The sequence below is a fragment of the Petaurus breviceps genome, unplaced genomic scaffold, assembly GCF_028583685.1.
Source record: "Petaurus breviceps papuanus isolate PSGF00001 unplaced genomic scaffold, PetGlider_PUasm1.0 91133, whole genome shotgun sequence".
Classification (NCBI taxonomy): Eukaryota; Metazoa; Chordata; class Mammalia; order Diprotodontia; family Petauridae; genus Petaurus; species Petaurus breviceps.
Window position 1 is genome coordinate 4,991,682 of NW_027187419.1, and position 72,089 is coordinate 5,063,770.

The 72,089-nt window shown below is 40.4% G+C and overlaps 1 protein-coding gene across 1 annotated transcript; it reads right to left on the reverse strand.

Annotated features, from left to right (window-relative positions):
• Positions 1-18,149: 18,149 nt before the first annotated feature.
• Positions 18,150-60,092, reverse strand: HTR3B (5-hydroxytryptamine receptor 3B). Its single transcript, XM_069079801.1, has 10 exons — positions 59,895-60,092; positions 40,305-40,478; positions 30,825-30,869; positions 30,336-30,445; positions 29,674-29,843; positions 28,268-28,425; positions 20,398-20,608; positions 20,089-20,267; positions 19,217-19,220; positions 18,150-18,373 (listed from the first exon to the last, which is right to left on the reverse strand). Exons 1-10 carry the CDS (start codon positions 60,090-60,092, stop codon positions 18,150-18,152), a joined length of 1,473 nt encoding a protein of 490 aa, XP_068935902.1.
• Positions 60,093-72,089: the final 11,997 nt, after the last annotated feature.

Consider the following 72,089-nt stretch of genomic DNA (forward strand, 5'->3'; position numbering starts at 1 on the left):
TTTTATTCTCAGCTCCAAAGTCTTTCTCTCTCCTACTTCCCCTCCCCTCCACTCATTGAGAAAGTAATAAAAATAAAACTCCGATAGTCAGGTAAAACAATTCCCTGAACTGGCCATATCCACCCAAAATGCCTCAATTTACACTCTGAGTCTATCACCGCTATATCTAGAGGTGGGTAGCATGTTTCATCATGAATCCTCTGGAATTGTTAATGCCTCTGGTCATTGTGTTGATCAGAGTTCCTAAGTCTTCCACAGTTGTTTAAATATTTTTTTGTTATTATATAAATTGTTCTTTTGGTTCTATTTACTTCACTTTGCATCAGTTCACACAAATCTTTACAGATTTCTCTGAAAACCATCTCTTTCACACCATTTCTTACAGTGCAATTGTATTCTGTCAGATAAGGGTGTATGGGGTATCCAGGGAGGACTAACACTTCATTTGTGAGGATTTGCCAAGCTCTTTTTGGGGCCACTTATCCATCTTTGGTGTCACCTTCTCCCAACTCTCACCTGTGGCTCCAAGAAGCTGTAGCACTCACAGTGACCACATTCCAGTAAAACCATCTTGGCAGACAGGCTAAACCAGGTTGAGGATAACCAAGAGGCCTCAAGCCCATCATTGAGTTGGGGGAATTTCTACCCCAACTATATGAAGACTTTCCCCAGCAGAATGGGCAGCTGAGAACAATTTGTTCCAATAGCCACAAAGGTGGGTGAAGCAGGAGCTGTGGAGTGTTTAGAGCTTGGTCAGACATCTAAGAAGCCGAGGTCATTCACTGCATCCTGGTCCATCATCAGTCATCCTGACTTCTGTCTGGCCACTGGACTTTGATGACTCAGGAGGAGAGAGTGAGGTCGGTGACTTTGTGCCTCACTTAAGCCCAAGAGTCAAGACATCAACCTGTGCTGTCATTGATCCTCTTCCCAACAAAGGACAAAACAAAAGGACATTCTATCACATGCATATGCAAAATGTGTTCTCCTATTCCCTAAGTGATGAGCACTCTATCAACATCCAATTCTTTGACACCACAAAAAGAGCTGCTATAAATATTTGTCTGCACCTGGGTACAGGACTGAGGTATAGGAGTAGTGTTGGTATCACCATCCAATCATTTAGCTTCCTCTAGCTCTCTTGTAATCTCTCCCTTAGCACCACATTCAGGCCCCATTCCCTAATAAATTCATTGACCCCAGATTTGTTCCATGTTTATATGGTTGTTTAGGAGCCTTGATCCCCCACCCAAGGTAAGAACATTTCCTTAAATTTGATGGGGTGAATTCTAAGCTAATACAGGGTATAGACCACAGCTATTCCTTTCCCCATCCTCTACCTGGGCAAAGTGCTAAAAGGTCACATTCCTCACAGACTATGAGTTAAGAGGGGAGTTTTTTCTCTGCCTCCTTTATTTTTCAGGGATATGTGAGGCATGTAATCATTCATCTAGCCTCAGCAATTAGGGGGAAAGAGTAATAGGGATTTCATTATCATCATCACCAAATTATCACTTATATGGTGCCTACTGTGTTCTAGGCAGTATTCTAAGCACTTTACAAATACTATCTCATTTGATGCTTACAACAACCCAGAGAGGTAGATGTGATTATTATTTCCATTTTACAGTTGAGAAAACTGAGGCAAACAGCAGTTAAGTGAGACACATAGTTATTGAGTATCTGAGGCCAGATTGGAACTCAAGACTTTCTGATCCCAAGCCCAGCACTCTATCCATTGTGCCACCTAACTACCTCCATAGCCCCCAACTAGTCACTCTTCCATAATCATTGCATAAATCAGAATGTTCTCTTTAGTGATCAGGTCACTGTGTCTGCCCAATCCCAAACCTGATCTCTGACATCTGTCTTCTCTTAGGTGGATAATCCTACTCCCTTCTCTCAACTGTCTCAGAGTACTACAGCTGAAAGAGGACTCAAAAATCCTCTAGTTTAACCCATAATTTTACAGATGAAGAAAATGAGACCTAGAGAAGTTAAGTGAAGTATCCAAGATTACATAGTTGTCAGTGCTAGGATTAGATTCCTCTCTCAAAACTTCTTTGTCTAAGGCTGTTCCTGCATCTCATGAGGCTCCCTCTCTCCCTGGAAAAGGGAAAGAGTATGGATATTAGAGCTAGAGGTAGGGAGACCATTGAGCTCCTTAGGGTTCCATCCCTAGTGGAAGCAGCAAGGGGATGGGAAGACTTCAGATGGAAAGGGTGATAGAAGAAAAGACATCACACACACATATACCACACACACACACACACACTCTTACATATACACAGAGTACTGGATTGGAAAGAACAATGGAAAAAGTTTGGAAGACCCAGGTTCTAGTCCTGAATCGACAGTACCACTAATTATTATGTGACTATGACCAATTCATTTCCCATTATAGGGCCTGAGTTTATTAATCTGCAAAATGCATATGTTAACCTAGATCTGGTGTTCTTAACTGGGTGTCCATAGACCCCTTGAGGGTCTGTGGATAGATTTCAGGGGGAATAATCTAGATGATAAAAATGTCATTTTTATTTTCATTAACCTCTAAATGAAATTTGGCATTTCCTTCAATTATTGAAAAACATTACTTTGAGAAGACAGGGTTCATAGGCTCCATCAGATTGCCAAATGAGTCCTTGACCTAAAAAAGATTAAAGACCCCTGATGTAGATGATGCCTAAACTCTCTTCCAGAATTTGCTTTCTACAATTCAACCCAACTTTCTCCATTCTGGTACCTGTATACACATATCTGCCTCAGAGCCAGGAGCAAAATAGCTTATAGGGATACTGACACCCTATTTCTGAAGCTCCTTTCATTCCTCAGTGACAGACATGACAAAAGAAATGTGAGTTGTACAAATTTAGAGACATCTCCACTCCAAATGTTCACATAGATTCTCTGTGCCCTACCTAATGGTAGAGCCTTCCAAGCTTGTATTGGTCTGATCAGCCACAGTCTGTCACATTGTCCCTTGACTCCAACAAAGTGATATCATTGAATGAAATACAGCAACCTACCTACACACGTGGGATATTTTTACCCTAGTCACCATCCTGATGGAGTTCAGAAAGGTCAGAGCAGGTGGTACTAGCTAAGTGAGCATTATGGTGAATAAGAAGAAAGGAGGGGTGGCTAGGTGGCACAGTGAATAGAGCACCCACCCTAGAGTCAGGAGGACCTAAATTCAAATCCTACCTCAGACACTTAACATTTACTAGCCGTGTGACCTTGGGAAAGTCACCTAACCTCAATTTTCCTGCCTTTCCCCCTCCAAAAAAAAAAAAGGAGGTAAGAGTTAATGGTCCATTGAAGAAGGTGAGATGGGCAGGATGACAGGAGGGACAGGGAGGAGATTTAAGGTCATTGATAAGTCCTAGATGGAATTTTGTGGGTTGCAGTCTCTGGAATTCTCTCTTGTTGATATGGAGATAGTTCTCCATAAAACCTAATGGGTTTTTGAACAATACAGAATGAGATCTGGAACATGGCTGGAACTTTTTCTAAAGGGGCTGACAAGCAGAAGTAAGAGGAGTGGGCCACTCTGTATTCCATGTGAGCTAGTCAGAAGGGCAGACATGTGGAGACTCTGAGACTGCTTCTCCCCAGCTTGGTGGAGTGAGGGCCCCAGCCTTAGAGTCTTGAGGGAAAGAGGAGAAGCTAGAGCTGGTGATAACTGCATGATTGGGTCTAGGATTCAGGATACCTGGATTCTATTCCCAGCTCATCCACTTACCCCTTTTCTCTGTGAAAGGGGGATGGATTTTTCCAGCTCCCCAGATGGATCATGTCTGTTGAGTGCTTTTGGCTTTAGGGAGAGGGGAGGTATTGGATGAAAAAAAAGAGATGTGATTATTGTTGGAGGGAAGTCACAAATGCTGGCAATAGCAGTGAGGAGGGAGGAATCCATCAAATCCTGATTTGAAGAGGAAAGGCAGAATACATTTCTAAACATTATGATGAAAAGCATCATGGAGAGGTCAGGGCAGGTGCCCTGGGGAATGGAGTGGCAAGGAGAACCAGTTACCCAGTCAGCAGCATCCAGAGAACAGGCTATTCTTGAACAGAGGTACTCAGGGGGGGTGGGAGACGAAGATGCCATCTTTATGCTTTCCTCCCTCCTCCCTTGCATGGGGTATTGAACCATCTCTGTCATCTGCCCATAGCCTATAATTCAGTCTCCCAGCTGCAGTGACTGTTTGACTCTTCAATTGTTGTGGATAGAGATTATGGAGGGGGAGAGAGTGATTGTCAGGTGCCTGGCAGGGCTCGGGCAACTCTGGCAACGGAGGCGGGATCCATCATAGTAGGCTGTACTCACCCTTCCCCCATCTCCTTAACCCCAAAGTCATTTAACAATCTATTTATTAAATCACCACCCTCAAATCACTGCTTATGTTCTTCCCTGAGAGCTGAGGCCCAAAGAAATCTAGATTCTTGAGCACCAGCAACAGCAACAATAAGCACATCAATGATATTAATGTTAATAATAACAGCCAGTGTTTATGTAGTGCTTTAAGGTTTACAAATTCTATCTCATTTTGTCCTCATAATGCACTGATTTTATCATCTCTTTGTATTGATCAGTTGTGGGGAAATGGAGTGATAACACCCATGTCTATGAATTTATTAATTTTCTCTTCCAACAAATATTTTAATGAACACTTACTACTTGCAATGCATTATGTAGAAATAAAAATAAAATGGATACAAAAATAAATGACAGACCCTGCCCTCAAGGAGCTTACCATACAGCAAGGAAGAGAAAGCATATGCACAAAATAGAATAGAAGTAAAAATGAAATTGTATAAGAGAGGTCAGTCAGTCAATAAACATTGATTAAATGCCTACTGTGTACTAGGCTGGAGATACAAAAAAAAAAGCAGAAAACAGTCCCGGCTCTCAAGGAGTTTACAGTGTAATAAAAATGAAAACAAAATGCTCTGAGAGTTTGGAAGAAGGAGGCTTGGCAGAGGTGGGTGCTGCTTATGCAGGACAATAATCTTTAGGGAAACTGACTGCCTCAACATCTCCCCTGACTGTATTGCAATTAGTCTATCCAATCCAAAGAATCCTATGAGGTAGGTAGTGGTAGGGACTGGACTTATCATTTCACTAGTAGAGGGATAGTAGAGGGGGAAGCTCCTTTTAGTCTGCACAACTTGGACCCTCTGTAGTTTATGGTTTTAGAAAGCTATCTGACTTCCAGGGCTGAGATAGTGGAGTGAGAAAGGAACCCACTGAAAGCCTCCCAAATTCTCCTCCAAACAACTAGAAAACCACCTCAGAATTGGTCTAGGAGCAGGGAAACAGCTTACCAGTCCAGCAGGAAGGCTCAGTTTCACTAGGGTGGAAGGGGAGAGAGGTCCAAGAGAAGTGACAGCAGCAGGCAGTCTCACAGCAGGGGGCATGAAGCAAGGCACCAAGCCTGGGGCAATCCACCAACAAGGCCCCACCCTCCTGCACACCAGCAGCCCTCTAGGAAAGTGAGCAGCACAGCAAGGCCCTGCCCCAGTGATCCCACCCTGTGCACCAATCACCAGCTAGGCGTTGACCCCACTTCTGACCAGGAGTGAAGCCCTGCCCCTTGCACCTGGCAGCAGAGAGACCCTTTTCCGACAGTAGCCCAGCAGCAGCACCCCATCTCTGGAGCAGACCAGCAACAAGATATCTCCTCCAGGGTCAGCTACCAGAAAGACTCTGTTACCATAGCAACCGGGCAGGAAGGCTCCCACCCCTGGAGCAGATCAGCAACTAAACCTCATACCCAGGGGAGGCCAAAAGGGAGACCCCACCCCCAGTACAAGCCAGAAGGGAAGTCGGCCCTCCAGAGAAGTCAAGCAGCTAAGACCTGAAACCCAGCGAAAGCCAGCAGTAAGACTCTGAGACCCAGCATAAAAAGTTTGAGACAGTGCAGGACCAGAGCCTAACTCTCACATAAAAATACCCAGTTACAAAAAAATACAGAAAAAAAGAGTAAAAAAAACAAAAAAGAATTTAACTATAGAAAGTTACTATGGTCATAGGGAGGATCAAGGCATAACTTTAAAAGAGGACAATAGTGTCAAAATGGCTACATGTGAAGTCTCAAAGAAAAATTTAATTTGGTCTTAGGTCCAAAAAGAATTCCTGGAATAGCTTAAAAAAGATTTCATAGTCACTTAACCCCAGTTACCTTGCCTTGCCCCCTCCAAAGAAAAAAAGATTTCACAAAGCAAATTAGAGAAGTAGAAGAAAAATTGGGAAAAGAAATGAGAGTAATTTAAGAAAATCATGAAAAAAAGAGTCAAAAGCATGGGAAAAGATATACAAAAACTTACTGAGGAAAATATCTGCCTAAAAAATAGAATTGGTCAAATGGAAAAGGGAGTATAAAAGTTCACTGAAGAAAATAACTCTTTAAAAATTAGAATTGAACAAGTGGAAGCTAATGACTCTATGAGATATCAAGATATGATAAAACAAAATCAGAAAAGTAAAGAAAATAGAAGAAAATGTGAAATTTCTCATTGGTAAAACAACTGATCTAGAAAATAGATGCAAGAGAGATAACATAAGAATTATTGGACTGCCTGAAAGCCATGATTAAAAAAAAAAGCCTGGACAGCATATTTCGAGAAATTATCAATGAAAATTGCCCTGAGATATTAGAACCAGGGGGCAAAATAGATATTGAAAGAATCTACTGTTCATAGCCTGCAAGAGATACCAAAATGAAAACTCCCAGGAACATCATAGCCAAATTCCAGAGCTCACAGATTAAGGAGAAAGCATTGAAAGCTGCCAAAAAGAAACCATTCAAATATCACTGAGAAACAATCAGGATTACACAGGATTTAGCAGCTTCCACATTAAAGAACTGTAGAGCTTTGAATATGATGGACCAGAAGGCAAAGGAGTTAGGATTACCATCAAGAATCACCTACCCAGAAAAATTGAATATAATCTTTCCAGGGAAAATGAACATTTAACAAAATAGAGGACTTTCAAGGATTTCTAATTAAAAGACCAGAGCAGAATAAAAAAAATTGACCTCCAAATATAAGACTCAAGGGAAACAAATTAAAAGGTAAAAAAAGAAACAAGAAAGAGAAAACATAAGAAATTCAATAAGATTAAACTGTTTATATTTCTATATGGCAAGATAATATTTGTAACTCTTAACAACTTTATTATTATAAGAGCAATTAGAAGGAGTATATGTAGACAGAGGGTGTGGATATAAGGTGACTTTGATGGAATGATACCAAGAAAAACAAAGTAAAGGATATGAACAGGTAGTTTTTAGACAAAGAAATCAAAGCTATCTATAATCACATGAAAAAGTGCTCTAAATCACTATTGATCAGAGAAATGTAAATTAAAACAACTCTAAGGTACCACCTCACACCTGTCAGAGTGGCTAATATGACAAAAAAGGATGTGTGAAAAACTGGGACACTAAAGTACTGTTTGTTTATACATATTTGTTTGCTTATCGTCTCCCCAATTAGATCGTAAGTTTCTTGAGGGTAGGAACTATCTTTTACCTTTTCTGTATTTCCAGTGCACTTTCTACTGCAGCAGAGCTAAATCGCTAGAAATACTCCTTTGGATTAAGGCACCAACTTGTTGAAATGTAAATATTCATTTAGTAAGTCAACAAATATTTATTAAGGGATTGCAACCTCCCAGAATTGTGCAAGGTGCCAAAGACGCAATTCTATTACAAAACATTCTATTGTGGGTTCTGGAGGTAGGGTAAAGGATGTGGAAAGATAATACATTAGCACCTCTTCAAGCATTTACACAAAGGTATGGATTAGTTTATCAGACTGGCCAGGGATGGCTTAGAATGGAGAGCAAGAGCCAGAGTCCTGTGTGGGAAGAGTCACAGCATGGGCTGCTGTGGTTCCAGGAAGGAGAGACTGCCGCAAGTCACACAGCATGAGGGCACTGAACACTGGGGAAGAAGGGTTGTTTCAAAGGCAGGAAATGAAGGGAGAAATATCAACTTGTGGAAGCTGTCTGGTGCAGTGGATAAAGTGCTGGGGTTGGGGTCAGGAAGACCTGAATTCAACAGTCTCAGTGTGACCCTGGGCAAGTCTGCCTCTGCCTCAATTTCCTCAACTGTAAAATGGGGATAATAATGGAACTTACTTGACCTCTTAGGGTTATTGTAAACATTAGTGAGATAGGGACAGTGCCTAGCACATATCAAGAGCTCGATAAATGCTTGTTCCCTCCCTCCTCTATGTCACAATTCTACTGAGAACAGATACCTACATGGTCTTGGAGGCTTGCGTTTGGAAGTACACTAGAAGGTAGAGATCAGGCAGGCGAGGCAAAAATGAGCATTTATTTCATATTGTATTCATTATCTTTTGTTTTTACATCATTTTCATTTCTTCATATGAAATGTCCTTCTTACCTAGGAGCTATTCTTTATTGAAAAGATTTAAAAAGAAAGAAGGGAGGGGCAGGTTAGCAAAATCAATCAATACTTTAATTGCATCTGACAGGTGTTCAATATTCCATACCCATAGTCCTCCACCTGGGCAAAGAAAGGACGGAAGGGCATATTCTTGTCTTTTTTGAGTATAAAGGGGTGTGTGACAAATTTGGGCATTATTATTACACAACAACAAATCTGCTTTACTATTTTTACCATCAACAAGGTGGCCTAGTGGATGGAGTGCTGGATTCGGAGTCAGTCCTAAGTTCAAATCTTGCCTCAAACCTTAGCTGAATAACCCTGGGCAAATCATTTAACCTCTCAGCCTCAGTTTCCATATCTTTAAAATGAGGATAAAGTGCTTTGCAAACCTCAAGATTCTATATACAGTTTTGAGGTTATTATTATTTTCCCAGAGCTCTGAACCTGAACTCAAACTCAGCTCTGTAGGGGAGTCCAAGAGCTGATCAACCTCTTTTTACCTGCTCCACTGTCATCAAGTCAAGTTAACAAGTATTTATTAAGTATCTACCATGTGCCTAGCACTGTGCTAAGTACTGGGGATACAAAGAAAGATAAGACCATTCTTGCCCCCTTGGGGTTTACAATCTAATGGGGAGACAAACAAGATACTTGTTCTTGTTCAATCCTGTCAATCATAGTAACTCTTCATGACCCTATTTGAGGGTTTCTTGGCAGAGATCCTGGAATGGTTTGCTATTTCCTTCTCTAGATCTTTTGCCCCATTCAGGGTTTTCTTGGCAAAGACACTAGAATGGTTTCCCATTTCCTTCTCCAATTCACTTTACAAATGAGGAAACTGAGGCACACACACTTGCCCAGGGTCACATAGCTAGTGTTTGAGACCAGATTTGAACTCAGGAAGATGAGTCTTCCTGCCTTCAGGTCCGGTACTCTATCTACTGCACACCCTAGTTGCTCTTCAGACAAGCTATATATGGGATTAACTAGATATAATCTAAGAGAGAAGGTGGTAAGTGGGGGAGGAGACCGAAAAATGCTTCTTATAGAAGGTGTGATTTTAGCTGAGACTTGGAGCCCAGTGCTGGTTTGGGTGGGAATGGGCAGGGGGCTCACTTTTATTCAGATGAGGAATCTTGCAAAAAGCCCAACCTCCCACCTACCTGCCTGGCAGTCTCTTCTAGCCCTAGGGAAAGCTTCACTGCAATTCCTTCTTTATGATTTCTGCCAAATGAAGCATAACCTTAACTACAACACCCTCTTGATAGGTTGCAGGGAGGGCAGGGTGAGGGCCTGCATGGAGGGCTGCTTCAGTCCCATAATGTAATCACTGGCGTGGGTCATTTCAATTATGGACACCTGAGTGCAGAGTGAGAGCTGCTGCTCATAAACGCCCCCATGCTGTGTTGCTTGGCTAATTATGAACCCATAAGTGTCTTGGTAGGTAAATAACTCAGTGTTGAGAGATGCTGGCAGAGAGATGGAGAGGAGAGGAATAAGCAGTGGAGCAGATCTAGCAACGTATCATGTGAGGTAGGATACCCAGGCTGCTGGTTGGGTTACTGGTAGATCCACCATCACTCAGCTGAGGGTCCTGGAACCTTGGACAGAGGACAAACCATCCACAGAACATCATTGTGCCAGCAGAGTACTGAGCCCCAACAACTTAGGTAGGGACGCAGGTGGGACAGTTTGCTATGGATCCCAGAGCTGTAGTGTAAGGCTCTGATCTGTAGCATCCTCAGGGGAATAAATTTCAACCCACAGCTAAAAGAAACTGGAACTAAAGAGGCTGAGTTTTGAGCATGGAAGAATGTGAATAAATGTAAACTCTAGTCCCAAACATTGGTTCCATCCTTTCTTTTCAACCAGGTGTGCATCTGGGAAGTGAGTGAGAAAGGCAACAGATACTTGAGGTTTTAGTAGGTTTAAAAAAGTCACTGGGGTCATTTCTGGGGCCTTTCTACCTTGGCTCCTTTCAAAATAGTCCCTTTGGTTTGCTATAGCTTCCTGACTGAGGGAATTTAGGAATTTAGGATTTAGGACCTGACTGAGGGAACCTAGGGATTCTGCTCCAAAGATTTATGTACACCCAGGGTTCTTAACCTTTTTGGTGCCACAGTTCCCTTTAGCAGTGTGGTGAAACCTACAGAACATGAGTCAGAATGATTTCTTAGAAAAAAATTCTCAGTATTACAAAGAAAACCAATTATATTGAATTACAATTGTCAAAATATTTTTTTAAAAACCAGGTTCATGGATGCTGGGTTTAAAATGCCTTAACACAGATTAGCTCAACTTTTCCTTGTCATGCCTGAATCTTCCTAATATATGTCAACCATCAAATCAACAGTCATTTGTGATGCTCCTACTATGTGCAAGGCATAGTGCTAGTAGCTGGGGATACCAATAAAATACCTGAAAAAACTTCTACTGGTGTTTATGTGTGTATGGAGAGGGGAAAGGAGGCTACTCCATGTCTATAGATAAATAAATACAGGATATATACAAAATAAATACGCAGTGATATGGGAGGTGGAAGATTCACAACCAGTCAAAGTAGAAAGTTCTTTCAAGGAAATGATATTTGAATTGAGCCCTGAAGGAATAAAGAGTGAAGAGCCAAGAGTGCAAACACTGTGAAACTCAGTGGATATAAATGCTGGTACTTTGACAGAAACTGGGGAGTTAGGAGGAGAGATGGGTTTAGGAGGATGTATAATGAGTTTTCTTTGGGGCAGGTTGAGTTTGAGATACATAAGGTCCATTTAGGTGGACATGTCCAGCCAGCAGTTGGGGATGGGGAACTGACACTCACGGGGGAGATGAGCATGGGACATCTAGATTTGGGGATCATCTCTATGCATAAAGTATTGTTGGCATGCTTATCAGATTTTCAGATGGCATAAAGTTGGCAGCAAAGGTTCATATTCTGGATTATTACGGGGTCGGGATCCAAAAGGATCTTGATAGGTAAGAATGTTAGGCTAAATCGAATAAGATTAAATTTAATATTTGAAAGTGGAAAGGCTTATACTTGGATTCAAAATACTAACATCACAAATGTAATATCGGGGTGACAAGGCTAGATCAGAAAGAAGTCTGGGAAAAAAGGGTCTAGGGGAAAATGCCCTAGTAGAATACAAGCTCAAAATGAGATAACAGTGGACATATCAACCAAAAAAGTTCACATGGTCTCTGGTTGCACTGAGAAGCCTCGAGTCACTAGGGAGGTTACAGTACTACTGTACTAGGCTCTTATCAGATGACATTTATAATATTGTGTTGTACTCTGAGTACCACATTTTAGGAAAGACATTAATAAGCTGGACAGCATCCAGAGGATGGTGAAGGGTCTCAAGATCATGCCATATGACAACAAATTGACCAAACTTGGGGTATTTAACCTGGGGGAGAGAAGACTTAGGGGGACATGAAAGTCATCTTCGAGTATCTGAAAGACTGTCATGGGGAAGAGGGATCAGACTTATACTTAGCCTCAGAGGATAGAACTAAGAGCAATGGGTAAAAGCTACAAAGAAGAAAATTTAAGCTTGATGTCAGCAAAATCCTTTCAACATAAAATTTCTATTGACTGTCTTCACAGGTAGTGGCTTCCCTGTGCCTTTGGAGGTATTTTAGCAAAAGCTTAATGACCACTTGCCAAAGATGCTGAGGAGGGACTTTTTTATAGGTATGGGTTAGGCTAGGTGGATGTTGAAGTCCTTCCTATCTCTGAAAATCTGGGGGATAACATATTTTCTAGTTCAGACATTGCTGAGGAAGTCATATTGCTGTTCTGATATATTAGTTTTCTCCATCTGTGAAATAGGGATATTGTTTTAGTTCACCCTGATACTTCTTAGGAGTTGGAATTGAGTCAAGGATGTTACCATTATTCACCAAGGTGGGTACATGGGCTATATCAGCCAAGTGGTCACACCCAGGTCTCAAGGTTCACAAACTCTGAGATATATAGCAGCACAGATGTCACTGAAACATTAATCATCTAGGATACAGTCAGACTCCATTTGGGCTGGACAGTCTTGGCTGAGATGACCTAAGGGGTGATTGTGTTTCAGGTTGCATGAGTCAGCTCACATTCTACTCACAGTACTGAAGAGTGGCCCAATGGAGGTCCACCACTGTAACATGACCAGCTGTGGTCAGTCACTAAGGATTGGTCAGTCAAGGCAGGGAAATTGGATAATATCTAATTGGAGCTGAATAGGACAACAACTGAGTCATACAGACACAGGAAGAAATAATTCCAGGGCACAAGGCATGTGGAACACGTAGAGCAGTGAAACAAAAACAAATCAAATTCTAAAGATTACCATGGCCTAGCCGGGTCCTTCTAGATCATTAAAGACACTGGAGTCTTTTTTTTTTAAGTCCATAGATTATGGGGAGCAAGCTGTTCAATAATCAGGGGATAGATTTCTTTCTCATTTTTCTAAGAGTACATGACTACTCATTTAGATTGAGATTCATGTATCATTAGAGCTGGAAGCAATTTTGGAGATTATGTATCAGGTTTCCCATCACTGATTCTAGTCCAATGTCTTCTTTTCATAGATGGGGAAACTGAGTCCTAGAAAGATTGAGTGGCATGCCCAAGGTTATACCTGATCTAGCAACAGAGCTGAAATGGACACCTGTCCCAATCCCTCTTAATGTTAGCAATGCCTTCTCCCTATTGCTTGTCTCCCATTTATCCTGTATCTATCTTGTTTGCACGTTGTCTCCCCAGTTAAAATGTGGTCTCTTTAAAACAGATCCTGTTTCCTTTGCTTTGTTTCCTCAGAGTTTAGTGCAGTATCTGGCATATTGTAGTCACTTAATAAATTCTTGACTTGGTTTGAACCCTGGTCTCCCTATCCCTAGTTCACTGCCCTTTCTCCTGCTGTACATTGCTTTTGCTATTATACCATGTTGCATTTATGTCAGAGACTAGGATTCAAAACTGTCCTGGGGCTTCCCAGAGCACACACAGATAACCTGACATGGAAGCTCCCTTCATCCCCTACCACATGGGTTAGCCTCCTTTGGAGGAATTTTCAACCATAAGAAAAAGTCACCAAAACTCATTTGAAGATAGCAGGAATAGGGGCGGCTAGGTGGCACAGTGAGTAAAGGTCCGGCCCCAGAGCTGGGAGGACCCAAGTTCGGTTCCAGCCTCAGACACTTAACACCCACACACCCACACACAAAACTAACTGTGTAACCTTGGGCAAGTTACTTGGCCCCAATTGCCCTCCAAAAGGCAAAAAAAAAAAAAAAGACAGCAGGAATATACAGGCCCAAAAAGGTAGTATGAAACTGCATACATGAGCAATCCAGTGAGCATTTATGAAGTACCTACTATGTGCAAGGCGCCCTGCTAAGCTCTGAGAATACAAAGTCAAAGTGGTCCTTGCCCTTAAGGAGCTTATGGGCTACTGGGGATCATGGAATGCAATATATGCACAGATAAATAAGAAGTTTCAAGAAGGTGAGTGTTAATCTCTGGTTGAATTAGCAAAGGCTTCATATAGAGGGTGGCACCTGAGCTTTGCTTTGAAGGGAGCTAGGGATCCTAAGAGGCAGGGATGAAGAGGGAGTACTATCTATTTTTTAAATAATTAATTTATTTATTTTTAGTTTTCAACATTGATTTCCATAAGATTTTGAGTTTTAAATTTTCTCCCCCTTCCTCCCCTTCCCCCTCCCTTATATGGCATGCAATCCGATATAAGTTCTACTTATATATTCATATTAAACACATTTTCACATTAGTCATGATGTAAAGAAGAATTAGAACTAATGGGAGGAACCACAAGAAAGAAGAAACAAAACAAAACAACAAAAGAAAAGGAGATTCCAAAGTTCTTTCTCTGGATGTGGATAGCATTTTCCATCATGAGTCTTTTGGAGTTATCTTAGATCATTGCATTTCTGAGAAGAGTCAAGTCTATGAAAGTTATCGCACAATGTTGCTGTTACTGGGTACAATGTTCTCCTGGTTCTGCTTATTTCACTCAGCATCAGTTCATGTAAGTCTTTCTAGATTTTTCTGAAATCTGCTGGCTCATCATTTCTTATAGTACAATAGTGTCCCATTACATTCATATACCACAACTTGTTCAGTCATTGACAGACATCCCTTCAATTCCCAATTCTTGGTCACCACAGAAAGAGCTGCTATAAATATTTTTGTACATATGGGTCCGTTTCTTTTTTTAGGACCTCTTTGGGATACAGACCTAGATGTGGTTGGTATTGCTTGGTCAAAGAGTATGCACAGTTTTATTGCCCTTTGGGTATAGCTCCAAATTGCTCTCCAGAATGGTTGGATCAATTCACAACTCTACCAACAATGGGGTGTTCCAATTTTCCCACATAGGTGTGATGTAGTACCTCAGAGTTATTTTGATTTATATTTCTCTAATCAGTAGTGATTTAGAGCACTTTTTCATATGACTATAGATAGTTTTAATTTCTTCTTCTGAAAACTGCCTGTTCATATCCTTTGGCCATTTATCAATTGGAGAATGACTTATATTCTTATAAATTTGACTTAGTTCTCTTTATATTTTAGAAATGAGGACTTTATCAGAGACATTGGCTGTAAAAATTGTTTCCTAGCTTTCTACTTGAGAGAGTGCTTTCTAGATAAGGGGGAGCTATATTTACAAAGTCATGGAGCTGGGAAATGAAGCACTTTGTAGAGAGGTGTGAGAGGATGATAACCAATAGAAATGGGGAAAATGGGAGAAGAGATAGTTTCTAGAGGGAAAGAGAATGAGTTGTACATAAAGGGTAACATAACACATGGAAGCTGATGAGATCACCAAAGCAGAGAATTTAGATAGAGAAGAGGTAAGAATCCAGGACAGAGCCTTGAGTAACACCCACATTTATTGGCAAGAAGGGAGGAGGGTCCAGCAAAGAAGACTGAGGAGCAGCAGTCAAACATCTATGAAGTCCAAGAAAGAGTAACAGGGTAGATGCCATGAGAGGAGAGGATCTGGGCCACTAATGCCCAAAACTGCTGAGGGGTCAAGGAGAATGACCCTGAGAAAGGCCCATTGAATTTAGCAGTTAAAAATAGCAACGAAGGAATAGGAAGAGTAGTCAGAGTAATAATGGTTGAAAGACTTCTGAGAAAAAGTGTATGTTTTGCACAGTGGTGGCAATGCTCTTTCCTGTGCTTCTTCTGGGGAAAAGAAATTGGAGAGCAGTAGATTCCCAGAGGAACAAGCCTCTAGACTCCATTTCTGCGCAGTATGGGCACACCTTCTATTCAAAATTGCATAGCATTTAGTGTTTTTTAAAGTACTTTAATCCATATTACCTCATTTTGATTTTTCCAGCAATATCATGGGGGTATAGATATCAGGTATTGGTATCCACATTTGACAGATAAGGAAACTGAAGCTTGGAGAATTTCAGATACTTGTCCAAGGTCACCTAGTTAGAGGAACAGCCAGACTGGAATACTAGTCTCCTGCCTCCTAATCCAATGTAATTTCTGCACCAATGGTGTGTGTGTGTGTGTGTGTGTGTGTGTGTGTGTGTGTGTGGTGTGTAGTGTGGAGGAGTAGGGGAACAAATAAGATTCTTTATGGCCCTTAAAGTGGTGAAAATAATATGAGTCTTCCTCACCTCCCCCAGTTGGAGAAAAGGAAGAAAGCTGGGATAAGTTCAGGCATGCTTGAGCATGTAAAGGCAGAGAAAGATAACCAATGAGAGAAAGCAGGAAGTGGGAAGGTTAACAGGTGGAGAGGGAAGGGCTCCGTGGACACTTTCTCTTCTGAAACTTCTTATGTTCCTCATTTCATTAACAGCGGCAGCAGAATTTCATGGACAATTGGCGTTGAGCACTAACAGGGAGGTAATGAGAGAAAGAGGCTTCAGGTAAAGGCTGTTTGTATTTAAATTTTTTTTCTGGGGGAAGGAGGGTGGTGTTTTTAAAAAGCAATTTCAGAGCTGGACAAAATTACCACCTATTTTAGCTATTCCATGACCTCCACAAGGACAAAGAAAGATGTCAGAGTTGGTGGGGTAAGGAAGATTTTTCTGTCCTCAAAAACCCTACTAGCCAGCACACGCCCAAAGGCTGGTGGGGAGGGCTGGAGTAAGGCTGCAGATTTCACAGTCTCTCAGACTTGGGATTGTCTGGGAGGAGCAGAGGGAGAATTGCTGGGAAATGTGTCCTTGGCAAGCCCAGAGAGAATCAGTCACTCCATAATATGTATTGTCTATCTGCGGCTGCACGAAAAACCCTGTGAAGTCTGAGGCAAGAAAGAGGGATACCTAGAAACAGAAGGCAGAGTTTATGCCCTCAGGGAGTTCACAGTCTCCTTGAGGAGGTAGAGTAAGACCATGTAGAAAAACCACTCAAACTCTTCAAAAAGAGGGAAAACACAAATATCAATAAAGGCAATGTAAAACTACATACATAAGCAATGAAGGGAAGGAGAGAACTGAGTAATGAGTGAGGTGGAGAAATTAGAGATTTTTGAGAGAAATTGTATTCTGAGCAGTGAAGGGTGTGCAGGTCCTTGGATAAAGTAAAAAAAGAAGCTGGAGGATGCCTTTGAATTTGGATTTGGATCTGATACAATAGGCAACAAGATTTCCCTGCATGGGAACAGCCCAATTAACATGGTATTTAGAGAAAAATAACTTTAGCAGTTGTGTGTATTGGAGGGATGAGAGACTAGAGGAAGGGAGGAAAAACTTGCAGTTCATATGCTGAGTAACCAGGCCTTCTTTCCTACTCTAAAGGACAAGTGGGAATGGATAAGAGGCAGGGTTAAAGGAAAGAAGACTGGATACTTGGGGGACAGGGACCCTTTCTTAGCCACTCTTGTGTCCTACACAGTGCCTAGCACAGTAGGCTCAATAACTGGGCTTTTGGTTAATTGATCAATCTATGCAACCTGGGTTCCCAGATCTCCAGCAATTAATGTTCAGCAAAAGCCAGCCCTAGATCAAAGGCACTGGATAGTGGAACCAGGTCTGGGAGTAGTGGGGTTGGGTGATCCAGAAAGGTAAGGGACTCAGAGGAATTTAAAACAGTCAGTTGTCTAGAAAGAATAATTAATATGGATATTAATCATTGCAAGTTCAGACCTAAAAGGCACTTGATCAGCTATGAGGACCAGGATTGGTAAGAAGGCTAGTATGCCACAGAAGGGTGCTGGAACCTAAATTATACAGATATGAAAGCATAACTGTAGATTGAACTGGGCCTGGAGTCAGGAATATCTGAGTTCAGACTAAGACTCAGACACTTACTAGCTGTATGACCCTGGGCAAGTCACTTAACCTCTGTTTGCCTTAATCCACCGGAGAAAGAAATGGCAAACTACTCCAGTGTCTTTGCCAAGAAAACCCCACGGACAGTATGGGCCACAGGGCGATGAAGAACTGGGCACGACTGAACAACAAATGGATCTGGAAAGGGTAGAGAAACGATCTAGTCTAACCCCTTCTTTGTATATAGCTAGAGGATAAGTGACTTGTTTAAGGTTCTATAGGTAGTTAGTGACAGAGGCAGGATATGAACCCAGGTCCTTTGACTCCACAGCCAATGTGCTTTCTGCAAGTCTATATTATTTCCCTTACTCTTACCAAGATTATTTGTGGTAAATGGAAATATACAATAGAGCAGCCTAGAGCCCTGTGACACATTCCTTCCCCCCTTAGGCTGTGTATACTATGAACATGGCCTAACTAGTTTGGCAGAGAACTCCACACTGCCCACAGGGAGCAGAGGGTGATGGCGTACACTCCAAGAACTAGGAGGTAACCCTGGAACAAAAGCTTGTCAAATCGGTAAAGGATTGTAAGCCATGAAGCCTCCTGTTGGGCAGCCTGGTCCAGAGCCTGAATGCAGGAGCTGATGGACTGGAGCTGGGCCAGGGCCTCCTCCAGAAACCCCAGCTGGGTCTGGTGCTCTTGAGAGGGAGGAACATCTGAAACGAAGGCAGAAAACAATCTAGTAAGTTAGGATTGTTAGGATTCAGTGTTCTCTTCGAGGTTAAGACCTAGAAGTTAGGTGGTAAGAGAAAAGCTGTAGGTAGGGGAAGGACGTTTACCCACTGATGGAAGGGGGTGAAGCGGGGAAGAAGAAAGATAAAATTGCAATGTGTACTGTTAATTAGCATTCAGCTTGAACAGTACCCTCGGAATAATCTTTGATTCTTCCCTTTCCTTCACTTCCCATATCCAAATAATCTACATTTTTCCCATTGATTCTTCCTCCACTGTTATCTCTTCTCTTCTCTCCACTTACATTGCCATTATTATAATTCTGATCTTTGTGACCTTTTGTCATACTATTATTATAGCCTCTTGCCTGGTCTCCTTGCCTCTAATTTCTCCCCATTCCAATCTCATCTCCAATCTTGCCAAAGTAATTGTCTTAATGTGTAGTTCTTACCACATCACTCTTTTCAACCAAAATCCCTCCTGTCTCCTAATTGCCTAAATGCTGAAATGCAATTCTTTCACTTGGGATTGAAAAGTTTAACTTCAACCTAGCTTTCTGGGCTCATTTTACTCCACTCTCCTTCAAACATCAGTCCAGTCATAGTGGACTCCTAACTGTGCCCTGATCTTGTTCTGCCGTCTGTCTCTTTTCATCCACCCACTCTATATCCATTTTTGTAAAATACTCTTTATACATGTCCAGCTGTTGAAATCCTCCTCCTTCAAGGACTAGGTTGAAGTGATACCTTCTCTACCAACCCTTTCCTGATCACATCCTCCTCAAATTTCTTACAGTGCTTTGTCTGGACCTCCCTTGCCCTTATCACTTATAGGTGAAGGTGGATGAACCATCCTCCTCTACAATTAGTTTATAAATTCCTTGAAGGCAAGGACACTTCTTATCTTTGTATTCCTAATACCTAGCAAAGTGCCCTCCGCATAGGAGGTGCTTGATAGGTCTTTGTTGAATTGACTTAAATGGGGAAAATGCCAAAGCTACAATGGCACATCTGAGGGCATCTAGCAAATTGATAGGTTTCATGGGCTTGGGGGCCGACACAACTTGTCCCATTTAGAGCCCTGAGGACATTGGGAGGACAACTGGGACAGAAAGAATATTCTGCTTTCTCACATTAAGTGAATAGAAAATCTCAGACTATGGAATAAAAAAGTAGGTACTCTAGATTGTAAGGATATACCTTTTACTCACTGAAGTAGGGATTCTTATAACTTTTGGGGTGCTATGAACCCCTTTGGTAGTCTAGCAAAACCTTGTAGATACCTCCCCAGAATCATATTTTATATATAAATTAAAATTCATAGAATAACAAATCAAATCACTTGTATTGGAATACAGTTATTACAATACTTAAAAACAAGTTCACAGACCCCATATTCAGAACCGCAGATCTAACAGAAAAGGCACAAGCCATGGAAGTCTTTTTTCTAGTCCAAATGAGGCTGATTAGAAAGAAGATCAGGTGGATAGAGCAGATAGACCTTTAGGTTCTGGGATGGGTTGCTTGAACTAGAGCCATGAGAGTGTTTTATAGATCTAAAATCCTTTCTTTGCACAGAGCCATGATGCCCTTAGGTGTTCCATCAGTGTGAATTGATGGTAGTAAAAATGAAGCATAGAGAAACTCCAGGCTTCTTACTTACCTGTTGGGGAATCAGCCACAATCAAAGAGGTTCTGGTCAGATGGGCACTGTCCACTGGTCTAGCCTTGGAGGTCCTTTGGAAACAAAAGAGGGGGTGGTCCTGCTTACTGCTTCTTTCTGTGTGGAGGAACTTAACTAGAAGGATAGACTTAGATAAGCTGAGAACCAGGAAGACCATACAGACTGTGAAGAAGATACCTGGAAAAGGGGGTCAGGAAGAGGTAGGTGAACAGAAAGATAAAGTCCTTCTTCCTTTTCCAAATTAAAAATAACATTAAATTTTTGTTGAGGCAGAAAAGTTAGCTCTTGTAGCTCCAAAACTACTCACCAATCAAAGGCGTACTCACTGCACTCCTGGGTACCTCATTAGACATGTTGACCTTGAAGACTGTGTAACCCACCAGGATGCTGGTCTTGAAAGTGATCCTGGTACGGCAGCTTGGGGGTAGATAGAAACTGCCTAAATCCACAACCATGAGGAAGATGCTGGGAATTAATAGATTTATTACATGGGCCAATGGTCGTCTCCGGATCACCACCTGGGAAGGGCAAAGGAATCAGATAGCATGACTCCCTCCTGGGCTCCCCTTGCTTTATTCTGCTTTTCCATGTCCAGGGTTATGGAACCAATAGCATGGAGGGGGATAGTCCTTTTAACTAAAGGATGTTTGTTCATCAAAGGCTTCTCCTCTAACACCATCTCAAACTCCTAAGTTTTTTCGGAGTTTGAAAGTTTCTTTATTTCTCTTTTAGGAACGTGTGTGACATTACTCCAAGGTTAGGAAAAATAGAAAGTTCCAAAGGATTAGGGTTGGGGGAAGGGGTTTGAACTAGATCTATAAGTTCTTCCATATAGGGAACTCCTAATAAGGAAACCACGTCTTATTCCTTGACAACTGTACTATCAAGGCACCTAGGCAGCATAGTGAATCGGACAGTGTATTTGGGGTCAGGAAGACCTGATTTCAAATTCAGTCTCAGATATTTGCTAGCTGTGTGACCCTAGGCAAATTGCTTAACTTCTGTTTGCCTCAGTTTCCTTATTTGCAGAATAGGGATAATAATAGCACTTATCTCCCAGGAATTATTGTGAGGACAAAAAGAGATAGTGTTTGTAAAATGCTTAGCACAATGCCTGGTACATAGCAAGCATTATATAAATGTTAGCTGTCATTGTTATTATTATTAAGCCATTTAACTCCTGTTTGCCTTAGTTTCCTTTTTTCTAAAATGGAGATGATAGCACTACCCTCCAGAATTATTATGAGGATCAAATGAGATAATATTTGTGAAGTGCTTTACAAACCTTAGAGTACTATGTAAATGCTAGTTGTTCATATGCTGTAAAGTAATTATTCCATGAACGTTAGACCTGAAAATTGTCAATGAATATTTCATGAATTACCTAGTCTCCCTAGCTAAAATATAGTGTTCTTAAGGACTGATTTGGGAGGCAACAGGGTGCGGTATATAGAACCCTGGGTTGGGACCAATTTAAAACTTGGGTTTAAATCCTATCTCTTAGACTTAATGGTTGTATGACCCCAGATTAGTCACTTAACAGTCTCTGACTTTAATCTCCTCATCTATAAAATGAGGGAGGTGATAATATCTGTAGGACCCACCCATAGTAGGATTATTGTGAATCTCAAATGAAGTTTGTTTTGAAAACTTCAAAATACCCACTATTATTATATGAATCTCTTTATAGTCCCACTGGCACAATGGTAGGCATAAAGTAGATATTCAATTAAAAAAATAAGGAATTGGAATTGAATGACAAAGAACTTCCCGGCAAACAAGATTATGATGGTTGTTGTTATTATTGTTAACTATTATTGAATCTCATTTCCTGGTGTAGGGATTGAAAGCATTTTTCAAAACAGGATGGATTTTCATCTGTCTGGGATGACCTAAGGTAGACTTTTTAAAAAATCAGAGGAATGGATCAGATGACCTCTCCAGGTTCCTCTCAGTCAGAAGAATCTTAAAATTCTGGGCCAGCTGCCCATGGAGACAATAGAAGGAAATGTTAGAAAGTGTCATGATTTTTGGCCAACTTGTTTCTCTCATTAGTGTTGAGCGCCTCTGAAATCATAATGTCTTTTTTGAGAAGTGAGCTCAGAGGGAGAAAAAATCCTAAATTTGGTGGGGTGGAAGTTAGAACTGAACTGGGAGAATACTAACGACAGGGAAAGACTGACTAGATCAGTCCAAAGAGGGGAAAGAGCTCAGTGGGTTAGGCAGAGGCACCAGCTCATTGATCAGCCTCATCAGCCTTTGGTTCTGGGAGTGCATCTCAGTTCTGTAGAGCTAGACAGACCAAAATCATTGGGCTGATTGTAGCCTAGTGGTTATTGGACTTTGTTTTTGTTTTTTTAACATTAAAAATGATTGGCTATGAATATCTAAAACAGAGAGAGACATTTTCCACTTTGCAATGATTTGGTTAAAACCCATTTCCACAAAGAGCAGCCAAGAAAAACAGTAACAAAATTAACTGTTTTCAACCTGTACCTCTCCTGATTTTGTCAATAAGCAGCAGTTTATGTTGATGACAGCAGATGGGAATAGGGAGAATGGAGATCTGAGATGTTCAAGAGAATAAAAAAGGTTTTCCAATAAAGTCCCACACCCATGTTTCTGGGAGATATTAGAACCATGATGGCTTTGGCCAGAGGGCTGACCTAATGGGATGATAGAAAAGCATCTAAGCCATAACTCTAGATGAACCTGCTTCATTGATTGATTCACTGATTGATGAAGGAAAGAAATCTCCCAATGACTCAGTTATGGGTGCTGGATTGATTAAGAAATCTCCCAGTGATTCAGCTGGAATTCATATGAAAGGAAAGCCCAAAGAAAAAGCAACAGACCAGGAAGGAGTCGAGCAGAGAATTTCAAATTCTCCTTTGGTTGCTGGTTAGCTGAATGGTTGTCGGTGAGTCTTTTAAACTCTCTGGGTCTCAGGCAATCCTTTTATTCAAAGAAGAAGGCAGTGTGGTAGAGCAAAAAGAATGCTGAAGTAGCAGTCACAAGACCCAATTTTGAACCTCAGTTTCGCCCCTTAATAACTGTGTAACTTTGGGCAAATTACTTGACTCTCGGTGCCTCAGCTTCCTGATCTACCAAATGGAAAGGTTGGACTGGAGGACCCCCAAAGCCCCTTCCAGTTCTAGAGCTATGATCCTATTAGTGTAATGAACTTTGTCTCCATTGGAGAGAAGGTTGTGGGAACAAACAAGGCTAAAACTGTGAAGCACTTTGAGAAAAGTCTTTGGGTCAGTCCTAGTTGTCAGAATTATTATAACTGCCCATGCAGGGGTCTGCACGGTACATGTTCAGTGGGTCCACAGTCTAATTATCATAGGAGCAGAATACTGTAGGGTAAATCAGGACCAGAACAAAGGGGCAGCAAATATGACTTCAAGTGACTACAATTCCAGAGGTAGTGAAGTTTTGTCAAAGTAGGAAGCATACATGGATCTTGACAGGCTGCAAAGGGAGCAGTGTTGGAAAGATACAGGATATGTAGTACATTGCTGCCATCCTGACTGCCCCTAGAATCAATTCTTGCTGGAGAGGAAAAAAAAACACTTTGTAAAGCTAGATAGTGTTAAGTAAATAAATGAAGATCAAACCTAGGTTTTGCTAAAACTTTAAGTGGGAACCATGACTCCCAGATCAGTAGATCCCTGGGGATAATGTGTTTGGATTTATGTTGGGATGGAATCACTCTCCCTCTATGGAGGTATGGGGACTAGATGAAACATCTGGAGGTCCTGTCGTTTCATGTCCAGTCCAGAGAGTCTGTGCTTGAGGCTACTTTCAGTCTCCATGGAATGGGAGTATAGAATGATCTCAAAAGAAAGCTTACTTGCTGAAATAAGATCCTCTGAGAGCTACTGCCCCCTAGGACAAACACAGAGGCAGCATCTAACCTGACCCTCGGACTGGTGGGAAGTGGTACCAAATTTGGCTCAGTGAGAAGCTCCTCTTTCTGGATCCATCACCACCCAGAGCCCATCATTTCTAATGGACTAAAGGAGCCGGTGCCTTTAAATTCCACAGGAAAGGAAGAGAAAGCACTTTAGTTTCAGTCCATGTTCTCCATTAGACACCCTTCAGGTGTTAGCAATATTATGCTACAATTTCATTATCCATTAAAGCCAGGTAATAATAAGTACACAAAGGTATTTGGAGCCTATTGATGTTAATGAAAGAGATCAATCTAATTCAGAACGTGTGTGCGGAGAGCTCCTTGGAGATGGAATAGGCCCCAAGGTTAGCCTCTAATTGCCTCCTTGATGGTAGACCCCACCAGTACTTAATTTTGCATGACCGTCTTTATGACATAGTTGGAATTTTGACGCCCAGATTCACGCTCCGTACGGAAGCCCATTTCCCTCCCTTCCCATCCCCCTCCTCAACATTCCATTTTTGGAGAGTGCTGGGAAAGTTACTGCCACTCAGGTAAGTTCCTCTGTGTCCCTAAGTGGGAACACCGTGGATCTGGCCTGTAGGCTGAGCAAGATCTCACTGAGGGGTGATTTTCTCCTAACACCTGGAGGAATGTCACCTCCTATATTCCCTTAGAGAAAATTGATCCCACTGGATACAGTTTTAAGTTTCTGTCCATGTTATTAAATCCCTTGCTAAATATGTAATCAACATCCCACAAATAGTATATGATAACTAGGATTCCACACCTAACTGAAGTGACATTAGAGAAGGTTTCTAAAAAGTTATGATTAATGCTTTATCACTTGTTGAGGGAGCTAATGGTTCCCCAGGATTTACAGAAAGGAGGAAGCTCTCCCTTTGGATTTGTGAGACATCTTATCTGCAGGGTGATTCGTATCTACCTCTGGAAGGGAACAAAGAAGAATGATCCCCCTTTCCCTCTTGAGTACCAGGCATACCAGATTCCTGCCTGAAAATCCATAAATTACAATGGGATTGTCTGGACTTGGTTCAGTGCTGAAGGCCCAGAGCTACCCCTTCCTCCATCAAATTAAAATACCCAAATTTCCTCTTCTTCTTCTTCAAAACAAAACAAACAAAAAATACCCCTGCTATACAGGAATCAAATGCTTTCTCTGTTGTTTCTAGGAACCAGTGCATCCAATAAAGTATTGGAGGATATTTCCCCTCTTATGGCTGTTGGAACAAGTCCCAGGATCCTCAGAGACAACCTTGTTGGAAGAAGTATCTGTGCTCTGGGCCCCCTGCTGAAAGTAGCCCTGACTTCAAAGCATCATCTGCCCCCTCTAATAAACAATACATGTTGTGGAGCCAGCAGATATGACTGCACTATTAGCTGGGATCTATCTGGACTTTTAGCTACCCAATTCAGTGCAAACAGCAGCAGCACACAGAAGGACCAAAGGGGTAGCACATTTATGATAGATTATAGTTCCCCCATCTTCATCTTCATATCCCTTACTGTGTGTGACAATAGTTGGGGTAGAAGCGGGTGATTAGATTAGAAGAAAAACTGGCCTACCTTTTCAGACAACCCTCCAGCACAGAGCTCCATTTACATCCCTCCAACTGGTGTTCCCTCCTCCTTACAGGACAGCAGTGTTGTGGAGCTGAGGGTCCTTGTTCTGCTCTACAGAGTGAAGAGAGACTGGGGCCCTATCTTACAGGCAGTGGGATGTTGAAGTCCCCACACTGCAGGATGTATCTAAATACCTTAGTTATTAAACTTTTTCATAAAGGTAAGACTGAGTCTATGAATTTATTACAAGATTCAGTATATAAGGGGAATGAAGCAAGTAAAAAGGGCATGAGAGATTAAAGGAGACCAGTATCTAATAATGAATCAACCTCAAATCTTAATTAAAGTTATAGACTGTCTGATTAGCCTACCCATCCAAGAATCAGAACCACACGTTCCATGAGAATGGCTATATTCTTTTCCACTATATCCTAGAAGTTTTCTCCCTTACCTGGAGGGAGCCATCCCGACCTCCAGAACAAAGAAGTTTCAGGGGGAAAAAAGTTTAGAAAAGTGTCTGACCTGCTCCTTTTCTTTCCCCACATGCCTTGGCAATGAATAAAAGAGGAAATATGACAGTGGCGCCATCAGGGAAATAAGCGGGGGGCAAGACTCCTGAAACCAAGAATGGGCATTGCTGCTTTATACAAACTCTTTGTGCCTCTGTTTTCTCATCTGAAAAATGGAAGTAATGCTCTTAAAATTCTCCACCTAGGCACTGAGAGGATAAATTGAGAGCTGAGGTGAAAGGGTGGGATAGAATTAGAAATGATTACTGCTTTTGCGGAGGCTCTGCGCCTGTGTATTTCTCAGCGTGCTGGCCCTGCCTCTGCTTTTGTTTGTCTCCTTCATGCAGTGTAGGTAATGGTGTGTGCATCATTCTCTGGAGCGCTTGATAGGTGACTGTTCCACCTGGCACGTGTTAGTCCTGTGCATTTCCCTTTAATGCTCTCCATTATTCGGCCTGCATTAATAATGTTTGCAGGCTGATATCTTTAAAATTAATGAGGTGTTTACTCTTATCCAAGAAACTCATCAAAATAAAGGCGAGGAAAAGCTTCCTTTTTTCCTTCTTCTAGCAAAAGAGGTGGACAAGTAGGCCCCAGTGCAGTCTTTGCTAAGAAGATAGAGGAAATCAAGGCAGAATACAAACTTGCTGCTAGATGAGGGGTTGCCATTATCACAAGTGGCCTCATGTATTACTTAGGTCAGAAGTTCTGTATATGTGATGAATATTTGTTGATTGAATGGAAGTGTATGTGTGGTAAGGGAAGGGAGAACACACATACAGTTAAACAGACAGTCCCTGGGCTTAGCTGGTGCTCTGCTGAGCATACTTGGAAATCTGCAGTCACTCCTCCCTAACTCACATAGATGTGTTGCTGAACATTGCTCTAAGTCATTGTGGGTATTTTCTCTCTTAAGATCTGGATATTCACTGGAACCAGGAGCTTTTGCAGGTTCTCCCAGGTTTAGTCTCCCTTCTAAGCCTGAAAGGGATGGTTTCTTGCTGAGTGTAACTTGTGGGCACAATGATCTAGTATGCAACATTGCTCACAGCTTCTTGGCATAAAGAATCCATCCACCCCTCTCAACAAGCTGTTCTGACACAGAGCTCTCCTAAATGCTAACAGTCTGGGACTGGTCTTTCCCATGAGGCCATGTATTTTGTGAGGGTATCCAGATATAGGAACATAGTGGGTACTAGGGTGGCCAACAGGATAAGCTATAAATCCTTCCATGGGATGTGTAAGCAGGCTGTCTTTTTATCACAGCACTCCACAGAGAAATAGGTTTCAATTCTCCCCCTGAGCATCCCCTCACCTTGTGGTTTCCCCTCTTGGTTAAATTTCCATGCTAACATACAGCCACGAGCACCCCTTAGTGGAATGATGACAGTCAGTGATGACCACTATACACTCATAGGATCATAGATCTGGAGCTGGGGGAGACCATAGAGCTTATTTCATTTCATCTCCTCATCTTACAGATGAGGAATCTGAGACAGGAGAAAGGAGCTGCCTATGGTCACACAGGTAGTAAGTAGAGAGTCAGGATTATAACTAAGGACCTCTGACACCAAAGCCAAAGGTCTTTCCAGTATACAGTCTGTCTCTTGAGGTGTATCTCTTGAGGGTCTCTGTCAACTGGTCCTTTATAGTATCAATGCAAATCATATGAAACTTGTAATATATATGGATGAGGTAATTATTGACTATTTTTTTTCCACAAAGGACTATCCTATGTAGCAGCAATACTTTCAAGGAGATCCTATCTTCCCCACTCATTTCAATGAGGATTTTGAGGAATGTACTAGGCAGTTAATTAGTCTATGGTATCTTTGTTCTTGCTAAAACAGTATTGAAAAACTTTGAGAATCAAGACCACAGTAAGTTGATTGATTCATTCATTTCCTCAGCCCAGATCTCCCTTTCTCATTCTTATGCTTTCTAAAAAATGTGCCCTCTCAGTCCCTTTGTTTGTTTATAGGCTGCCTGTATCTGAGAGAATGAGTACATCACTCCAGGCCAGGTGGCTGGAACCTGAGGTTCCGGGATAAAATTGAGCCTCCAGAACTTTGCATAACCATAGTACCTAACCACTCCCTCCAGGGGACATTTGGGGATTCCTTCCCCCAACATATAACACTACAGAGAGAAAATGAGCATCAAAAGGAAAGTGGTAAAGTACTTACGTGAAATTGAATCTGGGCAAAGTCTCCAGCTTCACTGTGCATGACCTGGTAGGTTGAAGGCATAGAAAGGAGTTCCCATTCGCCATCATTCACGAACATCTTTTTGTCTTTCTTAATGTCTTCTGTGCTCCTCAGGAAGGCAAGATCTAAATCTGCCACTGGAAACAACAGAAACCATTGGTCTTCACAGAGTAGGAGAGGCTTTTCTAGCCTACCCTCTTCTTTCTTGCAGTCCTTCTTTTCATTGCCATTATTATTCACATGATCATTTATATTGGGCTCCATATTACATACCCCAAGTTGTGTCTCCCTGTTTTGAATACTGGGTGAAAATAGCCACGAAACAACAGTGAGGATAAGAACTGGGTCCTATTATCCATAGGTTGTTTGAGCTGGCACTGTGGCTTCCCTATAAGCTACTTGGAGATAAACATCGTATCATCATAACTCCCAAATCAGAGGCAGTGTAGACAACCCTAGGGACCAGATAGATACTCCCAGGCTTGAATTATAGCAGAACTAGGATCATAAAACCACAGATCTAGAGAGGGAATGGACTTCCAAGGTCAACTAGTCCAATGTAATCGGTTTACAGATGTGGAAACTGAGGCTGAGAGAAGTCAAATGACTTGCCAAGGTCATATGAGTAGGATTTGGCTCCAGGTCTTCTGACTCTAGCACCAGTGGTCCCCTTCTACATGCTTCCTGAAGCTGTCAAAGTAATCTTCCCATTACTTAGGTCTGACCATGCCACTCTCCTCTAAAGCCTTTGGTGGCTCCTCATTATTTATGGGATAAAGTACAAGCTCCTCAACCAGCACTCCAAGGCCTTCTGTTTCTGGCTCCAACCAGCCTCCTCAGCCTTACTTTCACACTATTCTACTTCACATAGTCCAGCCAAACAGGACTCAAAACTCCATGTTTTCTCCCACATTTCTGAATCTGTGCAGGCAAACTATCTCCCAGGCTTATTGCTCTCTGTACTTATCTCTGCCTGTCAAAATTGTTCTCTTCCTCTAACGCACTTCTTTCCAGTTGGGGATTCTTTGCTACAGCACTTGACTCAGATCTCTCCTTCCCTTACATTGCTTTCCACCTTGTATTACACTTATTTAATATATGTTGTATCCTCTCCACACACCCCACCACCCACTAAAATGTTAGCTTTGTTAAAACAGGACTGTGCTGTTTTCATTGTTTCTTTTCTGGGCACCCAGCACAGTGCCTTGAGAAGATCAGGTACTTAACAAGCAAGTTGAGTTAAGCTGAATTGAATTCAACTGAATAAACCAACTAATGACAAGGATAAAGTCAAGCAATGACAGATGTCAGCTGTTTTCACTTCAGCATGTGTTTTCTCCATAAGAATATTTTCCAGGTAGCTGACCCCATCTTTCAAGGTTTACCTGTGTGCAGGATGCTACTGAAGGTTAGACTGCAGTTCTGTGTATCAAATGGGAAAGCATATGTCTCCAAACTGCACGCAGAGACCACCTGGATGGGTTTATTGTTCTTAATGGTCCCAGATGAGTTCACGTAAACATAGGGAAGATCAGGTGATTTTTCAATGTCCACGCTACATAAAATACAAGAAAACTTGCTGTTGAATAGGTGGCCTAGGTTGGCTATACAGTCCTGATTCTACTAAGGGAGAGCTGCTCAGTACTGGCCATGACACCCATGACTGACCTCCATAAAGTAGAAAGAGAGGGACATTTCCCTTGGCATGATTCAATACTGGCAGTTGCCTCAGTAATGACATCCTCAGGAGTTTTTCTCTGTAGCTCTATTTGAGTGCTATTTTAGTCTCAGAAGGAAATAATCCTATTCATATAGTAACTAAAGTATCCATACTTAAATGTTTATCCCATAGGAAGTCAACTCACTATATTTAATGTCTACTTCAACTCTAAAATTTTATTCTTTCTCTCCTAGATATATATGACAACATAGCATGGGCTCAAATTCAGAAACAATAATAAGGTAACTTGGAATGAAAATAAGTAGCCATTGGTCTGATTACTCTAACTGGTCTATGCCCCATGGAAATAGAACCAATTCCACATACAATTCATTGATGATGATATCTGGGGCCCAGATGGCACTCAGTGGAAGGGAGATTTCTCCTATTCCATCAAACATACTGGAGTTCCAGGCTAAAAACTCATCCTTCCAAATCTGTAAGGAGTCAGAAAAGAAACTTATCATAACATAGCATTGCTGAAGAGCAGAGAAGTGTAGCTATTGATAAAGCGAGTAGATTTCTCCCCTTTCCCTCCAACTCAACACCAATCATAAAGAGGATGGCTAACCCTAAACCAGAAATAGTAAACATACCTTTCATATGGCGTTCAATAAGGTGAGTTTGACATTTAAGCCCTGGCTAATCACATATCAAACAAGTAAGCATTTATTGTGTCTATTATGTACCAAGCACCATATCCAAGAAATAAAGATACATAAGTGAATAAATATACTTTTTATTAGGATAATTATAATTTTACATCATCTCTAGATCAGGATTCCAGCATAAATAGAAGGAAACATGCTCAGTTACCTCTTGGTACCATACACTAGTCTTTAGTTTTTGATTCTGTGCATCCTGCAGAGTCAAAAAGAAAGAAAGAAAGAAACATTTGAATACCACATTAAATCTCAGAATGTCAATAAATCAAAGACCTAGTTCAATGGTATGTCATTTCAGGAGGGAAGAAATCAAATCTCACCAAGCAATCCTGATTTTTTAAGCATCGCCTTGACTCTTCTTGGCTCTCTTAAGTTCCCATTTATTATGCACACCTGTCTCTATGAGATTTACTATATTATCTGTGACAAAATGGCACTTTGACGGCACTTGACACTCCAAAGGAATCACTAGTTTCTTTTCCACTCTAATTAGTTACTCTGCCATTAATCAGAATGAAGAATAATCCATATTCTTAGCCAATCCTGGGCTAAAAATATGAGACTGAGCTTTTATTTGTAATCAAGATATTATTCATAATCTTTTAAAGTATGTTGTTTCAGCTGCTACAGGCAGTTACTCATATTAAGTCACACTGTGTATGGATTTTCCTGCTCCTAAAAGAGGCTGAATGGGCTAAACATAAAGTGTATTGCGGATGACATAACAAATGCAATTCCCTGGGGCCTGCAATGAGTTGGTGATCATCTTTAAAAAGTACTGTCTCTCAATATGGACTCCAGTGAACAGATTCCTAAAACTGCCATGCTACCAGGGGTTGGGACAAGAGGAGCAGTGAGGAGGGGGAGGAAAAACAGGCAACAGTCTTGGAAGAGTTTCTAAGGAATGTATGGGTGGAGGACAGATCTTTGCAATTAAAAGGATCTTCATGAACTCATGTCTTCCTTTTGCCTCTTAATGATAAGCTGTTAATGAAGGCTACATCTTTAGAGAGAAGAAAATAGAAAAAGAAAAACAAAATCCAAGATGAAGGAATATGAAATGTAAGGTCCTCTTTTGTACACATTCTAACCTGCTGTTTTCATGTCCCACTGTTATTTTGTGGTCTGATCTTGGCTCAAAGCCCAGGAACCGCAGAGATAGGCAAGAGCCCAGTCTTCCTTTGTATTTTGTATGGCGTTTAGGGCATGCCAGTTCTCAGTAAATAACAAATCATAGCTCTTGTGTTGGTGCTGTGAAAGCAACTGGCAGTCAGCCTTTACCAGGTTTTTTTTCCTTGGATTGAAAGCATGAGATCAGTTATACAGCAGTGTACTGTTGCTGTTGTCCTCTTTCCTACCCCCAGCTTCATTTAGTGTAGTTGTCATTTGAAGTTAATATTATAACCTGGAAAACCGAAGTCCTTTTACCATTAAGAAGATTGGGAGAGTTTGCCGAAAACTTTCAGAGGAGGGGGGGGAAGACAGGATTTTAAGCAGATGTGAGGATGCCTTGCTTTAGTATCTACACAAAGGTCAATCTAGATGGATCATATTTGCAGTCTTTCATGGCCACTAAATGGATGCTTTGAGACAGTCAGGTTTTGGAGACCTGTTCCCTAGCATTATACAATAGAAAAGGATTGGATTCATCAGTAATTCCCAGTGGAACAGCTTGTAGCCACTGTAGACGGTGACTCCTAGCCAAGATAGGCTCAGCTCATGTCCTGGCAGTTGAGATAAGGCCTTTATTAAAGCGCAGACCAGGTGAGAATAACTCATTGTCATGCCCATCAGCTTGGGGATCATGTAATGTCCTTGCACACTTCCCCATGAAAGCATAAAAATGGAGGTTTTAATTCTAGCTCCGTTTTGCAATGAACTCCCTAGCTGAAGAGAATAAGGTCTAATGCTGTACCCATTGTTGGGAGACCTAGAAATAAACTTCAGGGCCTCTTGAGGGTTTCAGCCTCAAGGTACTTAAATTCTTAGTCTGTCTCTCGACAGCATCTTATTCACAAGAAATGATCTCTTTACATCAATTAAATGTACATGGTGACCTTTTCCTCTTTTCTCTTTAATTGAAGTTGGAAAAGTTCCTTCATCAAATCAAAGAGTCACGAGGATGGGGAGAGGGGTCCCTTCATTGTGTTGCTTCATTCTCATGATTATTTTATCCATTAGATTCTTGATTGTCTGCAATGATGGTGCCTTACTTCATTTCTCTCTTCTTGCCCACTTCTCTGCTCAATTGCTTTTACTTTCGAGGATTTTTCCCTAATGCCTGTCTGATGGGGGTGGGTAGGCTTCATCTCTCCAAACCCAAATAACACAATGTCAAAAAAGGGAGTTTGAGGCTAAAACGAAAATCTTTTAGTCAAAGGAAACAAGTTTCTCAATGCCAGCTGGTGAACATAATTGGTTCTCTGGTGGCATTATTCACAGCTCTTCCCCTGCGTATCTTTTTTTTTTTTATTTTCAGATACCTTCCATCTTGCTTGTTAAAAGCAAAGGATATTTCAGAGAATTGGAATTCATTAGTCTTCCTAACAGAGGGAGCCTATTTAGATCTAAATTGGTGGTTAGCAAATATACAGATAATTCCTCCACATTCTTATTTATCTTTCCCAGTTCCGGAGACTATAGAAACAGATGCCTCAACGTCTGGCTGGGAGGCTCTAGTCAATGGACTGGAATACAAAGGTATCTGGGATTTGGAATTGACAAAACTCAATAGAAACAAATTGGAACTCTTCACTGTTGAGTAGATTATCTCTATAATCAGATTTCCCTAAGGTACTCATAATACCCAGATATTCTCAAACAAGACTGTAGTCTTTTATATAAACAAAATAGGAGGCACACCATCACAGTAGAAGTGAGGTACAGGGATGAAAGCTGGGCCATGAGTTCTTCATTCCTAACAAAACTTATCAGCAGTTCAGCTGCATTCAGCAAGAGCACTATTTACATTGGGAGTGGCCTTTCTTGAGTAGAGTCTGCACAGCATCAAGTCTTTTGAAGTTTTCCATAGCACTCATTTCCTGAACCAACAACCTTGGCCTTAGCCTTCCAATGGGCAATGCAGATTTTTTATTATCAGATAAGCAAATAAATGAAAAGCACTTTATAAATCTGAAAGTGCTATATAAAGGTGAACTACGGCCATTTCAGGACACGTTCAGAGCAGCCAAGATGGACATAAAGACAATAACTGGAACTGACAGACAATTCTTCATTCAGTCAGTCAATACATATTTATTAAGTACTTGCTTTGTGCTTGGCCCTGTGCTAAGTGCTTGGAAATACTAAGAAAGGCAAAAGACACATTTTAATTGAGAGGCGCGAGGATGACTATGACATGGTCTTTTTTGCTCAAGGGGAGATAAGACATGTGCATGAGTAACCATAATAGAGCAATATGTGAAAAGAGATATAAAAATATCAGCAAAGTTCTATCATAGTTTAGATGAGAGAGAGATCACTTTAGTTTGGGCGAGGAACTGACAGTGACTTTGGAGGAGGCAGCATTTAAAGACTGAGCCTTGAAAGATGGGTAGGAATTTGAAAGTTTGAAGTAAAGGAAGGAAGGGCTTTCTATGCATAGGAAATAACATTTAATTACACATGTATTAAGTGCCAACTATGCCCAAGGAACCCTACTAGATATCTTCTTGGGGTTATAAAGACAAAGAAGAAAGTTCCTGCCCTTAAGAAGTTTATATTCACTCTACTGAGCCTATAAGACAGGTACACTAATAGATAAGTAAAATCAAGGACCTTTTTTTAAGGAGGTAGAGGGCACTAATAACTTGGGGCATAGGGAACACTTTTTAGGAAAAGTGATGCCAGAGCAGAACCTTGAAGGAAAGATTCCAAGGGTGCAGAGGTGAAGAGAAAGGGCATCTTTGGCAAAGGGAACAAAGGTCATGGGTCAGGAGACAGAATGTTATGTTTAGGAAACCACTAATAAAACCAGGGCTGTAGAAATATAGTTTTCATGACAGGGAATAAAATGAAATAAAGCTGGAAAGGTAGGTTGGATTCTGACTGTGCAGGACTTTCACTGTTGGGCTGAGGAGTTTTTATTGTATCCTAGAGGATTTACGGCAGCATTGAAAGTGTTTGAGCAAGAAAGACTGTGGCACAGTCAGACCTGTGTCACTGGGTGGTTCTTTTGAGAACTCTGTAAATGATGAATAGGGATGAGGGGAAATCAGAAACAGAAATACCAATTAATTATTACAATAGCCCAAATAAGAAGTCATAAGGACACAGGAACTAAAAGGAATCTTAGAGTTAGTCAAATCTCTTGTTTTATAGATAAGGAAAGAGGCTTGGAAGGGTTAAATGACTTGCCCAAAGTCACATAGGTAATAAGGAGGGAGCGAGTATTTATTAAGTATCTACTATATGCCAGGCTCTGTGCTAAGTACTTTACAAATATTATCTCATTTTATTCTCACAAATATAGATGTTTTAGTTGCTTAAAGGAGGCAGAAAAGAATGTTTGTGAAAAAAAAACCCTGAAAAATAAGCTGGAGAAGATATACAGATTTTCATTAAATGTTGAGGAGAGATACAGGCTATTTGAGGACCTGTGAGAAAACCGCTCCTCAGCCTCTCTCCCAATCAGTCCAATTCCCAGCAAAACAGCTGCGGCTCCTGCCTATCAGCTTTGACCAGCTCCTGTCAGCGCCTGTCTTCTGTTCTCTATAAACAGCTCCTCCTATCAACAACTATGCCTTCCATCCCCAATTCCATCTGGGTTCAGCTTCTTTTTGTGCTCCTCTCATCATCTGGTCATCTACTACCCCTCTTCTGCCTTTTCCTTCTTCCCCTTCCTCTGGCTTTCCATGCCTCAGATCAGGGCCTCATCATAAGCAGCTAACCACTTCTAACAAGATATCAAGCTAAAAAAATTCCATCTTCCTATCAGATGTGACCCCAACAATCTTTATATAATCTTCTCATAGTCCCCCCAAAGTTAATTAATTTACAGTTTATCAATGATCAATCCAGAGCTCTGGAAATAGTCTCATGCTGATGGACCACAACACTTGCAGCCATCATTAGCTCAATCTGTGCAACCTTCCAATACATGCCTTTAGGACATTTATCTAAAGGGGTATTACTCTTTCAGGTCCTCTGAGAAGTCTCTACTCAAGTTTTTACCTGAGAAGCTGTTTCTTTCCAAATTGATTTTGGCATTTGTTTTCTTACACAAATGTTCTTTTTCAGTAGCCAAAATGTTCTTATACAAAAGGGGTAACTCTTTAGGCAGAATCTGTAAGACTTAGCAACTGATTGTCCAGGGGGAATAAGAAAGAGGGGGGTGTCAAGGCTGCAAACCAGGATAGCTTGGAGGACAGCAGTACCCTCAGCAGAGAGTGCAAAGTTGGGAAGCCAGGATGATTTAGTCAGGAAAGACATCAAACTTTACTTTTGCACATGTTCAATTTGAGATAGTGATGAGGAGATGACCATTATGTAGCTGGCAACTAAAGGCACAGAGCTTGAAAGGATGGACTATGCTTTGATTACAGAGGTGTGTTTGAGCTAAGAGTCAGTTGTTACATTGTTAGTGTGAGCATTTATACCTCGGAGATTGGCAAACGCTACAAATGCAGGAATCATGGGAGCTCAAACAGGAGCAGGAGTAATTCTATCTTAGCTTAAATAGTATGAGACTAGTAAAAAAAAGAAGACTAGAAGGAGGAGGAAGTCCAAATGCCTTGGCTATAGCGCTAGGGCCAGACTGTGTCAGGATACAGTTTGTATGCTTTTTCCTTGGTCAAGTTGTACTGATGATTCGATCTGGCCAAGCCTGATAGAAAGTGCAGTCTAGGTAGTATCCTTTATACAGTTGAGAAGATGTCCTGGGAGACCAGGTCTCCTAATTTATAGGTAGGAAACTGTCTTAAAGGAGTTTTTTGTTTTTTTTTTGCCTTTTGGAGGGCAGTTGGGGTTAAGTAACTTGCCCAAGGTCACATGGCTAGTTTTTTTGTGTTAAGTGTCTGAGTCCGGATGAGAACTCAGGTCCTCCTGACTCCGGGTCCAGTGCTTTACTCACTGCGCCACCTAGTCACCCCTCAAAGGAGTTTTCATTTAGAGCTTGGTTAATGCTGGGACTTTCTTAGGGGTCTATTAGTTGGAATTAAACATTTTTCAGGTTTTTCAGTTCACCTATTTTGTGCATGAAAAAGAGACTGGAAAAGGCTTTCATCCTGCTACCTTCCCTATTACTATAGAGGACAACACCATCCTCCCAGTCCCTCGGGCTCACTATCTCTTACCTACCATATCCAAGCTGTTGCCAAGACTGTTGATTCCACCTTTGCAATACGTCTCCAATTTACCTACCCCCTTCTCTCCTCTGACACTGCCACCACTCTAGAACAGGCTCTCATCACCTCACACCTGGATTATCACAATAACCTACTGGTGGGTCTGCCTGCCTCAAGTCTCTCTCTACCCCAATCCATCCTGCATTTATTCACTACAGAGATTTTCTTAAAGTGCAGATCTTACCTCCTAACTCAATAAATAGTGGCTTCCTATCACCTCCAGGATCAATCAATAAACATCTGTTAAATGCCTACTATGTATTAGGCACTGTGATAAGCACTGAGGATTAAAAAAAGAAGCAAAAAACCAATTCCTGTCCTCAAGGAGTTTACAATCTAGTGGGAGAGACCATATGCAAAGAAATATATACAAAGCAAGTTATATACAGGATAAATAAGAAATAACTACCAGAGGGAAGGCACTATAATTAAGAGGGGTTGGGGAAAGCTTTCAGTAAAAGATGGGATTTTAGTTGGAACCTAATGGAACATAGGGAGGTCAGTCAAAGAAGCAAAGGAGGGAAAGTGTTTCAGGCATGGAGGACAGCCCCAGAAAATGCCTGGAGCTGAGAGATGGAGTGTCTTGTTTATGAAACAGCCAGTAAGCCAATGCCATTTTATTGATGAGTACCTGTTGGGGAGTGAGGTGTAAGAAGACTGTAGAGATAGGAGAGGGCTAGATTATAAAAGGCTTTGAACATCAAACAGAGAATTTTGTCATTGATCCTGGAGGCTAGGGATTCATTGGCATTTACTGAGTAGGGGGGTGACATAGTCAGACCTTTACTTCAGGAAAATCACTTTAGAGGTTGAATGGAGGATAAATTAGAGTAGGAAGAGACTTGAGGCAAGCAGACCCATCATCAGGCTATTGCAATAATCAAGGCATGAGATGGAAGGCCCATGCAGGGTCAGAGAAGACAAAGGGGCATAGAGATCAAGAGATCTGAGATCATCATCAAGAGATACTGCAAAAATGAAATTGACAGATCTCAGTCACAGCTTTGATACGGGAAGGTGAGAGATAGTGAGAAATCCAGGATGACTCCTTCATTGCAAACCTGAGGGATTGGGAGGATGGTTTTTCCTGTACAGTAATAAAGAAGGTGTGGTGGGGAGGGTTTAGGGAAAAGATAATGAATTCTGCTTTGGACATGTTGAATTTAAGATGTCTACTGAATATCCATTTCCAGATGTCTGAAAGGGAGTCAGAGATTTAAGACTGGAGGTCAGCAGAGAAGTAGGGGCAGGATAGGATCAAATATAAAATAACTCTGGCATTCAATGTGCTTCAGAACCTAGCCCCCACCTCTTCTGTTTTCTTGTACTTTACTCCCCATACATACTCTTCAATCCAGTGACATTAAACTCATGTATGTTCCAAGAAAAAGATATACCATGTCCTGGCTCCAAGACATTTTCTCTGTCTATTGTGCCTGGAATGATTTCCCTCTTTTGCTTGCCTACTAACCTCCCTGTATTCCTTTAAATCCCAACTAAAATCTCTTCTTTTACTGGAACCCTTCCCCAATCCCTCTTTTTATTTTTTTACCTGTTAGAGGGCAATTGGGGTTAAGTAAGTTGCCCAAGGTTACATGACTAGTTTTTTGTGTGTGTTAAGTCATCCAAACTCAGGTCCTCCTGACTCTAGGGCGCTTTACTCACTGCGCCACCTAGTCGCCCCTCCCCACTCCCTCTTAATTCTGGTCTTTCCTCCTGATTTCTGAGGTATCCTGTATAGAGCTTGCTTTGTATGTTTTTGTTTATTTTTGCATGTTCTCTCCCCCTTTAGATTGTAAACTCTTTAGCAGCAAAGACTCTTTTGCCTCTTTTTGTATCCCCTGCATTTATCATGGTACCTGGCACATAGTAGGTGCTCACTAAATGTTTATTGATTGTTTGGAAAGTACAACAGAAGGAGAGTTCTATTTCTTTTTTTTTATGATATGAAACATGTATTTTAATTGAGTTAGGGACTTGTTTAAACATGAGTGTGAAAATCTACATCAAAATTACCTGGACTAAATAACAAGTACAACAAAAAAATCTCTATAACTTCTATCATTTAAAATGTAAGTTTTGCATTTGTTTCCTCAATGATTTAAAAGCTCAGTGTTCACCCAATAAGTCAAGACAAGGGTACTTAGGCTCAAAGCATAGCACTTAAAAGCTCACATGTATCCATTAAAAACACACACACACTCTCATTTTAAAATAGTGATTTGGTAAAATCTACTTTTAAATTAATCTGAGGCCTGAGTTATGTGGACTGTTTCCCCTTATTATCTTGTAATTAGGAGTCTTCTGTGACTAAAAGCAAAAACAAAAAACAAAACTCAGTCATCTCAGAATCAGCTCCACCCAGCCTTGGGCAGCATCTTAGGAGTATCTTTAAGTATTGAAACTCTTTATTCGTTTTATATACATGGAGTATTTCTTTCTTTATTCCTAATTTCAGAAGATCATAAGTGAATATTATCTTAATTGCATTATTACCAATAGGCAAATTCTTAAGCATTGGAAAGGAAAGCTACCTCTTGCCTTTGTAGTTCTTATCAGTTCTTTTCAGGGTCAATGGTGTATGCTAAAGCTGGGCTAGGAATTGGCAAGATGAGCAAACCCATTCACAAAGTGGAGGTCATGATAAGGGATATTTTTAATATTACTTTTTGAAAATGTGTATATTTTTAGTGTAGAAAGTGCTGTTTCCTGTGATAGGTAGGCATTTTATTTTGTGATCATTCATGTCATGAGTAATAGGGAAGGCTCAAAAATTTGGGGGACAACTATTGTTGTAACAAAACTATTCTTTTTAGAGGTAGTACTGTGTTCATATTTCTTTTTTTTTAAATTATTTTTGCCTTATTTTTTTTTTGGAGGGCAATTGGGGTTAAGTGACTTGCCCACGGTCACACGGCTAGTTTTTGTGTTAAGTATCTGAGGCTGGATTTGAACTCCCTGTGTTCATATTTCAATGATGGAAGGAGAGCATGCATAATTTTCAAATCCTGTTCAAGGTTCCCAAAATCCTAGTCCTAGCTTAGAGAATTTTATTTGGAAAGCATCTTGAATTGTTACTAGTTAATTCCTCCAAGTTGTCTGTCTCTCAGCATCACTGGGGCCTTTGACTAGTGGGAATTTTAATCCAGAATCCTTGCTGACAAGTATCTAGCATAAACCTCCCCTCCATTTCAAATGGAACATCCTTTATTATGGCACCTACCATGTTAAGGTATGATTATAAGAAGCTACCAAATATAAATAAAGGTAAGAAAGATGGTCCTTACCACATCCAACACAGCATGGACCAATAAATCCAGGTAAACAGTTGTGACCTGAGTCCAGTTATGAACCGGTCTCACTTCCTTGTGATAGTTCTGTAGCAACTTTTGGGTCAAGTGATGAAGGGTTGAATTGCTGAGATGATGAGTATCTGTGGTTAAGATCCCTGAAAAGAAAACCTATGACCATTAGTAAGAAGTGAAAATGAGAGGCACTAGATACAGATTTGTGACCATTAGTAAGAGGTGACAATAGGAGGCACTGGATATAGGTGGGTGATCAGTAAGAGGAGAGAGTGAGGAATTCGGGGCACTGGATAGAAACTTTCTGAGGGGTATTAATGGTTTCAGGATTTGATAACCCTTGGTCGAGTTGACATTTTTCCTCTACTACCATTTTTGGCCTAACACTTTTCTGTGCTTATTTATTGTAAAACTATCAATTCACTGGCGTTTTTCAGCTATTTGGAGTCCCAAGGTCCCCTACTCAAGGTAAGTCAGTGGATTAAATTCCCAGGGGCAATGACTCTATTATAAGATCAGTAACAGTTACATCCTTTAAGGGCCTCACACTTAACCGGTTATGTGACTTAACCCTGTTTGCCTCAGTTCCTCATCTCCAAAATGAACAGAAGGAAATAGCAAACCACCGTAGCATCTTTGCCAAGAAAACCCTAAATGTGGTCACAAAGAGTTGGACATGAATGAAGAATTACTAACTGAACCAGAATATCCTTTAAATCACTTTCCTATTCTCTTGAATGGTGTCTATGTCAGAGGTCACAGAACCAAGGCAGCCAAGGGTGGTAGGAGCCTAAGAATTAAAACTGACACTAAATTCTACCAATCCTATAACCCTATAGGATCTGATTGTGCTTAAAATGAAAGGGGGTGGCTGCTCAGCTTGTGACACAGCAGAAGTATTCTGTATGTGTGACTGTGACAGTTCCATCAGCTCCTACAGCTACAACAGCATTGTTGTTACCCCTAACTTGTGGTTTTTGCACCAGTGTGTGAAAAGAATTATGAGTAGACAATGGTTTTTGTAGACCATTGTGGGCTTACCATTAAAACCTCATCTTCAACAAACCCAGCAAGGATGGTTGTTAGCAAGGGAAAGAATGGAATGCCATCACCCTGTCCTAGATTGGAACATTTCTCTGAGGGAGGAGGGCAGCTCCCTGCTGGTACATCTAGAGAGACAGAGTTTCTGGAAGTTTGGAGGCATTCCTATCAGAAGCAGGATTTGGGGACTCTGACAGGGAAGAAGGACTTTGATAGCCTATTTTTAATGAATTCCCAATTGAGAACCATTTTGGTCTAGGAAGAGGCAGTCCTGATAGAAGTGTTTCAAAAGAAACTAACTTCTTAATGTGCTGTTTAGCAGGACGTCCTATTGCCTGGGGATTTGGAATGTAGAGTTAAATGAACACCTAGAGAGACAAACAGACTCAATCAACTAAGTGGAGCCCCTGGGGTAACGAGAGTTCTAGTCCTGTATAGCTAGGGGGCAATCAGAGAACTAAGTCCCCAAAGAGGACTTGGTAGTACCAAATTGGTCAGGGGCCTCAGCTTCCAGTGTTTTCCCCTAATAATCTAACCTGGTGGGCCAATGAGGTCAGGACAAGAATCACAGAAGGCAGGGGAGATGTAGGACTGAGCAAGAGGAAGCCAGTTTGAGACATCTCCCAAAACTGCAAGAGAAGGGCAGCAAGGATGATCCACAGGAAGACAGTGCTGGTCATGGAAGTATTAAGATACACGACCTTTAGCAGCTTGTACCAATTCACACTTGGGATGGTAGTAAACCAACTACAAATGGTTCGGGGCCAATGAATAGGAGGATAATGTTCTAAGTTCTTTTGCGTGTGAACCAATTTTCCTCAGATAGATAGAATAAAGTTGGGTCACCATCTTCCAACCCCCAGCTAGGGAGGTGAAGGGACCTTATGAATGCTAAATTTGGAGAACTGGGTTTGAATCTTTGCTCTGCTACTTCCTAGTTATGTGATCTTAGATAAGGCATTTCACTGGACTTCATGTGTGTGTGTGTATGTTAATTCTAAAGTCTCTACCAGCTCTAAATTCTGTGATACTATTATGAGGATCAAGGAGGCAACGGTTGCTAACAAACTCTTGACAAGCTTCTCCTCTGCTCTTGAGTTTGCCTGAGCTAATAAAAGTAGAAATAGTCCAGACCTCTGTTGGTATTTCCTAAATTGGTCCTTATACTGTGACCATAAAGCTGAATGTGTTGACAGGAGGGAAAGCCAGGTTAGACTATGTTGTGACTGAGCAGTGGGGCTCTAGGGAGTCTGGTTAGACTCCCTAGGTGGCTGGTTTTCCCTTCACACTTGTATTTACATTGTCCTGTGCTGTGTTTTCCCGTGCAAAGTCATGAACTGGCTCAGACTTAAAGCTAATTGAGTCTAAATCATAGAATATACTAACTGGCTGGACAATGATGATTCTCTCATAAGATCAGCAATAACTTTGATCTTTTGAGCTCCTGCTTACTCTCAGGTATTTCTGTGACAGTTGCCACAAAATCCTGGCAATCAGTGACTGTGGGAACCTAGATAATTCAACAGTTATTAAATGCCTTCTATATACAAAGCACTGTAATAGATTCTGGTGGAGATAAAAAAGCATTCTTAAGACATGGTCTCTGTGTTCATGGAATTTACAGTCTAATTGGGAGATAAGATGCATGCATATATAATCATAATAGAGAAGTATATATAAGTTCATCAAAGAGATCCAAAACAAAGTGCTATGTGAGGTCTGAGAGAGGAAAAGGTTGTTACTAAGTGGGAGGTATCAGGAAAGGCTTCATGAGGTAGCTGGTACTTGAGCTGAACTTTAAAGGATGGGTAGGGCAACTAGGTGGTCCAGTGCCAGGCAGGGAGTCAAAAGAAGACTCATCTTCATGAGTTCAAATAGAATCTCAGATACTTATAGTTGTGTGACCCTGGGTAAGTCATTTAACCCTCTTTGCTTCAGTTCCTCATCTGTAAAATGAGCTAGAAAAGGAAATGACAAACCACTCCAGTATCTTTGTCAAGGAGACCCCAAACGGGATCACCAAGACGGACGTGACAACAAAAGAAATTCAACAGATTGAAAAGGAAAGGAAGAATAGTCCAAGCGTAAAGAAAAGCAACAGCAAAAGCATAAAGGTTAGAGGATGTTTCAGGGATCAAAATAGACTGGTTTGAGTAAAGCACAGAATGCCTGGCCAGGTAACACATGGCGTGAAGTAAGACTGGAAAAGCAGGGAACAGCAGACAGTACAACTCTCTTAGAATTCATAATCTCTTCCAATATTCAACTTCAGCACCACCTTCTACAAGAAGACTTTCTTGATTCCTCAAGTGCTAGCACCTTGTATCCTCCCAAATTACCCAGAATATATTGCACACACTTCTATATGTACTTTGCTCCAGTTATTATTAAAAATAATAGTGAACATTTATATAGAACTTTAAGGTTACCAAGTGCTTTAAACATGTTTCCTCATTTAATTTAATCTTTACAACAATCCTGTGTCCCAGATGCTATTAATCAACAAGCATTTACTAGATAACAGCTTTGTGCCAGGTATAGTACTAGACACTGGAAATCCATGACAAAAATGAAACAGATCATGACTTCAAGGAATTTACATTGGATCAGGGGAGATTATACATACATATGTACACACATGTATACATAAAATGGATATGAAATAAATACAAGGTAATTTGGGGGAAAGAGAGGGCACCAGTAATTGGGGGAATCAGGAGAGGCTTCATGTCAAAGGCATCTCTAGATAAGTTTTGCAGGAAATAAGGGATTTTAAGAGGTAGAGGTGAAGAGAAAGAAATTTTAGGCATTTTGCACATCTATGTAAAGGCGTGGAAATGGGTGAAAGAACCAGAAAACTATTTGAAGGACAATAGAGTGTGGGAAAGGGGGAAATGTATAAGGCTGAAATGGTAGTATGGGACTAGACTGTGAAAGGCTTTAAAGCCAAACCGAGGAGTTTCTATTTGATCCTAGAGGCAATAATGAGACATTGGAGCTTACTGAGTAGGGGAATGACTTGGTTAGAGCTGCACTCTCAGAATATCACTCTAGCCAGTAGCTGTGCAGAAGATGGACTGCGTGGTGAGAGACTTGAGGCAGAAAGACCATTCAGGAGAGAATTGCAATAGTTTAGAGATGATAAGGGTCTGAAATATAATTGTAGTAGTATGAGCAGAAAGAAGTGATGGACTTAAGTGATGGTATGGAGGGTAGAAATGAACGCAATGGGGTAATTGGTTGGATACATGCAATGAGAGAGAGGGGTAGGATTGAGGAGGATTATGAGTGTTCCTTGAGGGCAGGGCCAGTTCTGATTTTGTTTTTGTATTCCCAGAGCCCAGCAAAATTTCCAGTACAGAACAGGCAATTAATAGAGAAATGTTTGTTGATTGATTGATTGTGGAAATCAATGAACACAAATGAATAAGTTGAATTAATGTGATTTTCGCTTCATACTTTTCTACTTGAAAAATCTTATCTCTTCTGGCTCATTAAATAAAAATGCACTTGTCAGAAAATGTAATCTTTGTTTTGAGAAAATTCTCTCTGGTTCCAGGGGGAAAAATTGTTTCCTACGCACCAGGAATCTTAATTCATGGAAGGACTGGAAGGGCAATGACTGGGGATGGGGGATGGGAAGCAAGAGAAATGAACATCAACAATTGTAAGTGACAAATTTGTGAATGCTTTCTCTGAATTGCAGAAAGATATTTTGTTCACAAGCTTTCCTAGCCCTTGGGGAGCTTGAAGCTTCGCTAAGTCATTGGACTGAAGCAAATTGCACACCTCCTGCCAAAGTGCGTGAGTGAAATCTAATCTGGAGTGTCCTGGGCATGCATTCGCCTGGGCTCTCAGTGGTTTTGATGGTTATTTTGATGAGCTGCTGAAGGTATGAGGGATCCAGCAGGAAACTGTAAATGAGATATCTTCTCCCTGTGCGACAATCCTGTTTATACCCATTTCTTTATGAATGATGTCGTGTCACTTGCCGCCACAGGCAGCAATTTCTATGATTTATCAATGTCACTGTGACCAAAATGCTAACACAATTGTGCTGGAGGTACAGTTCCAGGCTCATTGTGGGCAGTAGAATATTCACCTTCATTATCATCAGAGCTAGGAATCTAATGAGCATTTTACTTTCTAACTATGCTCCCAAGAAGATGCTAAACAGCCCCATCAGCTATTCAGCTGTGCAGTCAGGGGTGAGAAGGGAGAGACTGAGTTTGAGTATTATTTTTTAGGGTTATTTTGAACAGTGATTGTCAAAATGTACAGTGTATCTAGCCAGCAAAAATATTCATGGATCAGACTATCTGATCGGATTTTTTAGATGACAGTGTACCAGGGGTGAGGAATCAGGATTTCCAATGAGGCTGCTCTGATGTCCTTCCTGCTAGCTTGGCAATGGGTAGCTCACCTTTTGCTTCATTAGGGGGATCCAAATTAAAGTTTCAGATAGGGAAACACTGACTGGTTTATGTGTTAGTGTGAAGGAAAGGGTTAAAGACTGAAAAGAGATGTGGTCCAAGGGAATGAATGAGCCAGCCCATCTTCCCAACATCATTATTTTTCTTAGGACCCATTCCAGATATTCTGGGCCTGATTTAAGTAGGACACGTTTCCTAAAAGCTGTCAAAAAAAATATCTGTTATGAATTTCCAGAGAAGGATGAAAACACAAAAGTGCTTTAGGAAGAGGGGGAAAAAAGGAAATTAAAAAAAAGAAATGAACTAGCAACAAAGAAGAAATAAAAAATTATGGTAGAAAGGTAATGAACAATTGAATTGCTTTTGTATTTAGGGGAGAAGACTATTTTTTTAAAAAAGGAGAAATAATAATTAACTACATTTCTACTATGAATGCAAATTTGCCTGAGGAGAAAGATCAATTACAAGAAAGAGATTAAGAATTTAAGTGACCATTAATTAACAGTAAATTATGCCCCCATGAAAGCTAATGTGACATTCACACAAGTACTAAATGACTCAGAGATCAGAGATATTTCAACAGACACTGATAGACACCATCAAGAACAAGACTAGGAAGGATTCCTGGCCCCATTGTCTCCTTGAATATTAATTTTTTAACTTGGAATATTTTGCTTGTCTTCAGGGAAGAATCTCCCGGAAGTAAAATCTGTGAAGGAAACTTTTAAGTATAGTAGGGCACCAAAAATAAAAGAGAAAGAAAATGAAATTATGTCTTGGTTTTCTTTGTTTTGATGAATGGGCACAACTTCAGGATAAGGCACAGCTAGCTCCCTTGCAGTACTTTCCTGTTGCCCCCAGTTATAGTGTATCTTGCACCCATTTGGTTGTGTTGCTTCAATGAAAAGGCCTTTCTTTATTTTATTTGTGGCTTCTTCAGTATCATAATAAACCTAGGCTTGACAATTGGAAGGAAAAAGGCCCTAAATATGTAGCTGATTTGGGGCAGGTTTATTGAGAACATAAATGAGTGATCTTTAAAAAAATTCCTATGTTAGGATAGAAAGTAAGAAGTAATATTGTGCAGAAAATTTTGGAGTTAAAGAACTACTGTATTTTCACAAGATAGTAAATATTCACTAGTAATTTGTTCAATCCTTTTGCATTTTCAAATCAACCTCATGTTAACCCAGCAAAATCCCAAAGGAGTTCTATTACTGCAACAAAAGTTCTGTGCCTGATTTATACTGGAACCATTGTGAAACAATTTCTATACTGCATTTTGTGACTTAAATTATCCATGATACAAAAAAATCAGGGAAGTAGGAAAAGGTTGTTTTGTTTTTTTAAAGTTTTCCTAACTTTATTATCTTTTTGCAGAATACAAAGCTTCTGTATTCTGTCAGCCTCTCTAAGTCTGTGGTTTGGGATTCATAGTTGTCTGCTGTGAAACCTCTTTTTGGCACTTAAATTTAAAATCTGCCTCTGCTTACTTCGCCTTTTTATGCTTTAAAACTTCTACTAGTTTAAATTCAACCTTCCTGCATCCCTCACACTACCCTTGGGGAGTAGCAGGTCTCTATTCTTTTCTTCCATCCAGCTATGGGGCACCACTTTAGTTGCTGACAACCCACATTATTTTTACCAGAATTTTTGAATTTAAAAATGTCTATAAGAGCTCTATCAGGACCTCTCGGATTTCTATATCCCAACTGGGAAAACAACAAAATGAACTTCGATACTTCTAGGTGACAGTGTGAAGTCAAGAGAATCCCCTAAATCCCTCTAACAAACGTTTCAACTTAGTAGAATGAACATTGCTAATACTAAAATAGAAAAAACAACATGTAAAGTTACTATATCATGATGGGTAACTTTTTTTCAGCTGGAGAAATGATTTTGTAGATTCACAGTGACCTGCCTTAGAGTAATGCCCATTACCAGAACTGTGTTCTATAAAACTTGAGATAAAGCCCATAGTAACAAAAGCATGTTCAAGTCTCTGAGGACATGGTATACCCATGGAAAACATTTAAAAGGCTTCTAGAAGCAAGATGATTAAAAAGGGTAAGGATGTTTGCTTTTGTTTTTGTTTTTACCCAAATGTGGAAATGAATTTAAAAATAGAATATACCCAAAAGCTATCTATGAGAATAACTGCAAATAGGACTTGATTTTTAGAAAAGCAGTCACTAATTAAATCATTAAAACAATACACTTTAGATTCTTTTTCTCATCTATAATGGGTATAAAAGCATATATCTATGGGTATCTAATTAAAGTTGCAAAGCCCTAAATGAATGATTGGTCTCTATATATCTTCTCAGTGCTGGCATTTTACAGATGGCTAATGAAACAAGCAATCAGGAGAGCGTGTATAGCATAGTGTATAAAAAGACAGCTCGTGGTTTCTAAAGAGTTGACACACATTAACCATTAAAGCCACTTACCTGAGACTGCCACCAAGACAAGTGACAACCGAGCTGCCATCACCCCCTGCCTAAGCATCCAACGGATGGTCCTCAAGAAGCAAGGGAAACATTGTTTATCAGCTAGCTGAAGGATGACACAGAGCCTTTCTTTCCTAAGGAGGCTTCTCCGCGCTGTGCTCTGGTCTGATCTTTTTTTCATACGGTGCCTTGCTTTTTGTCCAGGCTATTTTATAATCACTAAATGTGACCAAAGGCCAACACAACTATCACTTGAATATTTTGGAACTAATGCCAGCACCACATCCCTACCTTCCTTCCATGGTTTCTCCTATGGGATCTGATCACAGGCAAGATTTTAATTTCTCTGACACAGGATAGCTAAGTGAATAATAGAATCTAAGGGGAGCCCCTAAGGAAAGAAAATTCTATTCTAATATGATTTCCTGTAGTGCTTTTACCTTAGGCTATGGTCTTGCTGATATACAAAAGGCTGATCCCATTAATAATTAAGATCCAAATAGCTACTCCAAATCAGACTTAGGCAGTAACATCTTCAGCATTTGACAATAGTTACTGGGCTCTTGAATTACTCGGGCTAATGGAAATCTGTTATTGTTTAATGAAGAACAAATGCTAACAATGCACTGGGAAAAAATGCTGTCTGCTTTTTGTCTTTCCTACATCCTTTTCATTAAAAGGCATTGACTTTTGACAAATGGGAGTACTTCTTAAATTTTCACTTGCCACATTTCAGAAGATAAGATTTTAATAAGAAGCTACTTGAATAAAAACCAAGAAGAGGCTGAAATGACTTTTCACTTTTGCTCATTTTAATGAATGGACACAGGTGTTCATAATGGAGTTCATAATCTCTGGATTATTGCAGAAGACCAGAACTGAAGGTTGACATCTGAAAATAAGGAAAACTAAGGGTAATCAGTGATCTTACTCTCTGTCCTTGTTTCTCTAACAGAGTTCTATGAATGCCTGCTTGACTATCGTACTACCTAAATTTGGAAAATTTGCTAATCCTAGGTTCATGAATTCCAACCCATGTCAACCCCACCCCTCTCATGTCATGCATCAAAACAAAACCACTATCGCTTAGGTAACTTTATACCACTACCCAAGGGATTAGGGCTTTATGGAATAAAGATCCCCGAGTTCATCCCTATGGCTCTTTCTCCAATACTTTTTCTGCAATGCACTCCCCCCTATTACACACACTTAAGCATAAATGATCAGTCATTTTGAATGCAACAAGAGGGAATTTTACTACAGTGGGGGAGAATCTTGGGAGAGCAGACTCTATGCAGAGCAAGTTACTTACAGGTGCATGGACACCAGGTTGGGTTTTTTTAATTAATTAATTCAATTTTTTAGTTTTGAACATTCATTTCCACAAGAATTTTGAGTTACAATTTTTTCTCCTCGTCTTTCCCCTACCCCCCCCCCAAGATAGAAAGCCTACTGAATACCCCTTTCCCCAATCTGTTCTCTCTTATATCCTTCCTCATCACACCCCTAACTTTCTAGTAGGGCAAAATGGATTTCCATATTCCAGTGCCTGTATATCTTATTTCCCAGTTGCATGTAAAAAATAAATTTTTTAAAACATTTGTTTTTAAAACTTTGAGTTCCATATTTTTTCCCTTCTTCCCTCCTCACCTGCCCCCACTGGGAAGATAAGCAATTCAATATAGGTTGTACATGTGTAGTTACCCAAATCATTTCCATAGTTGTTACATTATAAAAGACTAACTATATTTCCCTCCATCCTACCCCGCCCCCCACTTATTCTATTTTCTCCTTTGACCCTATCCCTTTTCAAAAATGTTTGCTTCTAACTACTCTCTCCCCCAATCTGCCCTGCCTTCTATCATTTCCCCTCTTATCCTTTACCCCCTTATTTTCCTGTAGGGTAAGATATCCAATTGAGTGTGTATGTTATTCCCTCCTTAAGCCAAATGGAAATTTGGCAGATGGAAAAGGAATTTCAAAAACTCACTGAAGAGAATAACTCCTTCAAAACTAGTTTGGATCAGTTGGAAGCTAAGGACTTTATGAGAAATCAAGATACTATAAAACAGATCCAAACAAATGAAAAAAATAGAAGGCAATGTGAAATATCTCATTGGAAAAAACACTGACCTGGAAAATAGATCCAGGAGAGATAATTTGAAAATTATTGGGCTACCTGAAAGCCATGATCAAAAAAAGAGCCTAGACACCATCTTTCAATAAATTATCAAGCAAAATGAACCAGAGGGCAAAATAAAAATTGAAAGAATTCACCAATCACCTTTTGAAAAAGATGCCAAAAAGAAAACTCCTAGGAATATTAGAGCCAAATTCCAGAGTTACCAGGTCAAGGAGAAAATACTGCAAGCAGTCAGGAAGAAACAATTTGAGTACTGTGGAAACACAATCAGGATAACATAAGACCTAGCAGCTTCTACAATAAGGGATTGAAAGGCCTGGAATATGATATTCCAGAGGTCAAAGGAGCTAGGACTAAAACCAAGAATCACCTACCCAGCAAAACTGAGTATAATGCTACAGGGGAAAATACGGTCATTCAATGAAATAGGGGATTTTCAAGCATTCTTGATGAAAAAAACAGAGCTGAACAGAAAATTTGACTTTCAAATATAAGAAACAAGAGAAGCATGAGAAGGTAAACAGGAAAAAAATTATTTTTATATATTATTAAATGTTTATATAAATTTATATTAAATATATATTTATATATAATTAATAAATAATTAATATTAAATATTATTAAAGTTGAACTATTTACATTACTACATGGAAAATGATAATTTTAACTCACAAGACTTTTCTCAGTATGAGGATAGTAGAAGGGAATATATATATATATACATATATATGTATAGGAGGGTGTATGTGTATATAAATATATATGTAAGTGTGGGCATATGTATGTTCATGTATACATAGACAGGGGGCACAAGATGAATTGAATATGAAGGGACGACATCTAAAAAATAAAATTAAGAGGTGAGAGAGGAATTTATTGGGAGGAGAAAGGAGAGAGAGATTAGGGTAAATTATCTCATATAAAAGAGGTAAGAGAAAACTGTTACAATGAAGGGGAATAGCAGGAAGGTGAAAGGGAATGGGACAACCTTATTCTCATTGAATTTGGACACCAGGTTTTTATAGGCATTTCCAGTTGTCTTTCCTTTTTTTTTTTTTCAAAGCAGAGTGCTTAGTCATACCTCATCTGATCAGTTAAGCAATAAAGTCCTTTCTGTTTGGATTCCAAATCTGCCACACTAGGATCATAGACAAGTAAGGCTTGGCAAGGTTAGGTGACTCACCCAAGGACACAGGTAGCAAGAGGTAGCTAACAGAGCTAGCATTCAAACTGAGTACTCCCACTTGAAATCCAGTCCCCTTTCTACTGTATCACATTCTTACACAAATCAGGAGGGACTATTCTCCTGAATTCTAGCTCTACAGTTTTCCTGGACTCAAGCTACTTAATTTTCTTGCACTAACCACACCCTTCCCTTGGTAGTTACATTCCTTGAGCTGTTGTTTCTTTTACATCTTTCTTAAATTGACTATTTTAAAATGACCTTCAGTGAAAAAGGAATGAAATTCTAATCTGATCTTACCTGGTTACTTTATGCAATGCTGTGAACTGTCTCATCACTTTGTCCCAGTGTGATTTCAAAATCCGTTCTCTTTCTAAAACCTAGGATTCTGTAAAATTTTCCTTTCACATCTTCATCTGGAGTTTCCATTTTCCCAGTCTGGATCTCCATCTAGTCCAGGTGAGGGAATCACCAATCTAGACATTTATTTACTGATAAATATTGTTTCTTCTCATTCAAATATTGACATATTTAACAATCTAATAAAATTTATCATATACTGGCCTCCACTAAGGTCTTACTCCATTGCCGTGTCATTCATCAATCAATAAGCATGTATTGTCTACTTTATTACAGGAATTGTATTAAATGCTAGGGATTCAAAGAAAAGCCAAAACATAAAAACTTTCCCTGATCTTAAGGAAGTCACACACACACTAATGGGAGAGCCAGAATATAAATAATAAGGTATATACAAGATACATGTAGCCCAGGCATGATACCAACCCCCAACTCTCTGTAAGTCCTCTATCTTCATGGGCTGAGATTGGTTTGGTCATCCTAATTAAACATTCACTTCAAACAGAATAGTTACCCAAAGAGGTAAACATGCGACCACAACTCAAAATAAGGGTACCCTCATATGAGGGGGCTATGAGCTTCCACCCTGTGTTCTCATTTAAACAAAATCAGTCACAGTAACACCTATGATTCTTACGCATGAAATGTTTACTAAACAAAAAGGCGAAAGCGATAATAATCTTACCATTTACTTGACAGAAGTAAAAAGTAGAGATAATAAAAATAGTTCTTAAGTTCACCCATAAATCTGGGGTGTATTCTTCTACCAATGTACACAGTGTCCATGAGGGAGAGTGGGCACACAATTACCAAAATTTAACAGAGAAACACATGAGTATGGAAACCCAAACATCTGGAGCACTCACAACTTGGAATAGCAGATTTGATGTCCTTGGTCTCTTTAAAGAACAGTCTGCCCTATATCACCTACTGGGCAAAACTGCCTTTGTGCTATCTGCTCCCTTTGTAGTCTTAACAGCTCTTCATCTGGAAAAAGCCACTTCCCTGCAATTCTCAAGATGCTGGAGCAGAGTCAAGCTCTTAGCACATAGCCACCTTTGAGAAGGTGCTGAGAAAGTGTTATTAACATAATATGTTAAGGTAACTCAGAACAGCTACAAAGCCTGACTTTTCCTGAAGGCAGTAAAAGGTCCAGGTGCCCCTGAGAGGCTTTCCTCTTCTCTGGATGGTGCTAGAGGTCAATAAGCCCTGAGAGCTTTCCATCTAGCAACAAGAATCATCAATTCTCCAATCAGATTCTTGCATCTGCAGAGTCTACCTCTGGGTAGCAGGTATGTGGCACAGTGAATATCATGCTGGGACTGGAGTCAGGAAGACCTGAGTTCAAATCCATCCTCAGTCACTTATTAGCTGTATGAGCCTGGCCAAGTCACTTAACCCTTGTTTGCCTCAGTTTCCTTATCTGTAAAATAAGGATAATAATAACACCTACTTCCCAGGATTATTGTGAGGATCCAGTAAGATAAAAACTGTAAGGTGATTAGCACAGTGTCTGGCACATAGCAAGCACTACGTAAATTTAACTGTTATTATTATCATCATCATTTTTATTATCTGACTTAAATTGGTCTTTCTCTAGAGACAATCAGCTATTAGCAAAGCAATGCCTCTCTATCAAACAACAGGGCACTCAGCAAAACAGCTGCAGGGTCTATTAGCTCAGATCCTGTCAGTTTCTGTATTCTTCGTCTTCTATGCCCTGCTCCTGATCTCAGCTTTTTTTTTTATCACTTCTGTGTTGTTCAGGTCATGACCTATATTATCGTTTGATTCAAATGATGCAAATCAATGCCTCATTGGCAGTGACCCATCTCTAACATGATATGAAACTCAAAAAAAAATCCACCTGTCAGGTGTAACTTCATCAGTCCTTACATAATCTTCTCACAGTCCCAAAACAGTTAGAGTTTAATTTCTTAGCTAGATTCTTCAAAACTCTGAAAAAAACTATATGTGAATAACCTGATTACCATATGCATCACAACTATTTTAACTCGGTCATTGCTCTGCTTTCAAACAAACACATTTATTTGAGGGGGCAGTTTTCTCTTAGATCCTCAGACTAGTTTGTATTTCTCCTTAAACATTTTATGTGAGGGATTGTTTTTCTTCTCAAACTGATTTTATTAGTGTTGTTTAGACAAATGTTATTTTTCTGTTCTCTTTTAGCAACCAAATTGTCTACATACAAAGAGGTAGTGCCTTACATAAATACATACATACATACATACATATATATATATATATATATATATGTATTAGAAGAAAAGTAACCTTCCCTGGGTTATTGAAGGTTATGTCAGCAAAGTACAAACTCTGGAGGTTCCTAGGAACCTGAAAACCTAGGCTGACACTTTTTTTTGTGCCATGGACCACATTGGCAATCTGATGAATCCCAAACCTTTTTTCAGAATAATATTTTTAAGTTCATAAAAAAACAATAAATGGAATTACAAAGGAAACCAACTGTATTAAAATAAAGATGTAATTTTTCCTGTCCAAGTTCACAAACCTCTTGGAATCTGTCAATGAACCCAAGGTTAAGAACCCTTGTTGCAAAGAAGATAGGATCTGTAATAGGCTACTTCTGGTTCCTGAGTACCAAAATGGTCAGTTTCAGAGAGGTTCATTACCAAATTGGCTTCCACAGCAACTCTCAAAAACTAACCACTAAACAACAGTTTGGCACCTGTGTCAACACCATTGAAGGTTCGGATCCTTGAAGACTGGACTAAGAACTAAGTACTCTGGCTTCAGCTAGATGCATGGGGAGGTTGGAGGGTGTTCATTACCACACCCAGGTGATATGAATCCAGCAGCGTTTACTTTTTGCTACGCTTGGTTGCTCTTATGATAGGACATCAGATCAGGTTTGATCAGCATTAGAAACGTTTCCTCTCACAACTGACTGGACCTAGAATAGTTGGCAAACCTACTTAGAAAGGTAAACATTGACACAGTTATATGAACCCAGTCAGTCCCCTTCAAAGTAGGTTCTGGATAAATATCTGTTTATTGATTTGTCAGAAAAATTGTAATTGGGTACGTCTTCATTCCTGGCTATGTCTTCCACTAAATGCCACCCCCCTGTTCTGAAAACATCAAATCATTTACCTTTATAGCATTCCCAATTAGTGAATAAATGGCAAAGGTACAGCGAACTGACCCAATTTGGTTTGGGTCACAAAGGATAAATCAAGGAGAAAAGAACCTCTAAGTCCTAGGTTCTTGTCCTCAATCCCAATCACACAAGCATTTACAGTGGAAAGGGCATGGGTTCAGGAGTCGAAGGACCGGGTTCCAATTCTCCTTCTGATGCTCACCACCTACATGATTTTAAGTAAGTCGCTTTACTTCCCTGGGCTTCAGTTTCCTCTTCTGTAAAATGAGGGGGTTAGACTAGATCAGTGGTGGGGAACCTTTGGCCTTGAGACCACATGTAACCCTCTAGGTCCTCAAGTGTGGTCCCATCAGTTAAAGGGCTGCACTGGAGGACCTAGAGGGCCATATGTGGCCTCAAGGCCAAAGGTTCCCCATTGCTGGATTAGATGGTTTCTGGAGATCCTTCCAGCTCAAAAACTTTGGTGCTGTCATCCTGTGGTTAAAATGAATGTGGTCCTCTTCCTCACTTTCAGTCAGTTTTGGCTAGTAGGAGAGACCCAGAAGGTCCAAGTGCTTTGAAGAAAATCAGGGTGCGAAGATGGAGGATTGGTCTAATGAAGTGGCAGAGCAGAGAAAGATGAATTCACTAGAAAGTACATATAGTATCCTCTCTAGGACACTTTCCTCAACTTGGGCTCACCGTTTGGGTCTCACAGGGTGTGTGACTAGCCCAAGTTAAAGGTATTATGGAGGTCTATATCTATGGAGGTCCCAACACAACACTATAGGTCATCTTAGTTTACCTTTGTCAGTCAGCAGAAACCATTCAAAGCAAAAGCATTTACAGAAATAACATAGCATGAATAATAGCAATTAAACTTCCCTACAAACAGGCATAGCCCCAGTGGAAAGAGTGGGCATGCATGTAGAATACACTAATAAAAGGGACAAGTATAACCTGTTGCCATGGCAATCCCTGCCCCTGTGGTACAAGATGGCAATGTCTTTTCTTTTTTCGTAGCATCCTCAAGTTGCTCCTTTGGGGCCTGCCTTGGTATGGAGCTCAGCTGGACCCACTGGGTCCGCTCCTATTTGCAGCTCAACTTCATTCTACCAGGAAGAACATCTCTAGACTCTTTAGTTCTGGGATTATTCTTTACTGAGCACAACATCTCCCGCTGAATGAACTGTCCCACTGCAATGAACCTTGCCAGTGGTGGCTGTTGTTGTTTGTCCTTCATTCTGGAAGAGGACCATAACATCAGGGAGGTGATGCCATGACGTGCAAGTGAATTGGATTTAAGTGAGGGAGGGCTGTGCAAAGTCACCAGCCTCACTTTCTCCTTTAGAGACATCTGGGTCCAGTGGCAAGATATCAGTCAGGACAACTGGAGATGGCCCAGGATGCAGTGGGAGACTTAGGCCTTTTTAAGCTAATCTTTAACAGGTCTCAGTTTGACTGAGGCAATGACCATTCAGTGATTAAAGGCTAGGTAAGAAATGAGGCAGAGAATGGCCTCTTTTACCTGGTGGAAAAAAAAAAATCCACCTGGGAGGGGAAGACCCTCAAGGTCAGTTTCTAGCCAAAATAGAAATGATTGCTATTTACATTCACTCTGAGCCAATCAGGGTCCAAAGGATGACCCAGTAGGGCTTGGCCAGGGCCCTACTGTGGCAGAAGGGGGGAGAAGCAAGGAGATGTTCCCTACCCACAGGCAAAGAACAATTCCTTCACAAGAGCTAGGCTCTTCCTCAATAGTTCCTCTCAAGTGCCAGAGATCACACCACTCAGACTTTTCTCAGACTTATTCTGTGTAAAACGCTTACTCCTTTTTTTTTCTTTTTGGAGGGAAATCGGGGTTAAGTGACTTGCCCAAGGTCACATGGCTAGTTTTTTTGTGTGTGTTAAGTGTCTGAGGTCAGATTTGAACTCAGGTCCTCCTGACTCCAGGGCCAGTGCTCTATTCACTGTGCCACCTAGCCTCCCCTGCTATCTTGCTCTTTAAAGGTCACTAGGGACATTGCTACTTTTTCAGTCAACCAATAACTAGGGCCCAGCAAATTTATGAAGAGCTTTTTCACATCTCTTAAAGGGGCAGCAAAGTGTCAATACTTTTTATACTAAGACTGTTAACACTTGTCTGTATTTTCTGATCTTTATATTTTGTAATTTTATCAGATAGACTAGGACTATCCATTGATCAGGGATCCCCTAATTAATCATTTCATTACACATTCTTTTAGCTCAGCATCTCTAGGAAAGCTGGGATCCATAGAATTTGTCATAATATGATTTGGTTTTTTTTGGAAAGGTTACTCTTGACGAGAATGAGACCTTCCTTTAAGACTATGTGAATGAAAGTCACAGTGAAGCTGAGAGTAGACGGGTCTGAATTACGTTAATGGGCATGATAGGGCCAAGTTTCAAGCAGCACATGTATATGGGATATACCTTTTATGGGTAAATGATCACATAGAAACTTCCTTTTATTTAGAAGTTTAATTGAGATGAAGACTACCATTTTCTTTTTCCCATGTATTATAATAATCTATGGGACCTGCTTTCTCAGACTTTTCTGTATGTTCTTTCAAATACCCATCTGTTACTAAGAAGGCCATTGTTTATAATCTGTAATTCAGGTACATTACAACATTCAAAAGCTGATGTAATAATAGGCCTGTGATCCTATTCGTTATTCTTCCTTATTGGCAGACAAATGCTGCAAGGAGATGTGAGTAATTTTGTAGAAGAGACTAGTTCCAAGGAAGTTCATATCCAGGAATCTTCTGATCTCCTTTAGCATTTCTCTCTGACTATTATCAGATGGTTCAAGGCCTTTCATTTCATAGTCTTTCTGGTCTTTCTAAAAGACTTCGTTTGCTAATGTATCCTGATATTTCCATTTTTTAAAAAATGGGAACTGTCCTTTTGGATTTTATCCTTTAAAATAATCCTTCTTACTCTAGAAGAGCAAGTTGTCATTTCCCTTCCCTTCCTACTTATTTGTATCTTTACCTCTAAGCAATCCAAAATACCACTCTCTTCTTGAAGGCTTTGGGATGGAGGGCTAAAAAAGTGAAATCTATCAGAATCTTCCCCATATACCAGTAGATCAAGTAACAGCTGTAGTTTCTATTTTCAAGGAGTTGAGCATGATGTCCTTTAAATAATACCACGTGGACAAGAAAGCAAAGAACTTATCTGAAATTTGAATTTTCCATCCCTTTCTTAGACATATAGGTCAGTATTGAGCTAGAATGCTTTTTTTTATCTTCACAAGTTGGCCCACACTCTTTCTTAAGAATCCTTTGCACTATTTCTCCTGCATTACACGTGAGATAAAGCACCTTCTCCATTGGCCAATGTCTTTGGCTAGAGCAGGGGGAAAGGGTTTATTATGCAAACATAATAAACATAATAAGCAAGTGTTTATTATGCAAACAGCAACTGAGTTATGTGTCCTTTAAGACTACTAAATAGTTTTTAATTACTGCTATATCAGTAAATCCCATAAATATGCAAATGCAATTAGTTCACAAAATAGGCCTTAAATATCTTCATTCCTTTCCAACAAAGTTCTTTGAAGTTAATCGCTAGCAGTCTTTGTTCCCTCTCCAGCTAAAATTGACAGGAATTATGACAGATGTACAAATTCAGGGGAACCAGATTTTTCCAGCGCATCTGGTCAGGCAGTGCAAAATGGAAGAGAGAGGAATAAATGGCAACCCCTCCCACTGCAACCTTTACCTGGTACAGTAGGATCTGAATTTACTTTTCCTCATTGGCACTGGTACTGTCTATCACTTCAATTTCAAAGTCACAATATGGGCTTAAAATAAAATTTTCAAGTATCCTATGCCTATTCTGCTCCCTGTAAAATAGCAGAAATGGTAGGATGTCGAGCTAGAAAGGGCCTTCAAAATCATTAATCCAGCTCTCTCATTCTACAGATTGAAGAAAATGAGACCCAAAAAGGTAAAGTGATCTGTCCAAGCTTACAGTTAACTAACTGTGCAGAGTAAGTATCAGAGTCATATCTTAAATTTAGGTCCTTGGATTCCAAAGCCGCTTTTCTCTAACCCACCCTGTCTCAGCTCTGACCCTTTAATGGTCTCCTAGCATGGTTTTTGGTGTCAGCATCTTCTTTCCATCCATCACCTCCCACCACATAAACAAAAGCATATTGATGTAAACTAAACTTATGGTTTCCATGTGAATATCTATGTGGACACATATGTGTGTATGTATATATATATGTCACATATAAATGCTATGTAAATATACACATATATAGTTTCATCCTCTGGTTTTTATAACCTAAATTTGAAAAAATTCTCAAAGGAAAGGGGAGTACTTCTACCAACCCAAGAGGCATAAACCCAGAAACTTTCTGTAACTGTAATTTGTTACTTCATCATTCGCAATGACACTCAATCTTCTATATTCTTTATAAGCCGGGAGAATGAGGTGTGGTCTACTGGCCTGAGCAAGTATTCCTGGGGTCAGTTTAGCTTTGCTGTCAATTCTTACTGCATCATCCAGGAACTGATCTTTTAATGCCTTAGTTTGCTTGACTGGAAATTGGGATACAGTCAAGGGTATGCTGTTAAAGTTCAACAACCAGATCTGGGGAGGAGGGCTGTAGGGACTCCGGGAGATGAGTGACACAAACCCACATTATTTACATTTTGTCCTTCACTTTCTTAAATCTAGACAACCAATAAATCAATAAATCAAGTCCTTATTTGTAGCCTTTGCTGACTTCTCAGGGGTGAATGGTCACGCTGAAAATTTAACAACCGGCTCCCCTGTGCCGGTGGGAGCTGGCTCCAGCATACCCCTGGTATGCCCAACACCCACACCGCAGCATTGACAGAGCCGCCGAAAGTCTGCTGTGGTTTTACTTTAATAGAGTAAAACTGGACTAAGCCTTCTGAGAAACCTGTAGTTCCACAAATTGGTAATGTAAACGTCGAGGGATGAAGAGCAGAATGGGGACGAGCTCCTACAAAGGCTCCTGGACAGGCCCCCGCCATCATCGGGGCCACTGCGCGATGCCACTCACGGACGCCGTGCCTGCCCTGCAAAGGCAGCCCCTGCCCGCCGGTGCGGGAGCCCGCCTGAGCCCAGCGCCTGCCAGCGCCCTCCAGACCGCCCGTGCTAGGTCGGCATGCATTTATTTGGCACACGTGGTCTCCCTGCACAGACTCTAAGCTCCCTGCGAGCAAGATTTCCTTTGCTGTTGTTTTATATTTGTAACCGCAGCACGGCACGTGGCGCCAGGCGCACAGTAGGGGCTTAGTTAGTCCTTGTTGACTGACTAATACAATTCACACTGTCGGTGCTCAGAGACAAGACTTAGCACAAATAATAGTCTGCTGGAATATAGCTGGCATGAGGCAAGACTTTGCTGCGAGCCCCAGGAGCCTGAACGCAAAGGAACAGGAAAATGCAAACCTCAGCTTGGACCGAATTGGTGGCTGGTTTTCTAGCACAGTTCACATAGTCAGAGCGCCACCTTGTGGCCCTAATGATGTCCTTTGTTTTATAGGTTCTGGTCAGCTGGAAAAAGGCACTCTGAGCTCATTTAATATTGCTTACACAGTGTGTTGTCTTCTTAAAGCTGGCCAAAACCCCCAGCAGTGAATCACAGTATTTAGCACCATACATAAACCTTTTCAAGGAAAGCACTAAGGACTTTAAACAAGCTGGAGATTGCAAGTGTATGCCAAGACAAAACTAAGCGAAAAATGGGTCAAAACTTGGGCATACCAATTTGAGAGGTGACCAAGGCTGTTGCAGGGTTTGGTTGGCTCCCTTGGCTAATGCCTACTAAAGGGTTAAATGATAGCTGAGAGTACCTGATGGTTTAAGGTTTGACTCCTTCCAGGGATATTTGTGTCTGCATCTTCAACTGTGTGAGAGACTTCCTAACCACTCCCCTCCCCTTCCTTCAGTTCTTGTCCCTCTTCAGTTTAAGGCTCCAGTTTTCTTCTGTGGTCTGGACTCAGTTAGACTGCCTTGTACCTCGGCAATACAGTAGTTTTGAATATGTTCCATCTCACTTTTTCCCATACAAGTAAGTATGTAAAGGCTTGCTAGGTTTTCCAAAAGTTTACTGATCTTCGCTCTAGTCCATATAATAGTGGCTAAATAGTGTTGTTGTTCAGTTGTTTCCAACTTTTCTGACCACATTTGGGGTTTTCATAGCAAAGATACTGGAGCAGTTTGCCATTTCCTTCTCTAGCTCATTTTACAGATGAAGAACTGAGGCAAACAGAAGTAAGTGACTTACTCAGGGTCACACAGCTAGTAAGTGTCTGAGGTCAGATTTGAACTCAGGAAGATGAGTCTTCCTGATTGCTGGTCTGACACTGTATCCACTCTGCTGCCTAGCTGCCCACAGTTAAAAAAAAAGTACTAGAGTTATAGAGTTGGGGGCGGAGCCAAGATGGGGGAGTAAAAGCAGGACTTACTTGAGCTCACCCCCAAGCCCCTTCAAATACCTGTAAAGGTGACTCTAAACAAATTCTAGAGCTACAGAACCCACAAAATGACAGAGTGAAGCAAAACTCCAGCAGAAGACAACGTGGAAGGATATTGCCCTGGGCTGGGAGCAGAGCACAGTTTGACGTGGGTTGCACCAGCATAGAACTGTTGGAGCAGGCCTCATGGGACTGAATCACTGCAGCTGCGGCAGTTTCCAGGCTTCGCACCCCACAAACTCCAAAGAGAGCATACAAAGTCAGTGGGAAAACCCTGTGGGACTTGGGTGAAAGAGGAGCGCGGTCCAGCTGCGGTCTCGCCTCAGTTGCAGGGGGGTGGAGGTGGTGGCACCAGCAGCAGCTGCTTCCAGCAGCTGGGCCCACAGATGGTGGGGCATCAAGAGGCTGATACAAAACCTGTGAAGCCTGGGACAGTACCCCGCCCCCACTAGAAGCAGAGTCCTACCCTGATAAAGAGCTAGAAAGTCCAGTATTTGGCTGGGAAGATGAGCAAACAGCACCAAAAACAAACAAAAAAAAGAAACCAACCAAAAACAAACTCAGACTATAGAATCTTACATTGGTGACAAAGAAGATAAAAAATACAAATAGAACAGGACAACAAAGTCAAAGCTCTTACATCAAAAGCCTCCAAGAAAAATATGAATTGGTCACAGGCCATGGAGGAGTTCAAGAAGAATTTTGAAAATCAAGTAAGAAAAGTAGGAAAGAAATTAAGAAGAGAAATGAGAGTGATGCAAGAAAATCATTAAAAATGAGAAAAATGCTAAAGGAAACCCAGAAAAATACTGAAGAAAGTAACACCTTAAAAAATAGACTAACCCAAATGGCAAAAGAGATCCAAAAAGCCAATGAGGAGAAGAATGTCTTTAAAAAAAATTGACCAAATGGAAAAGGAGTTCCAAAAGCTCACTGAAGAAAATAATTCCTTCAAAATTAGAAGAAAGCAAATGGAAGCTAATGACTTTATGAGAAATCAAGAAATTATAAAACAGAACCAAAAGAATGAAAAAATAGAAGACAGGGTGTGGCCAGGTAGCACAGCGAGTAAGAGCACCGGCTCCAGTGTCGGGATGACTTGGGGATCAAATCCGGGCTCAGATACTGTGATAGTAATGGAATGTGGAGATTCCCCTGTATTGGGCTTGGTTTTCAAATTGATTGTATTAAAACCCAGAGTTTGTTAATCCCACCTGTGGGATGGGCTTGTTGATGTGAAAAGAAAGTCCTGAAGTGGGAGGAGCTGGTGACATAGATTTGGAGAGACACTGGAGAGAGGCGGAAGATCTTTTTTTTGGAAGCAGCACCTCGTGGAGAGAGAGAGAGACTAAGAGGATTGCTGGTGGCCGCTTTGAATTGCCCTGGACTTTTGAGACCTGCCCCCTGAGCTGCCAAGGACTGAGGAGACATGGCTGTTTTGCTGGTACTTTGTCTGTCTGTTTTGATGTTATTTTGCCAGATTTGTCCACTGGTGAAAGACTGTCCTGTTGAAGAAGTCCTGGAACCTGGCATTTGGTTAAGAAGGCCTGAGACTGTCCTGCAGACAGAGAGTGAATACTGTCCACTGGTGAGGGACAGTACTGTTGTTGCAGGGGTCTGGAGACTGTCCTGCAGACAGAATGAATACTGTCCACTGGTGAGGGACAGTACTGTTGTTGCAGGGGTCTGGGAGCCTTTCTGTTGGTTCAAAAGCCCTGAAGAAGGATTTTCTTGTTATATGTTTACAGAAATCCTGGGAGAGGGCTTTGCTAATGTGTTCAGGGGTTCTAGGGCTGTTCTACAGACAGAGGATAAATTCATGAAGGGACTGACAATGTATCTTATGGCCTTGCTAAGCCTTGTCTCTCCAGGAACTAAGATTGCTGAGAACTTGCCTGGTGTCAAGATGAAGAAAAGACCTCCATTTGGGTATTAAGTGCTGTGTTTAAACTTGATGTAACTCTGGGGTAGATTCAATTGTGATCCAGGGGTGGGGAACTTTTGACCTTTTTGTGTTCTATGGTTGAGCAAATGAATGTATTTTACTTATGTTTGGAAACTAATCTCCATTTGAGAAGAGGGGCTTTGTGGTGGACTTAATTAAGGTATAGCCTAGGGGTGGAGAAGTATTTGGAACAGAGACTTTGTAATTGATTGAATGATTGGAAAGTCCTGGGGTGGGGTAGGCCTTGGAGATGATTTAATCACACTTAGTAAATGCTGTATTTTGAATGATGTCATTTTTTGATCTTCTCTGTTCTGGGTTTGTTACTGAATAAAATAGAGAGCACCTATGCTGGTATTTTGAACCTGGGAAGTTGCCTTTGCTTGATATTATATTACAGATACTTAGCACCACACCCAGAAATAACTGGCCGTGTAACCTTGAGCAAGCTACTTATCCCCGATTGCTTTTGAAAAAAGAAAAAAAAAAGACAATGTGAAATATCTCACTGGAAAAACCATCAATCTGGAAAATAGATCCAGGAGAGATAATTTAAAAATTATTGGACTACCTGAAAGCCATGATCAAAAAAAAGAGCCTAGACATCATCATTCAAGAAATTATCAAGAAAAACTGCCCTGATATTCTAGAACCAGAGTGTAAAATAGAAATTGAAAGAATCTACCCATCACCTCTTGAAAAAGATCCCCAAAAGAAAACTCCTAGGAATATTGTAGCCAAATTCCAGTGTTCCCAGGTCAAGGAGAAAATATTACAAGCAGCCAGAAAGAAACAGTATGAGTATTGTGGAAATATAATCAGGATAACACAAGAACTTTCAGCTTCTACATTAAGGGATCAAAGGGCTTGGCATATGATATTCCAGACATCAAAAAAGCTAGGATTGGGGCAGCTAGGTGGCACAATGAATAGAGTGCCAGCCCTGGAGTCAGGAGGACTTGAGTTCAAATCCAGCCTCAGACACAACACACAGACAAAAAAAAAACTAGCCGCGTGACCTTGGGCAAGTCACTTAACCCCAATTGCCTTACCTTCCCCCTCCAAAAAGCAAAAAAAAAAAGAGCTAGGATTAAAACCAAGAATCACCTACCCAGCAAAATATAATATATAATCCATATATATATATATATATATATATGTATATATACTTCAGAGGAAAATATGGATATTCAATGAAATAGAGGACTTTCAAGCATTCTTGATGAAAAGAACAGAATTGAACAGAAAATTTGAAATATAAGAATCAAGAGAAGTATACAAAGGTAAACAGGAAAGAGAAATCATAAGGAATTTATTAAAGTTGAACTGTTTGCATTCCTATATGGAAAGATGATATTTGTAACTCATGAGACCTTTCTTAATATTAGGGTTGTTGGCGGAAATATATGGACAGATAGACAGACAGATAGATAAATGGGTGAGTTGAATATGAAGGGCTGATATCTAAAAAATAAAATTAATGGGTGAGAGAGGAATATTTTGGGAGAAGGAACAAGGGAGAGATAGAATGGAGTAAATTAAAAGAGGCAAGAAAAAGGTTTCACAATGGAGCAGAAGAGGGAGAAGGTGAGAGGCAATGAGTGAACCTTACTCTCATTTGAGGAAGGGGTTGGGGGTGGGGATGATAGAAGGGAGGGCAGATTGTGGGAGAGGGTAGTCAGAAGCAAACACTTTTGAAAAGGGACATGGGCAAAGGAGAAATAGAATAAGTGGGGGGGCAGGATAGGATGGAGGGAAATATAGTTAGTCTTTCACAACATGAGTATTATGGAAGTGCTTTGCATAACTACACATAGATAACCTATATTGAATTGCTTGCCTTCTCAATGAGGGTGGGTGGGGAAGGAAGAAGGAAGAGAATTTGGAACTCAAAGTTTTAAAAACAAATGTTAAAAATTGTTTTTACATGCAACTGGGAAATAAGATATAGAGGTAATGGGGTATAAAAATCTATCTTGCCCTACAAGAAAATAAAGGGGAAGGGGACAAGAGGGGGGTGTGTGATAGAAGGGAGGGCAGAGTGGGGGAAGGGGTAATGAGAATGCATTCCATCGTGGGGTAAGGGGGAGGGGAGAGATGTGGAGAAAATTTGGAACTCAAAATCTTGTGGAAATGAATGTTGAAAACTAAAAAGAAATTAAATTAAAAAAATTTTTTAATGCTTTTTGGAGGGGGGAAGGCAGGGCAGTTGGGGTTAAGTGGCTTGCCCAAGGTCACAAAGCTAGTCTTTTGTGTGTTAAGTGTCTGAGACCGTATTTGAACTCAGGTCCTCCTGACTCCAGGGCTGGTGCTCTATTCATTGAGCCACCTAGCTGCCCCTTAATTTAATTTTTTAAAAAAGAAAGTGCTATTAGAACTATCTGAAATTGGACATACATTAGGAAAAAAAAACTAACAAACTATACATGGTAGATTCATGGTTTTATATATAATCCTCTTTCTGCCCTTCTTTGTACATTTAAATGTTTATATTTATTGATGACTGTCAATAAAAGAATTAATAAAAATAAAGTTTTTTAAAAGTACTACAGTTTTGGTATAGTAAGGAATGGTATATTAAAGAGATCACCTCCAAATAGAGGGGGGATTCTTGGAAATGTCTAAGGATTCTTATCACTCCTGAATAAAATTAATTACCAAGATACTTAATGATCAAGTCTCTCAAAGACTAATCATAAATAATTATAATTAACTTTTTTCACATTGAAGCTACTTCTTCTGGAAATGGAAGCTTTCCCTCAACACATGGGAAAAGATTAGGTTGCCATAAGCCTACGCAGATATATAATACTTGATTTGATGACAATGTTAAACACCCAGCAAATCAAAAAGCCAAGAAAATTGGATTGCATTGATTAAAGCTGTACTGATGCCTCAACTAGCATTCTCCTGGGAAATGCCATCAGAACACAAGCTCAGGCAGGGGTCTAACCAGCTGCAAAGGATTTGTGTGTGGACCAGTTGATTGATTATATTTCTATTGAGGACAAGCCAGCCCAACTAAGCGAGGAGAGGAGATTTGCCAGGCTGGCCATAAGTGATAAATTTTTCAGCCACAGCAACCCTTAAAGGCTATCTATAAATGCATAAAGCAGTTGTAATATGTGTTGGTGAATAGAGTACACAGACCAACAAAATGAAATTATTTAAGTATGAGTTATGAACACTGCTGGCTGTTCAAGCTATTTTAAACTTCTTCAACCTTTTGTACCATCTTCCCCTGCCCCTAACTCCCTCAGCAAAGGATCTTGTCTCCTACTTTACTGAGAAAATATAATCATCCCTCATAAGCTCCTTCTTCCCCCCTACTCCACACCTCAAAACCCTTTCAACATCCACTGTTCCCTCCTCCTTTGTTCTAGTTTTTTATATAATGAGGAGAGCCTTCTTCTTGCTAAGGTTAATTCCTATACATGTAATATTGATTCTATTCCCTTCTTCTGCAAAACTTGCCCCTTTGACCAATTAATCAAACAGCAAACATTTGTTAAGCATTTACTATGTGCAGGTATATAGTAAATGGCAGCTAAGTGGTTCAGTGGATAGAGTCCTGGGTCTAGAATCAGGAAGACTTGAGTTCATATCTGACCTTAGCCACTTACTAGCTATGTGACCCTGAGCAAGTCACTTAACTTCTGATTACCTTAATCTACTGGAAAAGGAAAGGGCAAACCACATCAGTATCTTTGCCAAGAAAACCCTATGCACCTCAGGGTCACATAGAGTCAGGCATGACTAAACAACAACAACGTACCAGATACTGTGCTAGGCAAGATACAAATACAAAGAATGACCAGGTTGTCTCCCTTTTATTTCTTCTTATCTACCAGCTCCTTCCCTGCTGCCTCCAAATATACCCAGGTTTCCATTTTAAAAAATCATTCATTGACTTTGCCATACTCTCAATCTATTGTCCTATGTAGATCTTTTATTTTTCACAGTGAAACTCTAAGAAGAGACTTTTTTCTATTTGTTTCCTTCATTTCCTCACTTTCCCTTCACTTCTTTTTTTTTTCATTTTTCAAATGCTTTATTAACTTCTGATTTATATCATTCATTTCTGCCAGATCTTGAGTTACAAATTTTCTCCTTGCTTTTCCCCTACCCACCGCCCCAAAATAGCAGTCCCATAGGATATCCCCTCCTCCCATCTGCTCTCTCCCATATTTTCTCCCATACCCTTTTGACTTTTCCAGTAGGCTGTGGTGGATCTCTATGCCCCAGTGCCTGTATATGTTATTTCCCAGTTACATGTAAAATAGTATTAATAATAGTATATAATATATATATTTAAACATTTGATTTTAAAACTGAATTCCAGATTCACTCCCTTCCTCCCTTGTCATCCACCCTTACTGGGAAGATAAGCAATTCAGTATAGGTTGTACATATGTGGCTAATGCAAAGCAGTAACATAGTAGATATATTGTAAAAGACTGACTATATTTCCCTCCCTCCTATCCCACCTCCCACTTGTTCTATTCTCTACTTTGATCCTGTCCCTTTTCAAAAGTGGGTTCTTTCAACTTCCCTCCCCCCCCCCAGCCTGCCTTGCTTCTCATCCCCTTCGCCTTTACTGTTCTGTAGGGTGAGATACCCTATTTAGTGTCTATGTCATTCCCTCCCCAAGCCAAATTCAACGGGAATAAGGTTGACCCATTCCCTTTTGCCTTCCTATTCTTCCCCTCCATTGTAACCATTTTCCCTTGCCTCTTCAATATGAGATAGTTTACCCCATTCTGTCTCTCCCCATCTCCTCTCATTATATTCCTCTCTCACCTCTTAATTTCACCCTTTTAAGTATCATCCCTTCCTATTAAACTGGTCCTGTGCCCTCTATCTATGTATACCTGTAAACATATATACAAACATTCACATATGTATTCATATGCCCATATACCCTCATATACAGACATATATTTCTATTCCCTTCAACTATTTTCATACTGAGAAAAGTTTCATCAGTTACAATTGTTGTTTTTCCATGTAGGAATGTAAATAGCTCAACTTTGATAAGTTCCTTATGATTTCTTTTCCCTGTTTACATTCTCATGCTTCTCTTGCTTCTGGTATCTGAATGTCAAATTTTCTATTCAACTCTGTTTTTTTCAGCAAGAATGCTTGAAAGTCCTCTATTCCACTGAATGACCATATTTCCCCCTCAAACATGATACTCAGTTTTGCTGGGTAGGTGACTCTTGGTTTTAATCCCAGCTCCTCTGCCCTCTGGAAAATCATATTCCAAGCCCTTTGATCCCTCAGCATAGAAGCTGCCAGATCCTGGGTTATCCTGATTGTGTTTACACAATATTCAAATTGTTTCTTCCTGGCTGCTTGTAATATTCTCTCCTTGATCTGGGAATTCTGCAACCTAGCTATAATATTCCTAGGAGTTTTTTGGGGGGATCTTTTTCAGGAGGTAATTGGTGGATTCTTTGAACCTCTATTTTGCCCTTTGGTTTGAAAACATCAGGGCAGTTTTCTTTAAGAACTTCCTGGAGGATGATTTCTAGGTTCTTACTTTGATCATGGCTTTCAGGTAGTCCAATAATTTTTAAATGATCTCTCCTGGATCTATTTTCCAGGTCAGTGGTTTTTCCCATGAGATATTTCACATTGCCTTCTATGCTTTCATTTGTTTGGATCTGTTTAACAACATCTTGATTTCTCATAAAGTCATTAGCTTCCATTTGCTCCATTCTAATTCTGAAGCAATGATTCTCCTCAGTGAGATTTTGAGATTCTTTTTCCATCTGGCAAATTTGGCTTTTTAAGGCATTCTTCTCCTCATTGCCTTTTTGAGCCTTTTTTTTTTCTGCCATTTTAGTTAGTCTGTTTTTTAAGGTATTTTCCTCAGTCAGGCTGTTGACTCTCAATTCGTAATTTTCTTTCATTGTTCTCATTTCTTTTCCCAATTTTTCCTCCACTTCTCTTATCTGCTTCTTAAGGTCCTCTATGGCCTGTAACCAGCTCATATTTTCCTTTGAAGCTTTTGGTGCAGGAGTTCTTACTTCACTGTCTTCCTCCTGTTCCATGCTTTGCTCCTTTTTGTCCCCAAAATAGTAGTGCAATGTTGGAATCTTCTGTCTGCTTTGTTTCCTTTGCCTGGTCATGTTGCCCCTCAGTCACTTGACCCCTGGACTTTTTGCCACAGTAGGACTCTGCCACAAGACAGGGTAGTTTTCGTCTCTCAGCTGCTGGAGGTATTAGATGGGTGCCCTCTCTAAGGCCTCCACACACTCTGGCGAGGTGGACATACACCCCAGGACCTCCACCCTAGACTGCAATTCAGATCCAAGCAGGTTAAAGCAAGAGCGATTACCCCTCAGACTGGTCGCTTGGTCCCCCTACACTCTGCAGACCAGGAGCTGAAGCTGCCACGTGGCGCTGGATGGCTGTGCTGGTGTCTCAGTGAAGCTGACATACTCCCTCTTACTGGGTCCCAAAGTCCAGACTGCACTGACCTCTCACTTTGTCCTTTGCATCTGTGTGTTGATAATTCTGTAACTGGCCACAGCTGCTGGTGATCTGGAGTCTCTCTGGCCGGCGGCTGGTCAGGCCCACCCTGGGTCTAAAACCTCAGGCTCACGGCAGGCCTGGGCTCAGCTCCCAGAGCGCTGCGCAGTTCCCTTTTTACATTGATTGGGGAAGGTGGAAGCTGGAGCCGCTCAAAGGTCATGTTTCTACTCTGCCATCTTAACTCCGCCCCCCTTTCCCTTCACTTCTAAGTCTTTTAACAATCTGGCTTCTGACCCAACACTTAACTAAAATTGCTCTCTCCAATATTACCAAGGTTCTCTTAAGTGCTAATTCCAGAGGCCTGTTGCAGGAATTTGTTTTGCTTGACTATATATTTTTGTAACATGGGTTTTATTTTTCTTTCTCAATGGGAGAGAGAGGTAAGATTTTTGTTGTTGAAAAAAAGAATTAAAAAACTGAATTCTTTTCTCAATCTTCATATTTCTTCACTTCTCTGTTCTGTTGACATTGTCCATCTCCCTGTCCATTGGGTATTCTCTCACCTTTGGCTTCCATGACACACTGCTCTCTCTTGGTTTCCCTATTGAATTATTCCTTCTCAGTGTCCTCTGCCAAATAATCATATTCCTGACATAATAAAAATGGCAATTTTACCTAAATTAATTTACTTATTTAGTACCATACCAAACTACCAAAAATTATTTTATAGAACTAGAAAAAATGATAACAAAATTCATCTTGAAGAACAAAAGTCCAGAATATCAAGGGAATTAATGAAAAGAAAATGCAAGGGAAGGTGGCTAGCTGTACCAGATCTAAAATTGTATTATAAAACAACAATCATCAAAACTACTTGGTATTGGCTAAGAAATAGAGTGGTGGATAAATGGAATAGGTTAGGTACAACAGACACAGTAGTCAATAACTATAGTAATCTACTTTTTGATAAATCCCAAACCCCAGCTTCTAAAATAAGAAGTCACTATTTGACAAAAACTTCTGGGAAAACAGTATGGCAGAAACTAGGTATAGAGCAACATCTTACACTGTATACCAAGATAAAGTCAAAATGGGTACATGATTTAGACACGAAGGGTGACACTATAAACAAATTTGGAGAGGAAGGAATAGTTTACCTATCAGATCTATAGGGAAGGGAGAATTTATGACCAAACAAGAGATAATAAACATTATGAAATGCAAAATGGATGATTCTGATTATATTAAAATTGAAAAATTTACATAAACAAAGCCAATACAACCAAGATTAGAAGGGAAACAAAACTAGGAAACAATTTCCATAGCCAGTGTCTCTGATAAAGGCCTCATTTCTAAAATATATAAAGAACTGAGTCAAATTTTTAAGAATATAAGTTATTCCCCAATTGACAAATGGCCAAATGATATGAACATGCAGTTTTCAGATGAAGAAATTAAATCTAGCTACAGTAATATGAAAAAAGATGCTCTAAACCACTATTGATAGGAGAAATGCACATTAAAACAACTCTGAGGGACCATCTCACACCTATCAGATTGACTAACATGACAAAACAGGAAAATTATAAATGTTGTAGAAGAAATGAGCAAATTGGACCACCAATGCATTGTTGGAGGAGTTGTGAATTGATGTAACCATTCTGGAAAGCAATTTGGAACTATGCCCAAAGAGCTATAAAACTATGTATAACCTTTGATCCAACAATATCACTTCTAGGTCTGCATCCCAAAGAAATCATAAAAATGGAGAAAAGACCCACATATACAAAAATATTTAAAGCAGCTCTATTTGTGGTGGTCAAGAATTGGAAATTGAGGGGATGTATCCATCAATCAGGTAATACATGAACAAGTTGTGGTATATGAATGTAATGGAATACTATTGTGCTATAAGAAATGATGAGCAGGCTGACTTAAGAAAAACCTAGAAAGACTTTCATGAACTGATGCAGAGTGAAATGAGCAGAACCAGGAAAACATTGTACTTAGTAACCGCCACAATGTGTGATGACCAACTTAGATGGAATTAGTTCTTCTCAGCAATGCAAGGATCTAAGACAATTCCAAATGACTCATGATGGAAAATGCTATCCACATCCAGA

Coding starts and splice junctions, on each gene's coding strand:
- HTR3B (XM_069079801.1), bottom strand. CDS start 60,092: ATGGCGGGGGCCTGTCCAGGAGCCTTTGTAGGAGCTCGTCCCCATTCT. Junction 30,446..30,824: donor CTAGTGTATGGTACCAAGAG/GTAACTGAGCAT, acceptor GACTCCTTACAG/ATTTGGAAGGATGAGTTTTT. Junction 20,609..28,267: donor TTGCCCAGATTCAATTTCAC/GTAAGTACTTTA, acceptor TGCCCTTCCCAG/GTGGTGATCCGGAGACGACC.